Source organism: Saccostrea cucullata, unplaced genomic scaffold (assembly GCF_032062105.1).
Source record: "Saccostrea cucullata isolate Sc308-1 unplaced genomic scaffold, CSIRO_AGI_Scuc_v1 ctg1868, whole genome shotgun sequence".
Taxonomy (NCBI): Eukaryota; Metazoa; Mollusca; class Bivalvia; order Ostreida; family Ostreidae; genus Saccostrea; species Saccostrea cuccullata.
The window spans coordinates 298-72,386 of NW_026937766.1; the positions used below are offsets into that span (position 1 = coordinate 298).

At 33.3% G+C, this 72,089-nt stretch overlaps 6 protein-coding genes across 12 annotated transcripts; 2 read left to right on the plus strand and 4 right to left on the minus strand.

The window, feature by feature from the left end:
* The first annotated feature begins 1,688 nt into the window (after positions 1–1,688).
* Positions 1,689–4,386, plus strand: LOC134248801 (uncharacterized). The gene has a single exon (XM_062731180.1). The coding sequence runs from the start codon at positions 1,691–1,693 to the stop codon at positions 4,268–4,270; it is 2,580 nt and encodes an 859-aa protein (XP_062587164.1). The 5' UTR covers positions 1,689–1,690; the 3' UTR covers positions 4,271–4,386.
* A 1,468-nt stretch (positions 4,387–5,854) lies between these two features.
* Positions 5,855–10,422, minus strand: LOC134248802 (3-oxoacyl-[acyl-carrier-protein] synthase, mitochondrial-like). Its single transcript, XM_062731181.1, has 5 exons — positions 10,147–10,422; positions 8,919–9,101; positions 8,615–8,772; positions 7,896–8,047; positions 5,855–7,615 (listed from the first exon to the last, which is right to left on the minus strand). The coding sequence occupies exons 1-5, from the start codon at positions 10,289–10,291 to the stop codon at positions 6,973–6,975; spliced, it is 1,281 nt and encodes a 426-aa protein (XP_062587165.1). The 5' UTR covers positions 10,292–10,422; the 3' UTR covers positions 5,855–6,972.
* Positions 10,423–10,561: 139 nt separating this feature from the next.
* Positions 10,562–24,667, plus strand: LOC134248803 (rabankyrin-5-like). 2 transcript variants are annotated; one of them, XM_062731182.1, is made up of 26 exons: positions 10,562–10,657; positions 11,012–11,201; positions 12,592–12,713; positions 13,250–13,385; positions 13,581–13,704; positions 14,281–14,430; positions 14,788–14,799; positions 15,658–15,823; positions 16,007–16,211; positions 16,354–16,483; positions 16,589–16,694; positions 16,787–16,884; positions 17,289–17,508; positions 17,626–17,878; positions 18,066–18,234; positions 19,727–19,845; positions 20,015–20,077; positions 20,447–20,540; positions 20,993–21,193; positions 21,501–21,677; positions 21,862–22,009; positions 22,131–22,221; positions 22,378–22,502; positions 22,725–22,871; positions 23,052–23,142; positions 23,225–24,667. In XM_062731182.1, exons 1-26 carry the CDS (start codon positions 10,648–10,650, stop codon positions 23,355–23,357), a joined length of 3,480 nt encoding a protein of 1,159 aa, XP_062587166.1. In that variant the 5' UTR covers positions 10,562–10,647; the 3' UTR covers positions 23,358–24,667. The 2 variants fall into 2 exon arrangements, with proteins under 2 accessions (XP_062587166.1, XP_062587167.1); XM_062731183.1 differs by lacking the exon at positions 14,788–14,799.
* A 299-nt stretch (positions 24,668–24,966) lies between these two features.
* On the minus strand, positions 24,967–41,242 carry LOC134248804 (phytanoyl-CoA hydroxylase-interacting protein-like). Of its 5 annotated transcripts, none has more exons than XM_062731188.1 (8): positions 38,594–38,690; positions 37,658–37,698; positions 37,304–37,566; positions 36,696–36,839; positions 27,828–28,116; positions 27,200–27,240; positions 26,841–27,108; positions 24,967–26,372 (listed from the first exon to the last, which is right to left on the minus strand). In XM_062731188.1, exons 4-8 carry the CDS (start codon positions 36,729–36,731, stop codon positions 25,699–25,701), a joined length of 1,308 nt encoding a protein of 435 aa, XP_062587172.1. In that variant the 5' UTR covers positions 36,732–36,839; positions 37,304–37,566; positions 37,658–37,698; positions 38,594–38,690; the 3' UTR covers positions 24,967–25,698. The 5 variants fall into 5 exon arrangements, with proteins under 5 accessions (XP_062587172.1, XP_062587171.1, XP_062587169.1 ...); XM_062731187.1 differs by having other exon boundaries at positions 38,541–38,625; XM_062731185.1 differs by lacking the exons at positions 36,696–36,839; positions 37,304–37,566 and adding an exon at positions 41,087–41,242 and having other exon boundaries at positions 38,594–38,882.
* Positions 41,243–45,010: 3,768 nt separating this feature from the next.
* Positions 45,011–46,367, minus strand: LOC134248806 (uncharacterized). The gene is made up of 3 exons (XM_062731192.1): positions 46,154–46,367; positions 45,796–45,848; positions 45,011–45,258 (listed from the first exon to the last, which is right to left on the minus strand). The coding sequence occupies exons 1-3, from the start codon at positions 46,365–46,367 to the stop codon at positions 45,124–45,126; spliced, it is 402 nt and encodes a 133-aa protein (XP_062587176.1). The 3' UTR covers positions 45,011–45,123.
* A 10,437-nt stretch (positions 46,368–56,804) lies between these two features.
* Positions 56,805–62,625, minus strand: LOC134248805 (uncharacterized). Of its 2 annotated transcripts, none has more exons than XM_062731191.1 (5): positions 62,465–62,625; positions 61,961–62,207; positions 61,367–61,419; positions 58,075–58,240; positions 56,805–57,560 (listed from the first exon to the last, which is right to left on the minus strand). In XM_062731191.1, the coding sequence occupies exons 1-5, from the start codon at positions 62,474–62,476 to the stop codon at positions 56,872–56,874; spliced, it is 1,167 nt and encodes a 388-aa protein (XP_062587175.1). In that variant the 5' UTR covers positions 62,477–62,625; the 3' UTR covers positions 56,805–56,871. The 2 variants fall into 2 exon arrangements, with proteins under 2 accessions (XP_062587175.1, XP_062587174.1); XM_062731190.1 differs by having other exon boundaries at positions 57,742–58,240; positions 62,465–62,623.
* Between the last annotated feature and the right edge of the window lie 9,464 nt (positions 62,626–72,089).

Genomic DNA, 72,089 nt, shown 5'->3' on the forward strand with positions numbered 1-72,089 from the left:
TCTCCTCAGCAATCACTGAAACTGTCCCACTCGGTTATAAATTCCATATCCAACTACAAAACATGAATATCCTCTTTACAAAAACAGGTACTTTATACTAAGTACATGTACATGCCGGTAGATCCTTCAATAAAATCTGGCAATCATGCATTAGAAGGTATGCTGTTATTTTTGTGGAAGATATACTGTTATTTTTTAACTGACGTTTTTCCAATTGTTAGTCCGTCATTTACAAACTAAATTGACAATGGTTTGTTTAGTTATAACCCGATCATGACAAGGAGCACACGGTGTATGTGACCGGTCGGCAGGGGGTGCTCACTCCTTTGTGGCACCTGGTTCTACCCCTGGTATTTTGGAGATCCTTGTTTGAGCTTGATTACTGTTCGTTATCTCCATATACTTCATGCAAATTCACACTACTTACTCTTCTGTCTTCAGTAGACTACAAGTGATAAAGGAACTAGAAAGATTATCTGATCAGGATCAGTATCTCTTGATCCCAACTGACAAAGAATTAGTTTTTGTTTGTATAGCTAATTATTCAATCTGCATTTTAGGAGATCCCGGCTTTAGTTCCAAATCAAGAAATCCAATTCACAATGTTATCTCCAAAAGATCACACGTTTATAAAAGTTTTAAGGAATGAAGCTAAGATACCCTACCTATTCTGAATTCCAAAACTTTATAAAGACAATAGGAATAAACACATTGCAGGGTACAAATAATGTTCTTCTAAACCCCCATCTCTACACCCCAAAAACACTGCTGTAGAGAGGACATACTGTCTTAGACCATATTCATGGTGTAAAGGGGGATTCTCTTTTTTAAAGAAAATTTTGATTTACAATTTTCCCTCAAATCCAACAGCATAATCTTTTTGTAACTTTTTCATACTTCCCCACAATACATTAAACCTGTTTTTTAACGTCATAACTTTTTTTTAAAATAAGAGGTCCCTAGGGTACAACGCTCACCAGAGAAATGTAAGTATGTTCCTGCTGTTCTTTATCAGTATTTATGTACATGTCTTCATTTTTTGAAGAAAAAAAGTTTAAAATATTGTCTTAAATTTTCTTGTGTTAAACTTTAATTGGTCTTTGTGACCCCATCCTTCCCCCGGAGGTTACTTTTTATAAACACATTAATTGGAATCTACGCTAATTGAATATGCTTAATAAAAATATAACTAATCATGGCTATGTTGTTATTGGGAAAAAGAACTTTAAAGATTTTCCCCAACTGTAATAAAGAAAAAGTTTGAACGCCTTTTTGTCTTCTACAAAATTTCTATGTTCAAAAAAGTCTAAATACAAGTACTCCGAGGTATTATAAGAATACCTATATTTTTAAAGTCTAAGTCTTCCAAATACCTGTTATTTCCATAGGTACAAAATGTGTACCTTTATTAGAGTATTCATTTATTGTGTTTGCTTCTGAAGCAAAATTTTATTCAGGTACTTGTGCATGAGAAATCTTTAAAGTTTTTCTCCCCAACTTTGAGCTATATTATATATAGATTACTATAACAGTTACTTTTCTCAAGAAATACAAGACGAAAGAGAGCCAGATAGATATTTGCAACCTTGATTCCTAAGTGTCACTTTGCTTCATGATTAACTACGTAATTAAATTGTTGACTAACACTTTTGTACGTTACTTTTATAGGTTTCTCAATCAGGACATATTGATGATGCTGTGCATTTCTTTGACATTTTATATGAACAATCTAACCAACGCTTGCATTCAGTATTCTTCGTCACTACAAGTAAAACCTGAATCATTTCAAGATCTTGCTTACAAGGGGATAAATATAATATTTTTTGACCTAGCAATCAATGGATCGGATGATGAAACATTTGTTGAAGCTGAAAAACGTAGAAGATGGGTATGGATTGCAGAAGATCAGCAGTACGTCTTGGGTTATCCGGAGGATGTTGACGTCTTCAGTTTTGGTCTACTGAAAGCAAAACAAGATTCTTTCAAAGTCAACATTTCCATAGGAAACTTTACAACGGATTGCCGATTTCATTTTGACAAATACCTTTCGCAATATCTTATGCATATTATTTATGAAAATGGTACCATCTCTAACGAGAACAATAGACACATCTGCCATTCAAAACTTGAATCCTATGATAAAGTATCAAAATTCATGATCAACTTATCTGGCGTTAAAATAGGATATCGTTTTTGGTGCCTAACTGAGAACAACGAATTCAAAGTTGTGGGAAAATCTTATGTAAATGTAATTGTTATTATTATCATATTGTTCCTGTACGCGTTTTATCCACTCATCATAGAAATGGCATTTTACACTCACAGTACAAACTACAAAACCCAGTTCTACAGATATTACAAGTCAGATTCTCCTTACAGCCCAGCGAGGTTTCTTTTACGATTAATTTATACAGGAAGTAATAAGTATTTTGCAGCTTTGCGAATTATTATCCTTATTATGGTTCTTACATCCCTAGTATATCTTGCAAAATCAGAGGTGTTCAGTAAATGCGATTGCTCTTTAAAGTCTTCCAACGACGAAGGACCATTTCAGCATGCAGAAAATTTTTATATGACTACCAAAAATAGTTTAAAGGTTGCATGGGGCGTATTGAATTTCGCACTCGTCAATTTATGTGTTTTGATAAATTCTGGCGGCATACTTGACGATTTTCTCATCATTGATTTAAGTAATATTCGTACAGATGGGAATATATTCAGGCTGATTCCAGTTGTTGTATTTCTACCTGAGGAGACAACAGAAGCTCTCCAATCAGACGAAATGAAAAGTGACTCAAGAACGTACGATACTACGATAGAGATGTTAAATGATACTAATACAAAGGAAGACATGCAATTTGAAAAATCTTTAGTGTCATTTAAAATTCACAAGCTGTCTTTAATACTGTCCTACACATTTTGGACTAGAATATTTTTCATCAGGGGTGTTGATTTTGAGTGTCGATGGGCTTATGCTACTTCAGTTATAATATTTCCTTTTAATGCAATGCTCATATTGTTTAATGCTATTTGCCCCATCATTTCAATTTTTTATGTTTTCTTAAGCAAATTTTTTACGTGTATACTTTTCTGTATAAGTAACTGTTGTTTAAATGAGAAAAATGAGGACCAGAGTAAAGACAAACAAAATACTGAAGAAAGAAGAACTGAAATTGCAGAAGGAAAGGGCGAACGCTCTTTACATCATTGTGAAAACAAGGAGAGAACTGAACAGCTACCAAAAAGGACAGAAAAGTCTTTCAAAGAAAAATTAAGGTCTCTAGTTTGCAATTTATTTTGTCATGCTGCTGCGGGGACATACATAGTTTTGTCATATGAGTATTCTTTCAATATTTTCTTTTATGGGATGAGTTACCTTGTTCAGTTTTTTATTTATACAGTATTGTTGGCACTTCCCCATTACCCTGTTCAGGTTTTCATCTATATCATATTTGTGACCTCTGTCATAGTATACCTTTTTCGCTACGTTCACCAGTTCATAGAGTTGTATAAAAATCTCTTGAATGAAATTTTTGAAATTACTGAGGAAACCAGTATATCTACACAGGATTTTAATACAATTGTTGCTAAATACTTTCCTCTGAAAAACGAAGCCTTTTATTTGCTTCTTAAAATTACAGTAAGTAGTTTATTTTTTATAATAATATTTGATACTATGCAAAAAGTAGAATATATAAAAATTGGTGCTCGATTAGACTGGACTACTGTGGTTTCACTCCTTTTCGTTTTTGGTCCACCTCGAATAGTGGAGGAGCTTCTTATAACAGACTTTACAAGCAGGGTTCATATGAAGCGGTCGGAAATAAAGAAATATATCAATGAAATGAAAACGGGGAAAATTGAATGTATTCATAACGAAGGCGTTCTTGCAGATTATGAGAAAGACTGTTTAAGAGGATGTAGTGAACGTGCTGGTCAATGTAAATGTGAAAATACATTTAAATCTAAAAGTATATCACGATCATCGAGTGAAGAAATTATTCTCTGTAAGGAGGGATGCAGATACTGTGAATGCTGCTGTGTATTGAGATTAATTTGCACTTTTTCTTGTGGTTGTCTTAATTGCCCAATTGACTCTCAAAGAAGATGTGATTTCTGTGATGCTTATGCAGTTAAGGAAACTTCGAATGCAATTGAAATAACTAATAAAAGGATTATGCTTAAATGTCATTGCTACCCACCAACTGAAACACAAATTAAATTAGAAAGTACATCGGAACAAATATGTTTTGAAGATACACGTTTATAGACTTGAATGGACAAGGAATATTACGTACTCAGTATAATATAACAATTGAAGTAAATAAAAGAACTGAAAAAGTATGTATATAAGCGTAAAAAGATGCAATAATGTTGTAAATTTTTGAATTTTCTAGGGAGAGGTAAATGTTTTAGAATTTGAATCACTAAATTTTTCAGATGCTTCAAGTCGTCACTGTAATTTTAAATTTCATTTGGTCATTGGTTCTTTGTTTATTTTATATTTAAGATTTCCAATTGTTTAATTGAATCCTGTAGATTGAAATAGCTGTATAAAAATACTTTAGTTATTAGAGTTTATGTGTATATATGTTTTGTAAAATATATTAAGCACAGGGAAAATCAAGCGTACTTAGCATTATAAGGAAAAGGGTACGCTTTTATTCACGAAAATTTAGTTTTGTATCGAAAAAAAACTTTATTTTTTACAGGTCCACGAATATAAGCTTCATGGGCTTAAAAGTTTCAGTTTCTTTATTTCTTTAAGCCAACTGGCTCATCAGAGAATACAAACATGATAATAATAAGGAAAACATACAGAGAGAGTGAACGTAAAAAACACATACTAGTACATGAAAATTATACTATACCTCAATTTTATTTTTTCTTAACATTGTTGCAGCTTTCAAAAATTTGCCCAAATTTAAAAGATCTTTAATATTATTGGAACTTAACAGCTGAATTCATTTAAAAACACTTGGCTTAGTATAATAACACTTCTGCAAAGTTTTTTTTCTTAGATCAATATACAACTGGGAATTTCAAAATAAAATGAAATTCATCTTCTATATCATGGAGATTACAACATGTACATAATTCTAATTCATTATTCTTAGGAATGTTATGGTGTCGACCTGTTTCAATATTCAACGTGTGGGCTTAAAAATTTCTTGTGTTGTTGCAGCTCAAATAAAATTCTTGGTAATATATGCTTATAAAATGTATTAACTAGCCGTGTTGACAATTACTTGATCATTAATTCCTATTAAACCACCTCCCCGCCTGTTAATTTGGTAGTCAGTTTAAAGAATTCAAATGTCTAGTTCTATCATATCTGAAGCACATTAGTTCTTTTTTAATATATAGTTTTTAAAACATGAAGATGCAATTTCAGCGATAATTACAGTTTATTACGGTTGTCGCCATTTTGAGGTTCAACACGTCATACGAAGTAATGTCTTCTGTTGAGGAATATTTATTGAGGGTAAAGCCATTTGCAGGAATTGACAGCATAACATGAGGCCCATCGGCCTTATAAGTCACCTGAGCATCATAAAACAACTTTTCAACAATTAAATTTGATTTGTGTTTTAAATCAGAGGCCGTATAGGGGAACCCAAAAATTCATTTCAACTTATCAGTAAATATCAGTAATAATCAGAAGCACCCCCTACAGGAACCCCTGACCTTTGGGCCATATATTTCACAATTTTGGAAATGGCATCCTTGTTCATCATAAATGTTTTATCAATACCAAGAAGCAGATTTCAAACCTATTAATTCACTTTCAGTATATAATCATAAGACCCCCCAACACACACACCCTCACACACACACACACACACACCCTCACACAGTACCCATGACCCAGAAAAAGGACCCATGCTCAAAAAAACTATCTATGTAGTTCATCTACTTAATAACCAGGGGCTGATGAGAAGGCCACCAGAACTCTGACCCAAGGGCATGAAATTCACAATATTGAAAGAGGCATCCTTTCTCATAACTATGTAGTTAGTTGGTTTGTTTAATACCCAGGAGCAGAGAACTCCAAGATTTTCAAAGAATTAATGCATTTCCACTTTATAATCAATAAAGTCTCACCCTAACACCAAAGCCCTGGCCCTAGGGCTTTAAAATTCATAATTTTGAAAAAGACACCCTTCTTCATTATAATTATGTATGTAGTTAGTTTGTTTAATACCTAGAAGCAAAGAAAAAGAAGATTTTCAAAAAATAAATGCATTTACCCTATAAAATCAATACGGCCTCACTCTAACACCAGAGCCCCTGACCCAGGGGCCATGAAATTTATAATTTTGAAAGAGACACCTTTCCTCATTATAACTATGTTTATATAAGTTGGTTTGTTTAATACCCAGAAATAGACATTTGCTGAATTCTGTAAACTGCCTCTCAAATGGAAAGGGGGTGTTAATAGCAATTATACAACTTTCTGATCAGTAATTGTTCACATGCATGTTTTTTAAGTAAAAATTCAAGTGAGAATATCATTAAATACTGTGTTGGAAATATGTATTGAAACATTAGATATAGAATGGCAATTGAAAAATTTTTTTTACCAGGAAATAAGTTTTTTAAAATTGATTTTTTAATTAATTTAAAACAGAGGGCGATAACTCTTACCAAAATTCAAGGTCATTAATTAGGACACATCCCATCCTTACATGCTAAAAATAATAAATGGGATTTATGTTTAAAAATACTGAGTATTCAACTCCAAGAAACCTGTTATCTATTCAATTCATTAGGTCTGTTGCTATTAAGGATTGGATACCATAAGGAGATTTCAGGGTAAGATGACACGTTATACATGTATGCATTCTTATGAATCTACATCAAACTTTTAGTTCATATATATATATAAGATATATAAGCACTCAAAATTTTCCAGCAACATAAAATGTTTAATAAATTTAAGATTCAATTAACAGACAAAATTAATAAATGTCACCCTCCACTAAAAGATCTAATGCAGAGAGTTCCATTTGTACCACCAAATCCAAATGAATTTGTTAAAGCTGTCCTTGTATCATGTTTCCAGTCATGTGACACAAGAGGAACATAATCCAGATCTACTCCAGTATCTGATTGGTGGAGATTAATAGTGGGCGGTATAATTCCTAATTGACAGGCCAGAACTGTGATGGCTGCCTCCACACTTCCTGCAGCCCCTAACAAATGTCCTAGAGCTCCTTTTGTAGATGAGACTAAAGGTTTTTTGTCACATTGTTCAAATATCCTCCATATTGCCTGACTCTCTGCCTTGTCTCCAAGAGGAGTAGATGTGGCGTGAGCATTAACATACCCAATGTCTGCTGGGCTGACACGTGCATCCTTTAGAGCAGCCTTCATACACCTGTACGCACCTCTACCATCTGACCTTGGAGCAGTCATGTGGAAGGCATCCCCTGACAAACCATACCCTAGCACTTCAGCATAGATGTTAGCCCCCCTGTCAACGGCGTGAGACATCTCCTCCAGAATCAGAACACCTGCCCCCTCAGACATCACAAAGCCATCTCTGTCCTTGTCAAAAGGTCGTGAGGCTTCCGTTGGGTGGTCATTGAACTTGGTACATAAAGCTCTCATCCTGCAACATTTCATATTGCGGAAAAAAAATTATTAGTTCTACAAGCTGAGAAACTTGTCACACAGCATTTGCTTATAAAATATTTAATAATTTTCTCTCTTCAAGAGAAAATTTTTTAAAAGATTCTATATGCATACCTTAAATCGATTAATATCAAAAAAATTTAATTTAAGGACTTATTCAATAACATTTTTGACTTTTTGTATACATGTACTAGAATCATGTTTCATTGCATATATTGACTAAATCTAAAATGAGAATTGTCTGTTAGAAGTTTAACCTTGAGAATCCTGCCACAGAGAGAGGGTTGGGGCTTTCTTCTGCACCCCCTGCCACCATCACATCAACGTCCCCCCTCTGTATGAATCTGAACGCATCCCCTACTGCATGGAGCCCAGTGGTGCAGGCTGTGGAAACAGCATGGTTTGGTCCCTGTAATAATCATAAAAAAAATATTTGCTAATTATTTGTTTGTCAATACAGCTTATACTCATTAAATTTCACACATAAATGATAACCACAATAATAACCTTTATATATCAACCATACCTAAACAAAACCAGTAATGTTTTAATTACCGTATAAGTAGAAGTTTTAGCGAGGATTTAATTTTGGCATTATTAGTGAGGGTGCTGACATTGCTAAAATTGAATATCGCTAAAAATTAATTGTGTATTATTTGTAATACCTTCTTTAGTTAATATTTTAAAATCGCTGAAATTACTTTCGCTAAGAATAACGCTGAACTTACTTTTGCTAAGAATAAAATACCAGTTTTTAGGTAGAAATCGCTAAATTTGCGTCTCGCTAAAATTTCCACTTATACGGTAATTAACTGTGGGGTACATGCTGTAAAATTCATTTGTAACAAGAAACTAGCCATGCTTTCTAGTTAGAAAACTTACACAGTGTACCAAAGATACAGTTGTTCACTAGAACAATTAACCAGTATTTTTTCTTTTCATTTACAGTACCTGAAATCCATATTTCAGACGGTACCTGAATTCCATATTTCAGACTAACATGTCCAGCTGCCATGTTGATAAGAATCCTTGGCATGAAGAATGGGTTGACCTCTCTGTAACCTTTATGGAACAAGCGATCAGCTGTGGTGTAAATTTCCTTCATACCATTCATACCCATTCCTATGGTTACACCTATGATTATAGACATAGATCTTCCATAGATCACTCTGTATGCTAACTTTACTAACAATCCTTGATATTTATCAATGTTATGTTATTGAATCCTATATATAATTGAAGTAGTGGCCTTAATTCATAATAATTAGGGGTCTTTATACCTGTTCTCTCTTGCTGGTCTTGAGTTTCTGGTTTCCAGTTTGCATCTGATAGAGCCTCCTCAGCAGCAATCAGGGAATACATTATCCCCTCAGACAGCTGCCTCTGCTCTGTTGAACTGAAATGTGTTTTCACATCTTCAGGAATAAACCCGGCTATTTTACAGGGAATATTTGGTGGAAATTCTGGAAAAATACCAGAATTTCTTTCTCAAATATGTTAATGGAAATCAAATGATAATATACTTGAATGAAAAATAATAAAAACAAAAATTGAAGATATATATACAGATAAAGAGCTTTTAACTACAACATGTATATCCGAATACCTTTTGATTTGTCATGGAAGGTAGTAGTATATTATAAAAACATTCCTGTACTAAACTCTTTGGAAAAAACTTGCCAGTCAAGACATCTGTTCTTTTTTTATTTTAAATTTACAAACTCCAACGAGCTTCCATGTTCACTTGCCAAGGGGGATGATCCGCTCTTCTCATTTGAAAAGAAGGGAGGAGCTGATCATCACCCTTAGCTAGCAAAGATGTCGAGGTCCCTATTATTGGTAGTGATGGGAATCGGTAAAATTTTCACAATCGATGATTGGGTTACTCTAAGTAACTAATTATCGATTATAATCGGACATGTAAAAAGTATATAACAATTTAAACAAGTAAATGGTAGGAATGGGTAAATGACAACTTTCTGTGGTGATCCAGCTGGTCCTTTGTTCAATTTATAGAGCCAAAAGTACGCCAAAGCCCAGAAACATGCTTTGTTATCTGGGTAGAAATACAAGAGTTTGTTATCTGCACCATTACGTTACATGAATATGTCAAAAGTAATGCTGTGGATGGAAACTTAGGGTTAAAAATTATTATGCTTTTAAAATAAAATAATAAAGCGATTAATCAGAATATTAAAAATGCAATCGATTGCTTGGATTATGCCAGCAATCGACTGATTTTCGATTATAATCGATGATTGGAACACCACTAATTATTGGTATCTGATTAGAATAGATTGGTAATTTTAGTCAAGGATGTAGACACTGAGAAATGATACTGAATAACGTCATCATAAAAATATACCAAAGTTCTGCTTATTTGTAAATAAGATTTAATCAGAGCTTATAAGCAAACATACACTCACAATTACACTGTAATGGCCTTAAAACATTAAAGTAAACTATATAATTTTCATACCAAAATGATCATATACCCGGTAAACAAACCTTTCTTATCAATTTTACGGATTCCACATTGGCCGTTGATTAGATTATTCCACACCTTGTCCTTTCCTACTCCTAGACACGTGAGAAGCCCAATACCAGTCACGACAACACGTCGAGCAGGAATAAGATGAGTTGACAAAGTCATTCTCTTTATACAGTCTGTGGATTATCCATTGAATGACTCAAAAATGCAGTCTAGTTATGGAAATATTGCAAGCTTTTCAATATAACACCAAATTAGTTACATTAGTTACTCTTCTGGCGTCCAACACAACACCGGAAATGACGCTTTGGTCCTAAAAATGAAACCTACACAGAACTTAATTCGAAATCGTCTGCTGGCTTGTACAATTGTAATTTCAAATATGCACAATAATCGTTGCAACATATCTTATGTCTTATTTTACTGAGCAATAATTATAGTAATAATTTATTAGTTTTTGCTCGATATAATTTGCAAACCGCAAAGTGAAAGTCACATGATCATTCCAATAAGACAAAATGGCGGAAGGTTTGTGCCCCACTTGGGTTTGGTGGTCAATTTTAGCTAATTTTGGCCTTCATGTGGCAATTGCATTTTGATTTTAAATCCATGAAACGTATTATTTGATTTTATGTAATTTTCTACATGGATATTGGCGCTATTGAATGATAAGCATAGAATAATGTTAATCAGTTCGAGTTTCCTTCACAAATGCCATAAATGTATGAGAAAAACATACTATCTCTTTGACAATTTTGACGGGAAAAAAGAGAAAATGGATTTTAAGAATGTGTTCAGCATGTATACAAATATATTGACTTTTATTCTGTCAGTGTTTCATGTTCAGCAGAAAAGATGACTAAAGGTTAGTGGTATTTTTAGGGGAGGTCGCAAAGCTACAGAATCATCTGAGTCTGCTGAGAGAGGAATATGTCAAACTCCAGAACCGTTTATCAGAAGTCGAAAAAAAGTATCAAATAGCTGTAGCTGCCTCAGGACAGGAAGGGGATGATAACTTTGTAGCAAGGCTACTGAAAACTGTGTCGGACCTTTTTGATAAAGAGCTCTATAGGTACTTGTTATTAGATAGAATGTTCTATCGTTAAAATGATATTGTCCTACGGACACGGTTTAACGATAGAATTCGTTCCATGTATTTGTAATGTAGCAGAAAGAAACACGGGCGATAGCGCATTTACTAGGAACAATCTAGAGAGTTCCGAATGTAAACATTTGAATGGAGAGAAAATTGTTGAGAAAATTAATTGGATTTACATATTTATATGGATTATTTTTTGGGATAAAAGGCATAAGTAATCTCAAGAAGGTTTGTTTTGATTATTTTGGTAGTTATTCCCAGTGCAAATTATTTTATATTCTTCAAAATCGTTTCGGAGCGGATCCGCTCCGATTTGCTACGTTGCAAGTATATGGGACGTATTCTAACTGTGGTGAGGGCCTGTACCGAGACACAGTTAGATTATTCTAACTAACTTGTTATCAGTGATTGGGAAGGGCTTGCGCCACATGCCATAGTCACATTGAAGTAAAAAATGGCCCATTAAATCAATCAATCATGGCGCCAAGGTGCGCATTCAATTTTTTTGCTATGTTATTTGGAAATATTTATCGTACGACTTTCTTGTTTAACGAACTTTTGTTTTAAATGCAGTCAATTTAAAACAACAAATCTCATTAGTTGAAACCTGTCAAGAAGTACTTCTGGTTAAACGAAGCACTTACATGAGGAGCAATAGTTCATTCATTTGTATGGTAGGGCTGATCCCTTTCCAGAATTGTTGTAAGTTTTACACAAAATACGGGTCAGTTATATTCTAAGAAAGTGCTTTTAAATTTGCTGCCTTTCATCGTTAAAAGTCGGATTAGGTTAATTAAAAACTGGTTTTCTCTCGTATTTCATATTTGTTTGTCACTTTGTTATTTCTTAAAATGGCCCTTCAGATTATATTGATGGCCCATTCATTTTCGAAATGGCCCATCAAAAATGTTGACAGTTGCGCCATAGTCCCATTGACCATTTTGGCCTTCCCAATCACTGTGTTATGACAGCATTTCTTGTTATTTCTATTGATATTTTCAATAATTATGTAGTTATAGATTCAATTATTGAACAGTGATGGTCTAATGTCATGATGTGTTTAATTTAGTCAATTGTATTGATGTGAAATATTGCTTTTCAATAATTAGATTATTTTAATATTTATTGTTAAAAAGGCAAAAGTATACACTTACCTAATGGGTCTGAGGGAAAAAGTCATTTTTATAATTGTTTGAAATCAACCATTGGAATAAAATAATGTATAATATATAAGATATAGATGATGAATTATTCTGTTCAACAAACTTAAAAGAAAAGAAGTCTAGGCCATTTAAAAAAAAATGTTCGTTTACCCCTATCACAACTTATGGACTAATAATTATCATGATCTCTTCCTTGTCAGTGATTTGACTATAAGTCTAGAAGGATCCAGGAATTTGAGGGGCCATCGTTTTGTTTTGGCAGCTAGAAGTGATTACTGGGGTGTGGACGACCTTTCACAAGTCACAACTCTTGATCTCTCAGGTTAGCTTTTACTGTAATTCATAGTTTCATATTTGTAAGCATTTGATCAACATGTTTTGCACAATGAAGATCAATTAATCAATGATTCAGTAAACATATGGTATTTGAAAATATTTTTAAATTTTTTTTGATATTGTGTAAATACAGTGAAACTCGGTTATAACGAAGTCGCTGGGACCTATGGAATCACTTCGCTATATCCGTAATTCGTTATAACCGTATAAGAAATTCATAAAATTTATATAGCTGGGGATTCAAAATGACTTCGCTATATCCGTAAATTCGCTATATCCGTGTTTGTACTAAACGAGTTTTACTGTAATACTTAGTATAAGACTTTTTACCTACATACATTTTACAATAGAACTTAGGACAGTGGACTAAAACCAAAAACTAGAGTTGATTTAAAAAAAAAAACATTTTGGTCGTAGTCATAGGTTCTTCTGTAGTTTGGGGCCCTGGTAAATTTCTTATTTATGCCTTTAATAAGACTTAGGTTTAAAAAATGTGTGATTTTATTTCTATTTTTTCAACAGATATAAAGTATGAAGTTTCGTATGCACTGATGAAATGGGTATACACAGACAGCATAGACATAAAGACAGATGAGCTCTTCTTATTAGAATTACTTCGCACAGCCACTCGATTTAAATTAAAAGTTTTACAGGAGAGGTATAATTAAGTTATATTTATCAGAAATATCTTAACAATCATATGAAAATAAAATCAGATTGTGAATGTTTCACTTATTTTGGGGTTATGCTGCTTTTACTGGAATGTTGTATCAATCTTTCTTTGATTGAGCTTTTCACAAAGTTTTTATAAGAATAGGCTCATTAGTAATTTTTGTCATTTTAATTTGAACAGATGTGAAAATGGTCTGATGTCCTTTGTTAACATGAAAAACTGCATCAGATTTTACCAGACAGCTGAGGAAATTCAGGCTGAACTTTTAAAGAATCACTGCTCAGAGCTGATATCAAATCACTGGGTAAGTGAACAGGATACAGTATTATATTTTTTAGTCATAAGTTATAGATTTCACAATTGATGTGGTGAAATTATTTACAACATTTTATTAAGTTGTTAAGTATTGTGAAGAGATTGTTTAAAAGCTAAATGTTAGGGGAAAGTGGTTAACATTGTTTTCAAAATCTGTGCAAATGAATTGATCTACATCAAACTGAAAGTAATAGTTATTGTATATTTATTTTGGGGTATCCGATTTTATTCGGAGGAAGGGTGATGATGAGTGCAAAGCACAAGTAAACCTTCTTACTTTGTTGTCAAATTCATTAGTTAATGGGGACATTGTGTTCTGAACATTTGCATCATTATGAAAATAGCTAGTTCTTTGAGAAAGAAAATAAATGTTATGGATGCACCACCTACATACCTGAAAAAACGTGTCCATGATTAGTAATTGAATTAAATACTGCATTAATATTGGATACATGAACATGAAGCATCACGGAATGCAGGCAGTAAATCAATATTTATTCCCATTGGTTAAGACTGACAAGCTCTAGTCTTGAATAACTCTCCATTTGTAATGATGTCTCTACAGAATGACTTTACCAGTGAAGACTTTGAGCACATGCCTGCGCCCCTTCTGTACCAGATGTTTAAGACAAAGTCTGAGCACCCCCTACATACAGCCATCAGAGCCAAGCGGGAGGATGTGGTGTTCCTCTACTTGATTGAGTTTGATGCCCAGGTGAGACAGATTACCATTTTATCTCACTGTTACATAGAGATATGATGCATTTTCCTTTTAATGTTTTTTTTTCAAATTCTTTTGTTATGCTGGGAAACAATTTTGCATAATTATTTTTTGTTGTCTGTACAGTTAATATGTTGAACCTCTGTTTTATGACTTTCATTAAAATCATTTTCAATTAATTATGTATGGGTGAATAAACTCTTTCGAAGTTTAGGAATCAAGGAAATTTTTCAGACATTCTTTGACTCTTTGTTCAAAGTTGTGTGTGTTTTTGCTGCATGATTGTAACATACTCTTAAGAAGTGAGTAATAAAAAACTAGATTAATGCTTTAACAATTGTCCTCTCTCAGCTCCGTGGCAAGGTAAGGAATGCCCTTCTGTTTATAGAATCCCACGGTTACTGGACCAATTTCTTTAACCATCACAGACTTTTTATTAACAGTTCAAAGAAGCATGCAAAGTTGCATGGAATTTTATCTATGTCTATCTTGCATATTATTTGCATTTAAAATTTTATTTTCATTGTATGTGTACATTACAACTTTACTAATTTACACCATCATTGTGTAGACTTAACAGGCTTGGATGTAAAATATAAACTTTATGTACTCACTCTGTCCCCAGATAAATAACCTGTGTCTGTGTTAATCATAATTCATATTTGATAACCATGTACTGGGTATTTTTCCTCAGGAAATTTTTGCCCATATTTGAATAGGCAATAAAATCATTTTACTGGTATGTGAATGTTATATGAATAAAGCTGTTGAGATCATTTTATTTCCTCTTTTTATACATTTGTATAACTATTCTGCTCACAAGTTTTTGGTTTATTTCCCCCCCCCCCCCAGTTTGGTTTTCCTTTTCACTGGAGTAGCTGTTACATATTTGTACTCATTTTTCAGTTCTCCTATGTTTGCTTCATTTGTTTCCAGTGCATTTTAGCTCCATGTTTAGAATTTTGAGTTCCTTCAAGAAAATTTTGATTTTGAGTGATATTTTAATAGCCTACAAGTTTGGAGCCAAGTAGTCCAAAACCCCAGAAGTACAAGTTTTACCAGAGCTGACAAATTCTTAGAGACTTTCATTATATGTAATAAGGACCTTGGAAAAGAATTCTTTGGGGCCTGTTAATAAAAAGTTTATATGCTAAGTATAAAGATTGCTTTAAAGATTGCCACATTGTAGACACGACGACTGAAACTTAACTTTTTTTGCAGTTAGTAGAGAAGCTGAATGAGGTAGATAACAGGGGTGACCTCCCCTTAGATCTTGCGCTGAGCAGTCGTCAAGAAAGTGTTGCCATGACACTTGTTAATCATAAAGTAGATGTCAATCGACGTGACAATGCAGGCAAATGCCTCCTCCACAAGGCCATAAAGAGAGGTCAGTCAAAATTATTCTGGGCTCTCATCAGTCTGCCTGCAATGAAACTTCCTTCTTAATTAGTTTGATAACACATGTGGAGCATAATTAACACTGCACATCACAATATCTTAAGGAAGTGTACATAAAATTTAAATTCAGTAAAAATGTCATATGAAAATACAAATTTTGTTTTGACTCTAGCTGATGAATTTTCTTCCACCTTCTTGATTGAGCACCATGCAGATGTAAACCTCACCACCTTCCTAGACAAGGAGAGTCCATTACACATGGTGGCCAGTTTTAACCCAGAGGTCACGGGGTCAGAGGTCATGGGAGGGATGGCTAGACTGGCTCAGAAAATGATTGACCATGATGCTGATCCAAATTTACAAGATGCTTCAGGAAGGTGAGTGTGATTTGTTTTCAAATGTGCATTTCAAAGATACAGATTTTAAACATTTTATATTCATGAGATTGGTATTCGTGGATATGATTGTTTGATCTTTTATTCTCTTATCATGTAAAGACCTGAGTATTGTCTATTTCAGTACCCCTCTACATTGTGCTGTGTATAATAAGAATGAGCCAGTTCTGAAAATCCTCCTGAACTGCGGGAGAGTGAGGTTTGAATTGAAGAATTCTGACGGCCACACCCCTCTCTGGCTAGCTCTACAACAGGTACACAAAACCTGAGCTGTAATAATGGATACATTAATAGGAAATTTTACTTAGATATAGATCTAATCTTTTTAAGTTTGTATATAAAGAGCTATACATTTGCAGGGGGAAGAGTTAGGAGGGTCATCAGAACAGGTGTACAGTCCCTCTAGTTTTGCAGCACAGCTGATTGCTCATGGGGCTTCCCCTGATGCAGTGGAGCCAGAAACAGGTACCTATAATACTTTACTGTTCCGAGTACATACCTCTCTAGTATTGTCCTAGATTTTTACACATAGATTATTTAATGCAATTGATTTGTAGGTGACTGCCTACTACATTTATGTGCTCGGTGTGGTAACTCAAGAGCAGGAATATTTTTAGCAAAACATGCAGCAAAAGTGAATCTCACAAATAGTAAGGTATAACAAGTCTTCTGTTTATAATCCTACACTATTACAATTGTCAGTGATTAAATGAAATATATACATATATATATATATATATATATATATATATATATATATATATATATATATATATATATATACCTTAAAATTAGAAATTCATTGTTTTTCAGTCAGTCAGACCAACATAAAAGGGATTTGTGAAATTTTGATTTTGGTTATGAAAATTTTGTCCACATAAATTCACTTCTCATCCTAATTTGCAAAAAAAGGGATAAAAATTAATTTGGCTTGCACCAATGCACTATAAAAGAATAATCAGAATACCGGTATTCAAGCACTTGACAATTACATTTGAATTATTATTACAATGTTGGATAATAATAAAGGTGAGATGTTTACATATTTGTTTATTTTAGGGAGAAACTCCTTTACATTTAGCCTGTTTGAATGGGCTGACGGAACTAGTAGAGGTATTACTAGACAAGGGAGCTAATCCAAACTCACAGACTCACGCCCCCTCTGTTGATCAGCTTAATCTGGAGGAGGAGACAACTCCTGTGTCACAACAAACACCACTTCACCTAGCACTAGTCAACTCTCATTCCAGCATCGTAGAACTCTTTCTTCAACATAAAAGTATTGACTATTGTTTAATATTTGGAGGAATAGATATGAAAAATTTCAGAAAACATAGATTTATTTACTTCAGTTGGATCCCTACAAAATAATTTCATTTTGATTATAATTTAACAGTCAAAGCTGCCCATAGTGAGGACTCCCTTAAGATTTTACCAAACTTTAACATCAAGGATTCGGAGGGTCAAACAGTTCTGGGTCTTGCTTTGTGGTCAGGACTCCATAATGAGGCTGATCGTCTGCTGGGAGCAGGGGCCAATATAAACGAGAAAAACGCAGAGGGCATGACCCTCCTCCACCAGGCTATAGAAAAACAGGACACCAAAAGTGCATTGTTTCTGATAGAACACCAAGCTGACCTTACAATCAAGTATATATATTTCAACTTTATTCACTGTTTCAATAATAAATCTAACAATTATAAATAAGATTTGAATACATATGAGAATTTCATTGGTTATTATTTATGCAAGAAAATATTATCTATACAATCATTCTATATTTAAAACACATACTGAAAAAATATTAATGCTTAAATTGTTTTGTATTATACACAGAACCAATGAATTTGAGACGCCACTGCAGCATGCTATAAGGCGCCACCTGCCTGTAGTTGTTGACGTTCTCAGTAAAAAGGGAGCTAACCTAAATATAAAGAATAAAGAAGGGGATTGTCCTCTGTGGCAGGCTCTGGACTCAGGCCAGGAGGATGTGGCCCAAGTTCTGGTGAGTACTAAAACAGGGCTTGCTTTAGGTGTCCCTTAAGGGGAGGAAGGATGTATGGTCACATGTTCGATTTAATTACGTCATAATCTCTGATAAAATATGTACAAAACAAGATTGAAAGCACAGTACTTGTATTATTTTTTTAACAGTTTGTTTGCGTTCACCATCTAGTATATAAGAATATCTGAAAACATTTAAAATTTCCTGCAAATATTATAAAATTACGGAATAGATTGTTCCCCTTTTCTGTCTCCCTACACTGCGCGTCCAGCGCGTCGTTGACTCATAGTGGATCTCTTAGTACAGTAAGATCATACACGGTAAAAACGGGTAGTATAGAATCATAAAAACGGGTCATGATCTGTACTTGATGGGGTATTTTATGAATTGCAGAACGCCAAAAATATTTTTACATGGTTGTTGACGGAAATGTTCTGTGGGTATGTCTTAATTAGCTTATTTCAGAAATGTGTGACGTCATAGTTGGGTTTTCCCGTACTCGAGAAATGTAAACATGACACGTTTTTCTCATGATCATGTCTCGTTTAACTATGCCCCGTGCAATATTGAGCTCAGCTTCACCAATTGATATTTTTACAGTTAATCAATAACATGACGAATTTGCACTTCAACATAAATTTTCAAATATTGAATGATAGGATTTTTTGCAAATTAATTTTTTATTGTTTAAGTTGTCTTAAAAAGTACGTAAATTTCTGTCTCCAGATGTGGTATGACAAAAGAATCTTGCTTTTTCGAATTTTTAACCCTATTCATACTCTGAAATATTTTAAAAGACACATGTTCGCTGCCATATTTTTTATTATGTTTAAAAAATTCCATTATGGACCAAGTGATGGGCCCAAAAACAAGGAGAATCAAACATTCACTCATACACTGTGGGGTATAGTATTTGTCACTCAATATCTCAAAAATAAGTCTAGAAACCTATTGATATATCTGCTTTAATGTATGTGGGACATACTAAATTAGGGATATACAAAATATTAAAAAAATTGAACAACAGATATTTTTTCAGCTAAAGGTCCTTCTTCCCCTTAAAATTGATGCTGCAGGTTCTAACAATAAACTCTAGTTACATTGTACTTCTTAGTAAAATCGAAGGACATCTCTACATTTAAAAAACTAGAGGTCCTGTGAGCAATGAGCTCACTAAATAATATCCCCCGCCTCCCATATGAATATAATGGCAGTATCCATGTTTTGCTCTAGAAAATATATGTCAGATCAAAAAGTAAAATAGGAGGTGCACAATGGCAATATGTAATAAAGATTCTGTGAAAGTTTCATTAAATTTCCTTCAGTGGTATGAGTGAAGTTTCGGATAAGAGATGGGTACCCCAAAGCGTAAAAGATGGATGGACAGACAGACGGATGGACATACTGATTACTTTTAAAGCAGGGAGTATAATAATAATGTCGGTATAATTGTTTGATTCCCCTTATATATCTGTTGTTATGGTTTTTGTAGGTTAAGCATGGCTGTGATGTTGACCTTTGGTCTGAAGGTCCAGGGAAGTGTCAACAGACTCTACTCCACAGGGCTATTGATGAGAACAATGAATCCATTGCCTGCTTTCTCATTAAAAAGTATGAGAAATTTCGAATTTGTCTGTATTCTGTACTGGAATTTATTTTTATATATTATGTCAATTTTTTTTTTTTCATCTTCATTAGTTTTCCTAAAGTATATGGATAGTATTTTTTATGCCGAATTTTATTTGCACATGTACTAGAAGTTATTGATTTCTTTTCCCAGTGGCTGTGATAAGAACAGTCCTCGGCGGCCAGGATTAAATGGAGAAGGAGAGGACGAAGCAAGGTTTGTAGAGAAGTATCAATGTTAAACACGTTACTTATTCATTTGTCTGGATGACAATTGATATATTGAGTTATACATATTGCATGAAAGAAGCAATTTTTACATAAAGTAATGTTTTTGCCTTTAGGATTTGTTGGTGTAAATTTCAATGCAATTTCATGAAAATGTATGTTTGAGAAGTCTTAACTTTCAACCTTTTCGAACATTTCAAAAAAGGAAGACATTTTTGAATCCAAGATATTATGAATGTAATTACCAACCAGATATCAATTAGTACTAGAAAACCTTGTCTGAAAAAGAAGTATTGATTCAGATGCAAGACAACCTTGAGAACTCTTTGTCAAAAATAAGTTCTTTTGTCATTGATAGGGATGGATGCTCCCCACTACACCTGGCCTGTACCTGGGGTCTAGAACTTGTGGTCCAGTGTCTGATGGAACATAATGCAAATGTCAATACCAAGGTATGTATTTCATCTTAGTATAACTATAAACAATCAATACATTTGTATCTGAAATATACCCACCCACCCAACCTTCACCCCAAAAAGATATAAACAGGAAACGTAATAATCATGTATAATTTTGATATGTTCAAAATCATTTTGATGATTACTGTGAAATTATTGCTGTTCATAGGGAACACTGTTCTTGGATTCCATTGGGCACCCTTCTCTATGAATTTACCTGGTACGTCCCCACAAACAATAAGTTTCACATTGTATAATATTCCATATCCATATATTCTTTACAATTACCCAGAAAGTATGATCCCATAAACCTTTAAAATTTTTGTTGCTTTTGAACACTGACCTTTCTACCTCCTCCTTTAAAATATAAGCATGGTTCTACTTTACTACATGTACATATTTTTAAAATAGTTAAAATGTAATTTTTCTCTTTGAAAATTTTGCAGGATGCAGAGGGAAAGACCCCAATCCACATAGCAATAGAAAACCAGCATACTGTGATTATCTCCCTTTTACTGGCCCACCCAGGACTGGATCTGACTGTTAGAGACAGATCAGGATTAACTCCCTTTGCAGCTGCCATGACAACCAAAAACAACAAGGCAGCTCAGGCTATCCTGAACAGAGAACCCAATGCTGCAGAACAGGTAAAACACAAGAACTGGATGTACTTAACTTGTTACTTCTGATAAACTACTTCAAAACACTAGCAGTCACTAAAGCTTGTGTAATTGTTTGAGGCTGTGGATTTGGCCTAGGTAGCTCGGTTGGTAGAGCACCTGACTAGTGATGCAGGGGTTCTCTTGTCCAACTCCCAATCCAACTATGCATTTTCATTTTTCCTGTTACACTTGTATATTTTGTAACAGACTTGGTGATACTTTCATAAACTTTTTGTCCAATGTATTCCTAAACATTTTCTTAAATTAATATGCATGTGTTTTTATTTTGTAGGTTGATAACAAAGGTTACAACTTCCTCCATACAGCTATACAGAAGAGTGATATAGAGAGTGTGTTATTCCTGATGAGTGTACAGGCCAATGTTAACTCCCCCACTCAAGACTCAAAGAAACTAATGCCTCTCCACCTCGCCGTCATGGCAGGCTCTGAGATGATCGTCAGGAATTTGGTAATTTCTTACATTAATTTCTATAACTACATGTACATGTATATCTATGTAATTTCCTTACATTGAGAGGCTGTCAAACATTTCTGCACAATAAATAAAGATATATCATCAAGGACAAATTGGTACATATAGTCACTTTGAGATGAGATGTTTATTGTTAAGTTCATGTTATACTTTATTTTAGTTATTAGCGGGAGCAGATATAAATGCTAGAACCAGGCAGGATGAAACCTCTCTACATTTAGCAGCAGAGAAGGACCATGCTGCAATCTGTTCAATTTTGCTAAGCAATAAAATAGATTACGATGCTGTGGATGAAAATCACAGAAATGGTCAGATTTAAAAAAAAAAAATTTCATCATAATTAAGTCTTCCTTTTGAGATCAAGGTTGAGCATTAATTATTTTGATGTATTATTTACGTGCAGTAGAGGTATTTATACTTTGTTTTTAGCTCTTCATGTGGCCACTATGTATGGGAATATTAACACTGTGAGGGTTTTACTGACAGAATCTCGAATCAATGCAGAGGCTGTGAATGCAAAGTAAGAAATTTGTTATAATTTCCTGCATACCAAAAACTTCAAATTTTGGACAATTTTTTTACATGCAAGACAAACAATTCAAAGGTATTTCTACACAGATTTTTCTTCATTTCTATTTTTGTAATCCTATAACAATTTTTAAATAATTTGATTCAGGGGTCAGACTCCACTCCATACCCTTGGCCAGTATGGGAAGGAAAATGCAGCAGCCATGTTTGAACTGTTTAGAGAGACCATGCCTGACTATCCACTGGACATTCCTGATGCTGAAGGCAATACTGGTAAAACAAGTCTACTTTTCATATCAATGTACTAAGTCTTGATAAGTACTACACTGTTAGGAGTTATTCTACAGCTACTCCCATGTATTTGTCCATTTTTTTTGCATTATTTCAGTATCAATGAAGCTTTGCTTGAAAAAACAACTCTCACATCATTGAAGCTTCTCATTGTATTCTTTGTTAATTGATGTCATGATTCTGTTCAACCTATGTATTTTTCAGTTTTGCTTCTGGCGTACATGAACGGTAACGGGAACCTCTGTCGGAGCCTGGTGAGAGCCGGCGCCAGACTTGGATCAATGAACAAACAGGGGATCAGCATCTTCAACGCTCCTGTAGCCACCAAACAACTACTATTTAAATTACTAGGTATTGACCTCTGGCTTAACATTTATTGGACATAAGAAAATCTTAATAATTTCAGTTTAAGATGTTTTGGGAAATATTTTACATAAAAGAATGTTTCTAGACCTTAATTTAAATTTTAACTGAAGATGATTTGGAAGTAGAATTTTATAAGAAGTCAGATTTTCTTTCCTCTGTGTATAGATATGTTGTCTTCTGAGCCTGCGTGGTCAGAGGGGGATATCTGTTTGGAGTGTGGGGTCAAATTTGGGATCAAAACGAGGAAACACCATTGGTACGTACTCAACATTGACAATCATTTGAAAATCAACAATAAATAATCTAGCATTGAAACATTTTTTTTTTGTAACTTTCAGCCGTCACTGCGGACGACTTCTGTGTTCAAAGTGTTCTTCTAAAGACATGCCTATTGTTAAGTACAATCTATCTAAGCCTGTACGAGTGTGTGAAATATGCTTCGACGTCCTCAGCATAGGAGGAACGTTCTAGTGACCAGTCTAATTAGCATTTCTAATTAACAAATTATTAGAGAGAAAGATGCGTATAGGTGTTGTAATGTTGCTTTTTGAGCAGTGTTATGGCATAGATTTACAAACAATTCCCTGCTTTTTTAAGATTATACACTTAGTTTGTTATTTGCGTTGTATTTGAAGGCATTTAGTAAGTAGGTTTTTTAACAAATAGAAAAAAATACATTTTTTAAAAATGAATACATATGCATATTTATCACTTTTATTTACATCTAGTGACGTTCTTTCAAGACCCCTGCTTATTAAAGAAAATGAAATTTCTATAAGGGTTGCCTCTAAATTAATAAATCACTATTTTTGCCTTATCATTCTCACCATTAACTATTTTTAACTTTGGATTTGTCTCAAAATTTGCCTTATATGGTATCCTGAATTTGTTTTGAATATTATTTGTGTCTACTTCTCCTGAGAAAAAAATGTTTGAATGCAAAAAAGTAGGTGAATACTTATCTCCCTTGAAAAAAAAACAATGGAATATTGAAAATGGTTGTTGAATGACTTTCACAGATATTGATTATTTGAGGAAAATATCAAAACATGTACTTCAGAGATATAAATATAAAGTGGAATTAGTTGTACAATATACACTAATCTGAATAACTCATTTAACAAAATAAGTACGTGTACATGTATAATGTGAATTTTATACAAACTATGAAACATATATATATGCGTCAATGTTAAATAAGAATGTGTATCCTTGCTGACATAATACTTGATCTACATGGTAATAATGTCATATCATCTGTTTTATTCTGAAATATAGGATAACCAATACTAAACAATTATTCTAACAAATTGTATGGCCGGAATTGTTAGAAGAAGGCTCAGTGAAATATTTCATTTTTTTCAATTCTGTTACATGAATTAGTAAATAATTGAAGCACAAAGGAAAAAAAGTGATGAAAGGTGCTTTTGATAAATAATGCCAAGTACAATCTATAAACTTCTGAGCCAGTGAATTATTTCTACCTCTTGTGTTCCATGATTATTTTGTGTTAAAAAAAATTGGACAAACCTTATATCATTACAATGTAATGCAAAACTTAATGCTTTTCTTATGGTGTAAGAAACAAAGTTATGTTCATCAAAGTTCAAGATATCAGTAAATATAACTGTCTTTCTAAAATTATATGTAAGACTGGCATTATTAGATGCAGAAGCAGGGTTTTAGGTGCAATATACATTGAACAAATTTTGTTTTTATTTATTTACAGTATGTTGTTACTGCTTTATATATTTATGTATGCATTAAATGTGTCAACAGTACTTTTCTTATTGTTCTGTTCTGAAAGGTTTCAGATTTTAATCCTGTAGATGCCACACTTGTGGATTTAAGAGAAACAAGTTCTGATAATCATACAGGCCGAATTTGCCATAATCTCAATTTTAGTAAATCATACAAAGCCTAATGTGCGTCATATGAATTTTTTCTTTAGAAATCAGTAAACATTTCCCATGTATCAAAAGCTGATAAAATTGGTGAACTGTTCAGAAGAGTAAAGATTCCTCTTTTCAAAATGTCAAAATTTTGGTTCTAGGGACAGGGGTTAAAGAGTTATACAATATTATATGCATGTCAAAAAATATTTATTTGTTGCTGAAATAATTCAAAAAATAAAGGAGTACCGGTAATTCATGTGTTTAAAAAAATATTCAACTGACTAGTGGGCGAACTTGTTTCAGATAGCCGGGCGATGACCCGGTTCACTTTTATCACATGACATATTAACCCGGTACATGTAAGTGTCGCTGAAACGAGCGAAAAATAACCCGGAAGTTGCTGGCATTGGTGCTGTTGTTTTAAAAAATTTCTCTGAACGCACGAGGACAATGATTTAGTGGATATATTTCTTTTTAATATTTACTAGACCCATTCAATGTACAATCTGTGAATTTGGAGCATATAGGGCCTCGTTACACACAAAACTGAAAAGCAGCTTTAAAATTTAAAAAGAAAAAATGTTGGTCGTGCAAATATAAAAAAATATGTTGTAAAAGTCACTTAGTATCTCAGCACTGTATGTTTATTGACACTGAGACTACGGCAAATGATAAAAAACGAAAATTTCACCATCAACATTTCTACCTCTGTTTTCATTCATAATGCTTTTCATTTGGCCGCTCGAAATTTTTCGGGCGGTCCAGGCTACTTTCTGACCGCCCGGCGGCTTAAAAATATTTGAAACAAGTGACTTGCCCGCTTCCGGAATATTAACCGGCTTGACCCGGCGTATGAAACAAGTGCGCCCAGTGAAATATACATTGAATGAAATTAAATTACATCACAAAATATCATTTTAGTTAACTCTTAAATTGCATATTCCACAACTTTCATTTTTAGGTCTACCTAAAAATGACTTGCTTCTAGAAGCACCGATTGCCTGACAACTTGTCAAGAATGCTTGTCTTTCTCTTAATAATCTTCCTACATTAATATTCTCTGTATATAATATTTCAGTGTTAACTGCCATGTTTACAAAACATTTTTGTGAAGAGACATCAAAATACAGAAATGGATTATTAGTGGGATCTAATAAAATCAATCTTTCTCTACAAAAATTATCAGCCTGACTATCTTGTACTGTTACAACAAGAGTTACATGATGATTGATATCATGGCAGAAAAAATCAGCAAAATACAATCTATTACAGGGATTAAAGAAGAAAGCGAAAGGAATATTAAGTCTTGTATCTCCAAAGGGTGAAGTCAAAGGTGGAAGGAAGAATCCACTGGGTTGACATTGTAGGTAGGCACTGAAAAATAGACCCTGTATTGCTCGGTTTAGAACGGAAGCCTGGTCTCCGCCATCATTCTTCATGTATTTACCCATAATGCCATTTTTCCTTTGAAATATGTTGTCATAGTAAAGCCTTGGTTTGTTTCTATAGAGATGAGAAATGGGTACAAAGAACGCTTCCCGGAATGTGGCCCCTCTGTCGCAGAGCAATCTTAGCTCTCTCTTAGTCATATCTAAAATGGAAAAAAATAACACTTGTTAATTACACTTTGAATTGTGGAAGCTTTATTCATATAAAACCTGTATTTAAAGAAAACCAACATGAGAAGAGTAAAAATTAACTTCACTTTGACTCTCAGATTTATCAATTAACAATAGCTTTTTTCAGTCATATACAGTTCACTAGCATATACTGTATGTCGTCTCAATATATCTCTCTAAACTTGCAATAAAGACACCATTTGAAGAGTAGCTGTACAGTATATATGACACATCTTTGTCATATTTGGATCTTTTACTAACGATAGACTAAATGTTATGGCAAACGAGATGAATTAAGCTTTTACTTATATTTGTAGTAATGCAATAAATATCTCATATTTTCTGTACAATAAATGTTTTCTACATTAGTGTATTACTTTGATATTTTTAATCATCATATTAATTAGATCAAACAATAATACATGCATCAGAATACTCACAAGCTCGGAAGTCTAATCTTCCAATGGAAGAAAAAATATATTTTCCGTCAGGTAAATCATTTCCTCTATAAACGCGTAGCTGGTAATCCTTCATCGGTTCCAGTGGCATTGGAAATTCATAAGTACTATCGGAACAGGAAAAGAAAAAATTCTCATCCGCATCAAGGTCTTCCAAAAAGATGAAATGTGTCATGTTTGAATCTGAGAATTGAAGCGAGTAGCTTGACGGCGGAGTGTGTAATAAGTTGAATTCAAAATTTAATGCATTCTGAAATTAGAATGATAGGTGTGTCAAAAATGATAAAATTAATTATCTTTTTCAGATTTTAAAGATATTTTATAAAACTAAAGTCACTCACTGAAGGCGATGTAGACTCATGCTTAGTATCATGTCCAGGATCTGTATGAATAGAACACGAGTAGTAGGTAATAAAGCTAGTTATATACTTTTGATTTATTTAAATTTCCAATTTATCCAAATGTCCCAGGAGAGCTTGGAATCAAATAATTACCATCCATTTAATATTTAAAATTGCATTAAGAACTTGAATAACTTTATATGAAGATTTTAGTATTATTTCAAAAACGAACAAAGTCACCTTTAGCTTTTAAAACAATGAATACTATAAATAAGCTTTTTTGAACAAAAAATTGAAATATTTCTTTGGAAAATTGAATCTACTTCAGTGGCCCTTTTCACAAAAATATTACGAGTCAGACAAAAATTACAGCACCCTGTAATATTTATTTAATAAAAATATTTTTTCTTAATAATTATTTCAGCGTAATCATAAAATATCAATATAATGTAATAGGGAAATAAGATATTTGTTGCTAAGATATTTTTTGTAAATAAAAAAGAAATGTTGGTCTTTGTCTTAAAAAAATGTAAAAAAGGCCAATAACGTCCCTTCAAAAGTCTTCACTTGAACCACCTGAAATAATTTTCAAAACAGTATTACATTTACGAAATGAAGGAATCCTTACCAAGATGAACTTTGGATTCAGCGACAACCTTAGAATCCTTGTTCCGTACACCGTATATATGGACTGTATAATTTTTCATTTCTCCGGAGAATGATTCTGGGACTTCCACCAGTAAATTGTGATTTTCTTTTGTCCCTGCCAAAATTGACAAAATATTTTCAGTTGACCTGTCTGAGATTAGTAGAATTGTGGTGTCCCAGTCTCTCATTGTTTTCCCATCGCTGTTTTTTATATCCAGGGTTTTCTTTTCCTCTTGTCCACTTTGTAATACGATCCGATGTACTTCAGACTAAAAGAATGATTGGTGTGTTTAGAATAAAACGGAACGAAAAAAAGCCTGTGCAATTCTCTTAAAGTAATACTAACTTTTAATTTTTTTTTTTGTCAAAGATAATGTATATTCAACAACAAAAATAAATAAATAAAAATAAGTAAACATCTGATCAGATCAGAAAGAGAGGAAATGCATGTTTTATGAAATTAACAAACATTGCGAACAATGACCGATCTAAAGCAACATACAAAAATACAAATCGGTGAACTCGAGGAGGGGTAATCTTCCCCTGTTGAGTGGTCACACTCGCCGTGAGCCCTATGTATTGATCGGGAAGACGAATTCTTCCATTTGTCTTTCCTGATAAACTTTATTTTATCAAATAAAATTTATAGCCATGTTGTATATTTTATTTGATAAAATAAAGTACATCAAGAAAGACACATTGTTAAAATAAACATAACACAGGCCCATGTGAATCAGCTCCGTGTATTGATTAAATAGAAATATACTATTCGGTGTGAAAATAATTGCCTAATAATTGGTATGAATAAAATATATGGAGATAATGAACACTATTCAAGCTAAAAAGTGACTCGATAGTTGAAAACGATGCAAATATTGATATCAAATACGGACTGACATTTTTCATGCTTATTTTTTCATCACCTGCATACGTGATTTTATATCTCTCAGTTAAATCGATACGCAAGAGCATGCTCTTTATATGACCAATTTTTTTTCAAACAAGGTGAGTTAATGACATACAAGTTGCTGATCCAAGAATATCATCAGTCTTGTTTTAAGTCATCATTTCGTAAGTTCTATGGTCTATTGCATTGTCAGCAAATACAATTTATCATTTAATTTAAGTCAAATGCCGTTCTTCATGCTTATTGTTAGGCCATTATTTACACACTAAATTATCTACGGATTTTCCCCGTTATTTCCCAATCATGACAAGGAGCACACGGCGGGTGTGACCGGTCAGGGGATGTTCACTCCTCTATAGTACCTGATCCCGACCCTGATGTTTTGGAGGTCCTTGTTTGCTCTGCCCCTTTTTTTCTAATTTCGTATTGTTTGACTTTTGAGCTTGAATAGTATTCATTATCCCCATATATTTTATTCATACTAGTTGTAAGCCAATTATTTTCACACTGAATAGTCTTAGGATATTGTCCGTTCTCCCGATCATGACTAAGAGCTCACGGGGAGAGTGACCAGCTTACCGACCATGGCACCCATTTCTACCTTTGATGTTTTAAAAAGTCCGCTCTTCTCCCAATATAGATAGTTCAATGGAAATGTTTTGAGCGTGAATACTTTTGTTATATCACTATATCCATGTCAATGATAAGAACTTTAATAAATACCAAATTCACAAATTGAATACCAGTATATCTTTTATACATTTGAACGATCCCTATAGGCATTTTACTCGCCTTGTACCCTCTGAATAACAATTTGAATGCACTTTTTATCGCTTTAGATAACAGGAAGAAAATTATTCTATTTCTTTCAGTTTCATATATGCTGTAGTTAAAAATAAATTAGGCGTCACAATTTGGAAAACAATAAATGCGGTATATATGGTGCCAGAAAACGTATTTAATTGAATTTTTGGTGGAATATCGTGATAATATTCAAGCTTTTGTAAAATTTATAATGATCCATTGTCCAAAAATTGGCCCCGTAAGCGTTTCGTAAAAATAAATACGATATAAATAACAATGTATGCTTGATACTTTTTAATTTTGTGAGACACAGTTAAAAAGCAAGTAAAGTATCAACTCATATTTCTTTAGAATTCCTCCAGTTCATACAGTTTTCCTTCAAAATATATGATGACAGTCCTAAAAACATGGACGTTTAGATTCCATATCGATATTGAATTTCATCAAGTTTGAGTCTATTATGTTTTTTTTACTTGATTTAAACTTGACTAAATCTTGATGAGTCTTCAAATGAAAAATAATCTCCCAATTAAAATTTCTCAAAAAACACTCACCGACATCACAGGTTGCAAATCCTAATTAAATTGATTTAAGGAACATCCTTTAGAGGAAATACCATGTTTCCTTTAAATAAGTAGGGAGGGAATTTATTTTGAAGGGTATCCCATTTCTTGAAAATGAACGATGTAGGTCTTACACTTCAGCTTTTATCAGAAATCATGCCTGTTACCAAACAGAAAGTAGACCCTTTAAATAGATTAATATAAAGTGCACTACATTGAAAAAAGTGTTTGATTTAAAATATAGTCCGGTGTAAAGACGAATAATGACCCCAATCGAATAATGTCCGAGGGTTATTTTTCGACAGCGAAAAATGACCCCCGGTCATTATTCGATGTCGAAAAATGACCCTTTTGCCCGTAGAAAAAGTGTCACCACCTCCATAATTTGCAGAACCATTAAAGCTGAAATTTTTAGGGAGCAAAAAAAAATTAGATAAAGAAGCATATTGGCCAAAATGCTCACCTGAGCTAATTGGGAATAAATGGATGATATGTTGATCTCATAACATTTTACAATTATAGCTATATTTTAAGGTCAATGCGATGATTCAGAATCTAAAGGAGTAAAAGATTTATCGAGCCTAAAGGGTTAGGTAAACATTGTTTTTCGATGGTGGAAATCATCGTACTGACAGGAAAAGTCAGCAGTATTATATATTATTATATCTTCCGCTTGAAAAGCGGGAGGGTATATATTGATCGGGATGTCCGTCCGTCCGTCTGTTACACTTTGGGGTATCCACCTCTTATCCGCAACTGCTCTTATATATAACAAGTGGCCCATGTGCCTTACAGGTCACCTGAGCATTATGCAACAACTTACCACTGAATGAATTTGTTTTAAGCCAGATGCTATGGCATTCACAATTTTTTTTTTTTTTTTTTTTTTTTTTTTTTTTTTTATTATTATTATTGAAACTTTCACACATATTACAAACAATACAAACTTCTGTATGGATATATGTACAATCAAAATCAAACAAGACTAATTATGGTTGGAACATACAAACTTAGTGTAAAAGTTTATAAAGAGAGAGAGAGAGAGAGAGAGGGGGGAGGGGAGAGAGGCAGGTAAGCATTACATATTGTGCCCTAAAACATAATCAGTTTTCTTTAAGCTTACCATATGAAATTAAGAAAAAAAAGAAAGAAAGAAAGAAAAAGGGGGAAGCTAAAGAAAGACTAGTGCAGTGCAGTTTTGAGGGATTTTCTAATAATTAATATTTAAAAAATTGAAAAAAGAACTGATAATAATAATTACAAAGAAGGTAAATTAATTAAAGTATAACAACCCATTTCTGCCAGAAAGTATTAAAATCTGTCAGTTTTTTATCCTCTATTATAGTGTGTTTTAAAGTTTTAAAATATGAATTAAATAAATTTAAAAGACCTTGGATAGATGGACAGGTATTCTGACAACGAACTTTATAAATATAATGCTTCATTAATATCAACATAGTGTTGAAGTATTCTGAATTTTCATTTTTATCTTTTTCACCAAAAATAAATGATTTTGCATTGAGATTCAATTCAATGTCTTTGGCTTGACATAAACGTATGAATTTTTTTAAGAATTGCTGAACAACATTACATTCCCAGATTAAATGATAAATTGTTTCCTCTTCATCTTCACAAAAAGTACAATACTTAGTGTCGGATTTACCTATTTTATACATGAGACTATTTGTAGTTAGAATATGATGATTAACTCTGTATTGAAACCATTGTAATTTACAATCCCGTGTCACGAGGAATGGAAGATTATAAATTGTTTTCCATTGTATATCATTTATTTCAAAATATCTAGCCCACTTATTTTTACCAGAAGGTTTGATAACTGGCTTATTTAAAATATCATACATAGTTTTTGATCCTTTCCTGGTATTGATAAATATTTTGATATTAAAAGGAATCATTGGTCTTTGCATTAATCCATTTCTATAAAAATTGTATTTCTTTAAGTCTTCTAGTATTGTCTGTCTTATGCCATTGTATGTCACATAATTTATTTTAATTTTAAATTTATTTTGTAGATCCTCTAATGATAGAAAATTGTTATGTTCATCTAGTAGATCTAACACATGAGTAATACCATTTTCATACCACAATTTATAAAAGACAGATTGTTTTCCAATTTTAAAATTTTTATTCAACCATAAAGGTTGGTTAACATATTCATTCCAGTCTGTAATTTCAGAATTATCTTGGATTTCCCGAAAAGCATTGAAAGTATCCTTCCAAAACTGATTGTGTAAACACTTATTAAAGTTTGATAAACATACTGATCCTGTATTTATTAGTTTGTTAGTATCAATTATATTTTCAAGCAAAATTTTCCATTTGGAGTTTTTGTCATTAATAATTCTCCTTATCCATGTTGATTTCAAAGCTTTTATATAACAGCCAATATCAATCATTTTTAAACCACCATGTTTATATTGCTGTGTAACAACATTTCTTTTAATTTTATCAACATTTGATTTCCATAGAAAATTGAAAAGTATATTGCTCAAGTTTTTCAGAAACTTAATTTGTGGGGTTGGTAAGGTTATAAATAAATGGTTAAGTTGAGATACAAGAAGTGATTTGATTAGAGTTATCCTCCCAATTGGTGTTAAGTTTCTTTTATTCCACTGATCTATAATTGATTTGATTTTAACAAGTTTTTTGTCATAATTTAATCTAGTAATCTTTGCAAGATCTACATCATAATAAATTCCAAGAAGTTTAAAATTGGTTGTCCAGATAAATTCCATCTCTGGGCAAACTCTGTCATTAGAATATTTCTTACTACCTATCCATATCACTTGGGTTTTTGACCGATTTATCCTTAGTCCTGACATATTATAAAATTCTGTTATTTCCTTTATTAAAGCCTGAAGTGATTTTTCTGACCCATCTAAAATTATCATTGTGTCATCAGCATACTGTGACATTAAAAATTCAGTATTTCCTATTTCAATTCCTTTAATGTCTTTATTGTTTTTAATCTTTATTGATAATATCTCTGCGCAAAGGAGAAATATATATGGTGATACTGGGTCCCCTTGTCGACAGCCGCGTCCTAATTTGAAAAAGTTGGATAAAAAACCAGCCTGGGTCACACATGAATTTGAATTACATTGAAAAGTTTTTATCCATTTACAAAAAGATTGTCCAAAATTGAAAAAATTTAGGGTTTTTTCTATAAATTTCCATGACACTGTGTCAAAAGCTTTTTCAAAGTCTATCATAACTAACATTCCAGGGATTTGCTTTAATTCAGTATAATCCATCAGATCGTATATAAGCCGTGTATTTTCTCCAATATATCTCCCAGGTATGAATCCTGTCTGATCTGAACTTATTATTTTAGGTAAAACTTGTTTTATTCTTTGTGCTATACAACCTGATCCAATTTTATAAATCACATTCAACAATGATATTGGTCTCCAGTTACTAAGCTGAAATTTACTTTTGCCCTCTTTGGGTATACATGTAATTATTCCCTGTTTTTGTGTGGAGGAGCGTTCCCCATTTTCATAACCAAAGTTTAATGATCGAACAATAAAATGACCCAGATTTTTCCAAAATACTTTAAAAAATTCTGCAGTAAATCCATCACTACCCGGGCTTTTATTATTAGACATTTGTTTTAACACATTTGATGCCTCTCTATAAGAAATCTTTCCTTCTAATAGAAAACTTTCATGTTCATTTAACTTTGGGACATTATACTCTTCTAAAGACTCTCTAAGATTTAAATTATGATCCTCTTCTTGAGGCATGTATAATGTTTTATAAAAATTTTCCACTTCTAAGAGAATTTTACCTTGTTCTGTTATCTCCACTTGTTCATTGTTTTCTGTTTTAATAAGTTTAGGAATTACTTTGTTTGTAAAATTTCTATTCTCAAGATTTAGAAAATAATTTGTTGGTTTTTCGCCATCACTGATCCATCTGACTCTAGACCTTATCACATTTCCCATTAATTTATGTTGTCTTATTTGTTCTTATTCTCATTTTTTCTCAGTTAATTTTTCTATAGAAGATGGCATTCACAATTTTGAAAGAGGCACCATTGATCATAACAATACACTTAGCAGTTGCTTAGTTTGTTTACTTAAAACCCATACGCAGGGTAGGGGAACAAAAAATGCATTTCAACTAATCAGTAATATTCAGCAATAATTAAGTAATTAATTAGGCAGTAGTGCCCCTACCACACATGAAACTATGACCCTTAGGCCTTGATATTTGATTAATACCAAGGAGCAGATTTCAAACCATTCATTCATTTTCAGTATATAAGTACAGCCCCCCCCCTCTATGGTACCCCTGACCCTGGGGCCTTGAACTTCACAATTCTGGAAGATTAGGGCCCTTGTCCATCATAACTATATAGGTAGTTCATCTGCTAAATACCCTGGAGCAGATAAGAAATTTCAAAGATTTTATGTATTTTCACTATATAATAAATAGAGCCCCACCCTAACACCAGAACTCCTGACTCTGGGGCTATAAAATTCACAATTTTGGAAGGGCATTCTTGTTCATCATAACTATGTACTTAGTTAGTTTATTTAATTCCTAGGAGCAGAGAAGAAGATTTTCAAAGAATTCATGTATTTTCACTATATAATCAATAGAGTCCCACCCTAACACCAGAACCCCTGACCCCGGGGCCAAAAAATTAACAATTTCGGTAGATGCACTCTTGCTTATCATAACTATGCACTTAGTTAGTTTATTTAATACCTAGGACCAGAGAAGAAGATTTTCAAATAACGCAATAGACCCCCACCCTAACACCAGAACCCCTGACCCCGGTGCCATAAAATTCACAATTTTGGCAGAGGCACTTTTGCTCATCATAACTATGTACTTAGTTGGTTTATTTAATACCCAGGAGCAGGGAAGAAGATTTTCAAAGAAATAATGCATTTTCACTACCTACTTATTTAGCCCCGCCCTAGCACTAGAACCCCTGACCCCATGGCAATGAATTTCACAATTTTGGTAGAGGACTCATTGCTGATTACAATCATGCAAACAGTTTGACTGCTTGATGTCCAGGAGTAAAGAAGAATATTTTTAAAGATTGCATTAATTTTAGTGGTTTTTGCCCCACCCCTCAGGCCCCAGGGGGCAGGGATCATGAAATTCACAATTTTTGTTCCCCTTCACCCATAAATGCTTTTTACCATTCTCACCGTTAACTCTTTTAACTTAGTATTTGTCTCAAATTTGCCTTACTTGATACTTGATAAACATGGTTATAATGTCCTATGGTTTGTTTTTTTTTTAAATGTAGGATAACCAATACTAAACCATTATTTTAACATGTCCAGGAAGGCATATTGTACAAATTGTATGGCCTGGATTATTAGAAGAAGGCTCAGTGAAATATTTCATTTTTTTTCAAATAATGGTGTAAGAAACAAAGTTATGTACATCAAAATTCAAAGATATCAGTAAATATAACTGTCTTTCTAAAATTATATGTAAGACTGGCATTATTAGATGCAGAAGCAGGGTTTTAGGTGCAATATAAATTGAACAAATTTTGTTTTTATTTATTTACAGTATGTTGTTACTGCTTTTTATTCTTGTGTATGCATTAAATGTGTCAACAGTACTTTTCTTATTGTTCTGTTCTGAAAGGTTTCAGAATTTAATCCTGTAGATGCCACACTTGTCGATTTAAGAAAATCATACAGGCCGAATTTGTCGTCATCTGAATTTTAGTAGATCTTACAAAACCTAATGTGCGTCATATGAATTTTTTTTTAGAAATCAGTAAACAAAAAAAAAGTTATTTTCCATGTATCAAAAGCTGATAAAATTGGTGAACTGTTCAGAAGAGTAAAGATTCCTCTTTTCAAAATGTCAAAACTATGGTTCTAGGGACAGGGGTTAAAGAGTTATGCATGTCAAAAAATATTTATTTGTTGCTGAAATAATTCAAAAAATACAGGAGTACCGGTAATTTATGTGTTTATAAAAATATTCAACTGAGTGAAATATAAATTGAATGAAATTAAATTACCTCACAAAATATCATTTTAGTTAACTCTTAAATTGCATATTCCACAACTTTCATTTTTAGGTCTACCTAAAAATGACTTGCTTCTACAAGCACCAATTGCCTGACAACTTGTAAAGAATGCTTGTCTTCCTCTAAATAATCTTCCTACATTAATATTCTCTGTATATAATATTTCAGTGTTAACTGCCATGTTTACAAAACATTTTTGAGAAGAGACATCAAAATACAGATGTGGATTATTAGTGGGATCTAATAAAATCAATCTTTCTCTTCAAAAATTATCAGCCTGACTATCTTGTACTGTTACAACAAGAGTTACATGATGATTGATATCATGGCAGAAAAAATCAGCAAAATACAATCTATTACAGGGATTAAAGAAGAAAGCGACAGGAATATTAAGTCTTGTATCTCCAAAGGGTCAAGTCAAAGGTGGACGGAAGAATCCACTGGGTTGGCATTGTAGGTAGGCACTGAAAAATAGACCCTGTATTTCTCGGTTTAGAACGGAAGCCTGGTCTCCGCCATCATTCTTCATGTATTTACCAATAATGCCATTTTTCTTATGAAATATGTTGTCATAGTAAAGTTTTGGTTTGTTTCTATAGAGATGAGAAATGGGTACAAAGAACGCTTCCCGGAATGTGGCCCCTCTGTCGAAGAGCAATCTAAGCTCTCTCTTAGTCATGTCTAAAATGAAAAAAAAATAACACTTGTTAATTACACTTTGAATTGTGGAACCTTTATTCCTATAAAACCTGTATTTAAAGAAAACCAACATGAGAAGAGTAAAAACTTCATTTTGACTCTCAGATTTATCAATTAACAATAGCTTTTTTCAGTCATGTACAGTTTACTAGCATATACTGTATGTCATCTCAATATATCTCTCTAAACTTGCAATAAAGACACCATTTGAAGAGTAGCTATATACGTATATGCCACATCTTTGTCATATTTGGATCTTTTACTAACGATAGACTAAATGTTATGGCAAACGAGATGAATTAAGCTGTTACTTATTTTTGTAGCAATGCAATTAATATCTCATATTTTCTGTACAATAAATGTTTTCTACATTAGTGTATTACTTTGATGTTTTCAATCATCATATTAATTGGATCAAACAATTATACATGTATCAGAATACTTACAAGCTCGGAAGTCTGATCTTCCAATGGAAGAAAAAATATTTTTTCCGTCAGGTAAATCATTTCCTCTATAAACGCGTAGCTGGTAATCCTTCATCGGTTCCAGTGGCATTGGAAATTCATAAGTACTATCGGAACAGGAAAAAAATCTCATCCGCATCAAGGTCTTCCAAAAAGATGAAATGTGTCATGTTTGAATCTGAGAATTGAAGCGAGTAGCTTGACGGCTGAGTGTGTAATAAGTTGAATTCAAAATTTAATGCATTCTGAAATTAGAATGATAGGTGTGTCAAAAATGATAAAATTAATTATCTTTTTCAGCTTTTAAAGATATTTTATAAAATTAAAGTCACTCACTGAAGGCGATGAAGACTCATTCTTAGTATCATGTCCAGGATCTGTATGAATAGAACACGAGTACATGTAGTAGTAGGTAATAAAGCTAGTTATATACTTTTGTTTTATTTAAATTTCCAATTTATCCAAATGTCCCAGGAGAGCTTGGAATCAAATACTGTAGATCACTTAATTTTCGCGACACATTATTTTTGCGAGATTGTCATTGACTCTTTATAAGTGAGACAAAATTTTCACGAATTGTGCTCATTTCTCTAAATAATCTTAAAAAATTCTTTTATACGCGAGAATGAAATTTTCGCGAGCATACCGTCTCGCGTAAATACGCGAAAATAGAGTTCTCGCGAATAAAAAGTGATTTACAGTAATTACCATCCATTTAATATTTAATTGCATGGTTTATTTTAACTAAGAACTTAAATAACTTTATATGAAGATTTTAGTATTATTTCAAAAACGAACAAAGTCACCTTTGGCTTTTTAAACAATGAATACTACAAATGTATAAATAAGCTTTTTTGAACAAAAAAATTGAAATATTTCTTTTGAAAATTAAATCTACTTCAGTGGCCCTTTTCACAAAAATATTACGAGTAAGACAAAAATTACAACACCCTGTAATATTTATTCAATAAAAATATTTTTTCTTAATAATTATTTTCAGCGTAATCATAAAATATCAATATTATGTAATAGGGAAATAAGATATTTGTTGCTTAGATATTTGTTGTAGATAAAGAAGAAATGTTCGTCTTTGTCTTTAAAAAAATTGTGAAAAAGGCCAATAAAGTCCCTTCAAAAGTCTTCACTTGAACCACCTGCAATAATTTTCAAACCAGTATTAAATATAGATCTATATTAAAAATCTCGTAAAATCAATTACCTTTAGTTTTTGATGTAGGGCGAATTACATTTACGAAATGAAGGAATCCTTACCAAGATGAACTTTGGATTCAGCGACAACCTTAGAATCCTTGTTCCGTACACCGTATATATGGACTGTATAATTTTTCATTTCTCCGGAGAATGATTCTGGGACTTCCACCAGTAAATTGTGATTTTCTTTTGTCCCCGCCAAAATTGACAAAATATTTTCAGTTGACCTGTCTGAGATTAGTAGAATTGTGGTGTCCCAGTCTCTCATTGTTTTCCCATCGCTGTTTTTTATATCCAGGGTTTTCTTTTCCTCTTGTCCACTTTGTAATACGATCCGATGTACTTCAGACTAAAAGAATGATTGGTGTGTTTAGAATAAAACGGATTGATAAAAAAGCCTGTGCAATTCCCTTAAAGTGATACTAACTTAATAACATTTTTTTTTGTCAAAGATAATGTATATTCAACAACAAAAATAAATAAATAAAAATAAGTAAACATCTGATCAGATCAGAAAGAGAGGAAATGCATGTTTTATGAAATTAACAAACATTGCGAACAATGACCGATCTAAAGCAACATACAAAAATACAAATCGGTGAACTCGAGGAGGGGTAATCTTCCCCTGTTGAGTGGTCACACTCGCCGTGAGCCCTATGTATTGATTGGGAAGACGAATTCTTCCATTTGTCTTTCCTGATAAACTTTATTTTATCAAATAAAATTTATAGCCATGTTGTATATTTTATTTGATAAAATAAAGTACATCAAGAAAGACACATTGTTAAAATAAACATAACACAGGCCCATGTGAATCAGCTCCGTGTATTGATTAAATAGAAATATACTATTCAGTGTGAAAATAATTGCCTAATAATTGGTATGAATAAAATATATGGAGATAATGAACACTATTCAAGCTAAAAAGTCCATTAAACAATACGAAAATAGGAACAGAGCAAACAAGGACCTTCAAAACATCAGGGTGGGATCAGGTGCCATGGAGGAGTTAGCATCCCCTGCCGACTCTAATGATAGTATAACAAACCTTTATGATAAACTTGATGACTTTAATTTCTAATGTCTTCAATTTACCTTACTTATACAGCAATATCCCCTTATCACCTCTATTGGGGTGTATGATTTCCAGTTCACTCGATAATTGAAAACGATGCAAATATTGATATCAAATACTGACTGACATTTTTCATGCTTATTTTTTCATGACCTGCATACGTTATTTTATATCTCTCAGTTGAATCGATACGCAAGAGCATGCTCTTTATATGACCATTTGTTTTTGCAATCAAGGCGAGTTGATGACATACAAGTTGCTGATCCAAGAATATCATCAGTCTTGTTTTAAGTCATCATTTCGTAAGTTCTATGGTCTATTGCATTGTCAACAAATACAATTTATCATTTAAGTCAAATGCGGAATGTCGTTTTTCACTTATTGTTAGGCCATTATTTACACACTAAATTGTCTACGGATTTTCCCCGTTATTTCCCAATCATGACAAGGAGCACACAGCGGGTGTGACCGGTCAGGGGATGTTCACTACTCCATGGCACCTGATCCCACCCCTGATGTTTTGGAGGTCCTTGTTTGCTCTGCTCCTATTTTCCTAATTTCGTATTGTTTGACTTTTGAGCTTGAATAGTGTTCATTATCCCCATATATTTGATTCATACCAATTGTAAGCCAATTATTTTCACACTGAATAGTCTTAGGATATTTTCCGTTTGCCCGACGCGGGGAGTGTGACCAGCTTACCTTCCATGGCACCCATTTCTACCTTTGATGTTTTAAAAAGTCCGCTCTTCTCCCAATATAAATAGTTCAATGGAAATGTTTTGAGCGTGAATACTTTTGTTATATCACTATATCCATGTCAATGATAAGAACTTTAATAAATACTAAATTCACAAATTGAATACCAGTATATCTTTTATACATTTGAACGATCCCTATAGGCATTTTACTCGCCTTGTACTCTCTGAATAACAATTTGAATGCACTTTTTATCGCTTTAGATAACAGGAAGAAAATTATTCTATTTCTTTCAGTTTCATATATGCTGTAGTTAAAAAGAAAGGCATCACAATTTGGAAAACAATAAATGCGGTATATATGGTGCCAGAAAACGTATTTAATTGAATTTTTGGTGGAATATCGTGATAATATTCAAGCTTTTGTAAAATTTATAATGATCCATTGTCCAAAAATTGGCCCCGTAAGCGTTTAGTAAAAATAAATACGATATAAATAACAATGTATGCTTGATACTTTTTAATTTTGTGAGACACAGTTAAAAAGCAAGTAAAGTATTAACTCATATTTCTTTAGAATTCCTCCAGTTCATACAGTTTTCCTTCAAAATTTATGATGACAGTCCTAAAAACATGGACGTTTAGATTCCATATCGATATTGAATTTCATCAAGTTTGAGTCTATTATGTTTTTTTTACTTGATTTAAACTTGACTAAATCTTGATGAGTCTTCCAATGAAAAATAATCTCCCAATTAAAATTTCTCAAAAAACACTTACCGACATCACAGGTTGCAAATCCTAATTAAATTGATTTAAGGAACATCCTTTAGAGGAAATACCATGTTTCCTTTAAATAAGTAGGGAGGGAATTTATTTTGAAGGGTATCTCATTTCTTGAAAATGAACGATGTAGGTCTTACACTTCAGCTTTTATCAGAAATCATGCCTGTTACCAAACAGAAAGTGGGCCATTTAAATAGATTAATATAAAGTGCACTACATTGAATAAAGTGTTTGATTTAAAATATAGTCCGGCAAGTGGGTTAACAAGATATTCGCTTTTCAAAGTTTATATATTTCCCCCTGTACTAGTATACATTATGAAGTATATGGGACAAAGGGTAATGCAGTGCATGTCTAACTACCTATAACGACGTATTCTAATTTTAAACATTAATGTTTTTTGACAAAAAATTGCATATTTTCATTTTTTTAATGAATTTCCTTAAATTATATTTCAGACTAGTGGTCGTGTTTATAAGAAAAGTACACTGTATCTGTTATGATTTAACCCTCATTGCCCAACCTATTCATGTTACATGAATGTATATTATAATTACTGGGTATCACCTATGGCAAGCCCTTTTACTATTTATTTTTGTAAAAAAAATTATTTCAATAAGAGAGATCTCTCTCTAGCATAGAGAAATATCTCTTTAGCTTATAGAGATATCTCTTTGACTTATAGAGATATCTTTATACCTTAGAGAGATATCTCTTTAAACAAAAGAGACAACATAAGCTAGAGAGATATCTCTAAAAAAAATAGAGAGATATCTCTTAAACAAGGTTAAAAGAGATATCTTTCTTAGTTCGAGAGATATCTCTTTAGATTTTCAAAAAGCGATATCTTTCTAAGCTAAAGAGATATCTCTTTTAATGAAAGAGATATCTCTTTTCCAGTCATCCTTAAAATAAAATAATTAATTCTCCCCTTTAAAACGAAAGCGAAACAGGAAGTAAAGTCTCTGTAATAATTTTGCTGTTATAAGAAAAAAGACTGAGCATGCAATACCAAGAATAATACATGTATATGTACTATGTAGACAAAAATGCTATAAATCCCTTGTATGAAACAACAATAATAATGACAACTTCGTTGATAAAAATGCTAAAAGTTTAATATTCAGGAAAACGAAAGTATAAGCATAAAATCCCCAATGCAATAGACCGAACTTTCTTTGCTAACTAAAATATAGACAACACTGAAATACTTGTCATGTGTAGTAAAGCTATAATGTAGAATAGCATTCATATGTCGAAATTTAATAATACTTTATTGTTCTTCCGCGAATAAAAAGCTTACTTCCGGTTTAGGGAGAATTAATTTCAAATGGAATTTAAATAAAAATAATGAAGAGAGATATCTCGTTGCAATAAAGAGATATCTCTTTTTGTTTGAGAGATATCTCTTTTAAACACTTTTGAAAGATATCTCTTTCAGTTTGAGAGATATCTAAGAAAGATATCTGTTTTACTTTAAGAGATTTCTCTTAAACTTGGAAAGATATCTCCAAAAGTTACAGAGATATCTCTTTAGGTGAAAGAGATATTCTTTAACATTCAGAGATATCTCTTTTCACGAAAGAGATATCTCTCAAGGAGAAAGAGATATCTGTTCAAGTAAGAGAGATATATCATAAAAAGATATATCTCTCTAAGTGTAAAAGATATCTCTCTAAGTTTAAGAGATATCTTTTTCTCATGGAGATATCTCTTAAAAATGAGAGATAACTCTACTTTTTACGAGATATCTCTCTAAAATGAGAGATATCTCTGTAATTTTAAGATAAATTCTATTTTCCGAATAAATAGTTAAAGGGCTTGCCATAATCACCCGCTGTCAATTGTAGAATGGTTGAATAAAGTGTAGAAAAGTCGAACCTTTGATGTTATTGATTTTGGTAAAAAATTACTATTTCAAATTTTTTAAAAGTTCTTTGGAATTTTTTAAGTATTCATATCTGATTGTCGCCATTTTTTTTTTTTTTGACTGATGAAGGTTTTCCTTCTCTGCTATTAATATTTTAGCAATGACTACAGAAACCCCGCCTTATCTTAAGGCATTTCTTCATGAGTTCACCTATGAAAGAAACAAAATAAACTAGAGGTACTAGAGCAATGAGCTCACTAAATTATACCCACCTCTCATATGAATATAATGGCAGTGTCCATGTTTTGCTATGGGAAACCCAAAATGTGTGTCGGATCAAAAAGCAAAATAGGAGGTGCACAATTGCAATAAGTAATCAAGATTTTGTGAAAGTCTCATCAAATTTTATTCAGTGGTGTGAAAGGAGTTGCGGATAAGAGATGGGTACCCCAAAGCGTAACAGACGAACGGGCGGACGTAAAGACAGACATCCCGATTACTATATACCCTCCCACTTTTCAAGCGGGGTGTATAATAAACTGCATGGTGAATGAGAATCCTTGCTAACTTCGCTTTTTAATGACAACAGACAATGGTCCTAGACGTACACAATTAGTCTTTTTATAACCCCCGTTTGAAAAGCGTTAAAACTTGTAGCAAAACATGGACACTGCCATTATATTCATATGGGAGGCGGGGGTATCATTAAGTGAGCTCGTTGCTCACAGTGCCTCTAGTTCTAAAACTGGCCTTGTCTGATCTTTTATTCATTTATTTTATTTTTCATTCTATGTTTTTTGATGCATGTGTGAAGAAATAAATGACATGATTTAATGGAGCTGCCCATTTTCTATAATCCTTCTATGTTATAGATTTTTTTGTATAAAACAATGTCTTTATAATAAAGATAAAACAAACTTTTCTCCACTAAATATTTACCGTCCTCCAAACAAACCTAAAATGATAATTCGGGTTATAAATCATTTGTTTTCAAATTACAGATTTTACAATCCTTTCTCTTAGGGAGACCGACATACGTTTTAAGAGCAGCATTGCCTTTCTGTTGCACAAATGATTCAAAAGCTAGACAGTCACTTAACAATTTGTATATATCGATACTCTCAGTGTAAAACACCTCCACAACAACCTTTGTACTAACCATAGCATGAGATTCATGGGGTCGCCGAAATAGAAATTTATTGAATTTTGAGTTGAGAGAAAGCAGTCTATTACGGCAAAATAAGTCGGCATCCGTACCTTTCAAAGTAACAACAAGCGTCACGTGATGTTTGGTGTAATGACAGTAAAAGTCTGCAAAGTACAGGTTCGTGTTAGAATTTATCATGAAACTTGCAGGAATGTGGATTCTTTGGTTTCCGTAATAAGATACTTTTGGGGGTAATCCTGTTTTGGAACTCACATTAGCACTGAAGAATAGACCGTGGAGTTTTCTATTCAATGATGACGATGGGTCTCCACCAAAATTCTTTATATATTTATGCATAATTCCGTTGGTTTTGTTGTGAATATTCCAAAAAATATTGTTGTGGTTTGCTACGATAGAGATGTGAAATGGGATGATAATTTGCACTTTCTCCCATAGTAATGGAAAACATATGCATGAGAGTTCTTTCATGCAGCATGGACACTTCTTGGTTTGTCATGTCTATTGAAAAAAAGAAGTCTAATCTTAGACAATTTAAAAAACAAGATATTGAGCTAATTATAATTATTATAAATATTTTAAATTGAAGAACGAGAAACACCGACCAGTGAATATTCTTAAAAGTCCATTTAAACATTACAAATTGTTAGAAGAACCAAAATAAACTACTTAACCAGGAAGGATCAGGTACAATGAAGGAGAAAGCATCCCCTGTTGATCGGTTTTCATGATTACCACAAGTAAACATGAGGATTGTGACTGAGGCTCAAAATACTTACATGTCCTAAATGAGCAAAGTGCAACTGCAGCAATAAGGTAACAATGGTTTTGGATTCTACACCCCCGTAATGACATTAGTTCATAATCACACATAGGACGAAGCTGAAACGGAAAAGTAAACTGAGAAGCTTCTGTGTTGTATAGACGTATAACCCCCGTCTCTATGTCCTTCAGAAATATAAGATTAAAACTTTCCGTGTTAACGGGGTATCCCTTCTAATTTGATGAAGTCGTTAAAGGCGATGCAGGTGGATTATTGAGTGGGGGTTCTACCCTTGTATTTAGGGAATGAAGGTCCATTACGGTATATAATGAAGGTGGTTTGTGATCCACGTCTACAGAAAAAGTCCCCTGAAATTAAACAGCCAATAGTTAGCTTCAGGAAGAGGGATGTACGTAATATCAAGCTTGAACAAGCATCAGGTTTACATAAAAATGTATTCATTTTATTTAGTTTTGTATTTTAAATACTGAGTACATATTTATTTTGTAGAATTATCGTGTTTTGGCTAAGTTCGCACAATTTCGAATCAAAACAAAAACGTATTGCGTGTATAATGTTATCTGTTACCTAAAAGACGAAATCTGCCAAAAACTAAAATTCCTGGTTGTAAAATTATGGCAATCTAATGAGTTCACGGTGCAGTTTTTCTCTCTCACCGGTTTTATATAATCTTTGCACTTTATTCTTTACTTTTTACAAAATTAAAGAAAATATGGGGGGGGACTTATTTGTCAACCACTTGTTACCAATAGGTGAAGGTGCTGAATAATAATCGATCTCATCATTATATGAATGGAATCTCAATATATTAAGCCCATTAATCAAGTCAAAATTAAGAATCTTAAGGTCTGGTTGATGAAATTGGAATGAAGAAATATAATTACCACACTGGAAAACTGTTTCAATGTCTCGATGATCTTTTTGCCATCTTTTCCATCTGGAAGATTATTTGTCTTCATTTTTAACATTTGCTACTTTTGTTCGTTAATTATCTATGGTCATTTAAACATGCATGTGATTTCCACAAAAATTTGAATATCTTAGATAAACATGGTTGAAAATGGAATCTACTTTTAAAAAATACTATTCTTGCTAACATTATTCAATGTACAATGATGTTGTTTATTGCTTGGTATATCTTTTCAGTACATTTTTAAATGCAATACGAACTATAGCAACAAGTATTCCCAATGGCATTTTCAGGTAACTGCTTTGTTTGTTAAATGTCAAAATAAAAAACACCTTGAAATAATGGTGCACATGAATAGTTGTGTACATCTGGGGAGAGTTTGGCATGGAGAGGCAAATTTAAAACAAGATCCTTAGATGTTTCTCTTCCGTCATCAATGAACACGTATAGTACTATAGACTGTGTCCTGTTTTCTGTTATCTGTAAAATCGTCCATTGTGGTACCGTTGGTTTACGCAGGTTTACTAGGACCCCTTTCTTAGGCATACTCTAAAACGTGGCCTGGCCCCTTTGGCCTGGCCTGGCCTCTAAGTTGGCCTGGCCTCTATTTTGGCCTCTAATTTGGCTTCAAACCAAATTTTGGCCTGGCCTCAAAAGTTGGCCTGGCCTCAAATTTGGCCTCTGTAAAAATTTTTGGCCTCAATTTTGGCCTCACTCAAAAATATTTTCTTTTTCTGAATTTGATTGATTTTATTGATTTTTTATTGGTTTCATTTTTTTTCACAGATTAAGCAGGTGATTAATATATTTCTGTCGATATGTAAATGTGAACATTAAAATAATTATACACTACTACCAATCTGATTTATTTTTATTGATTTTCTATTGATGTGTTGCAATTCTGAAGACTATAACACAGAGCATATAATTTTACTTTCAAAAAGACACTTTCTTAATGATTTATTAAATGTGCCTTTATTTTTTTAAATTTCCATGGTAGGAATGATAATTTTTACAGAGTAAAAACATTTACAAAATCAGGGAGAGGGCTAAAATAGGCTGCGCCTGCTGCCCAATCCTATTCACGATAACACCAGTGAATAAAATATTGTTTAAATAAAAAAAATATTTAGAAACATCACAATTAAATTATGAAGACAACAAAGAAATGCAGATGAGTAGTAATTAACTAAGAACTAAAAAGAATTTTAAATTTGCCGTTTTAAGTATTACTTGTTTAATACAAGTTTTTTTAAACTGTCTTTATTTAGAATTAAAAAAATCTGTTTGATGATGTTGACTACTTTTACAAATGATAGAAAAAGAGTCAATACTATGATATGCAAGTAACTGGCCACATTTTATATGATAGGGTTCTAATGGTGAATAGGATGCAATTGTTTTACAGCACAAATGTTAATAATCTATCATCAAACTCAACTTTTGTTTTGATAATTGTAGGTAGTGAAAGTTGTAGCAGGAAATTCTTTATAAATCATGGGTGGCTTAACAGCCTATGCACATATACATGTCATTACTGATTAACTTCAACCTTTAAACTCCCTGTCAAGAACCCTGCTGCAGAATTTTTTGTCATTTGATATCCAATTACAGTGTTACGGCACACCAGGAACAGAAAGTTATAAATTATCTGATAATGTTATTTATCTTAATTTTTTTAAATACCAAATTTTTAACAGAGTAATCAAATAAGTGTAATATAAATATTTTGGTATCTGTCTTGGTATATTTATTTGAAAAAAAAATCTTAGGTGCTTGTATTCATATATCACACAGATGATGCAGGCATAACAGTAACACAACACTCCACAGTGTGTGAAAGATGATGATTCATCTACTTAACAAGTGGGAATTTTTCAAAGCTATTAATGACATTTGACATGAATTATTACTAGAGTTTTTTTTTAATGTTCACAATTTGGAAAACACAAAATAAACTCTGAAACTTTTTTTTCTAAATAATTATAAGCAAGAGTATCGGTAGCGTGTCTGTATGAAATACCTGTAAATAATAAAATAAATAACTTGATCAATTGATAATCAATAAAATAATCCTTGTTGGTGGTAGTACATGATTATTTTTAATGTTCACATTTACATATCAACAAAAATATATTAATCACCTGCTTAATCTGTGAAAAAAAATAAAACCAATAAAAAATCAATAAAATCAAATCAAATTCTGAAAAAGAAAATATTTTTGAGTGAGGCCAAAATTGAGGCCAAAAACTTTTACAGAGGCCAAATTTGAGGCCAGGCCAACTTTTGAGGCCAGGCCAAAATTTGGTTTGAAGCCAAATTAGAGGCCAAAATAGAGGCCAGGCCAACTTAGAGGCCAGGCCAGGCCAAAGGGGCCAGGCCAGGTTTTAGAGTATGCCCCTTTCTTATGATATTTTGACGAAAATATAACCCTCTTCTGGCAGATCTAAATACAATTAAAGGCAATAGCAATTCAAACTGACACTCTATTTCCTTTTAAATTTTACATAAAAGAATGAATGAAAATAGGTAACATTTTTCAAATTATACAATCATGTGCACTTCAAAGCGTAAACATCTTAAATATAAGATCAATCGATAAAAAACTTATCTAGTAATATGACCCATAAGTTTGTGCATACTTTGTCGGTGAATATTTGGCACACAAATGTAGGCTTTTTCTTCGTCAAAATTTTGATAATTTTATTTGGTGAACTCGAAAATTGTTAATTATTGATCAATACGTGAACATGAGAGGGGCACTGGTTACAGAAACAGTTTAGGTAACATCTATACTGAAGAATCGGATTCATGCAACGAAAGTATTTAAACAATACTTACTTCGCCTTCTGGTTAAAACAATACTAGCTTCGCCGTCATGTTTCGCTGGACTATTCTTTTTTGTTTAAAACATGTTTTTTTGACATTTTAGATTACATTAATCATATTTTAACTGAAATCTATGGAAAGCCATAGGGGACCCCCAGGGTAAGGGTCTATATAATCTGTAGTTTTTACCCTGGCTACCCATGATGTACACCCTGGCCGTCCACCCTAGCCTTCCCATGTTTGCATCCTGGACCTCCCATGGTCAGGGTCTATATAATACATGTATATAGTTTTAACCCTGGCCGTCCATAGAAATCGTGTATGTTAGGCAATATTGTAGACCACTTCCACTTGATTTATGTCTCTGACAATGAATTTTATCCTTTTTTAAGAAAAAAATTAATCTTTTCAGATATTGAAATAATACTGAAATAGAATTAACCAGTAATAACCAATGACGGTCAGTCATTACTGTTGTTAGAGATACTCAAAACCAATACACTGGTAAAAATGAATAATCAGTTCGTTATAAAATTTTCGTATCACCAAGTTATTATGTAAATTTTCAATACAAACAAGTTTGAAATACATCTCTTACCGTATTAGCCATTTTGTATATACTTAAAGTGACTAAAACGTCTTCATGGTCCCTTAGGTATACCCAAGTAAAAGAACATCGCAGCCATACACGCGATACAATCAGATAAAAACCGTGTGCATACGTTTAAAAACTTCCACATTTTCAATAGTCTGCTATAAAAGATTATTGAGTTACCCCTAAATCTACAAATTCAGCTTAACGCTTTACCAATTTCAAATAAGAAAAAGCCTTTTACGATAATAAAAGTCAGACCAATTAGGTTTAGTGGCAGACCCTCTTACTGATTTGATATTTGCCATATTTGCACGCGTTCTCTGTTAAAAAAATGCATGTGTCATGTAAATAACCTAAAAGTTGGGTCTCGGAAAAAAGGAGTTAAATATCATATTCGCAAATATTAAACCCCTATTTTTATATTCTTTAAACATAGAAAACGGTTATGAAAACGATTAATGATCGATCTGAAAAAATCTATAAACATTATAAATATATTAGCAGTGCATAACCAGGGACCTTCGGAAATTCCAGGGGAGGTCAGGTGCCTACGAGGCGTAAGCATACCCTATTGACTGGTCACACCTGCTATGATCCTACGTACGGTTAGACGGCTTAACGCTTTACCAATTTACCAATTTACCAATTACGGTTAGACGGAATATTCTGCAGTTAAAAAAAACAAAAGCCTTGCAATTGGTATGATGCATGTTAGCCAGAATAAGTATTATTTAGAGAACTCGACAGGTTCTGTATCGTAGATACAAATTTGGGGGCGGAGACGAGTGCGCGAGCACGAGTCTCCACCCCCAAATTTGTATCTACGATACAGAACCTGTCGAGTTCTCTAAATGATTTGTGACACGATCAATCAAAAATAGCTCCGCCCACTTTATAACTTTGCAGCATCTAAACTTCCGTCTGAGTTCTGTAGATGAGGCCCCGACGGGGAGTACGCATCCGCAGTATATATATTTCCACGGAAAACGTAAAATTCGGTCAGATTAGTTTTGACAACTGAATGGGGTAGACGTAATCGAGTGATAGTCTGTCTTAATGAATAAGGTGGAGGATTTAACCGTCATTGTTGTGATCTATTAAATTGAAGATGGAGATTTATCGTAAATTTATTTCACTGAGGAGTCTTAAAATCCCGGTTTAACTAGATTAACAAAAACAGGATTTACAGAAAATTCTTCGATGGACTGTCACGGATTTTTATTTTCAAATTGAATTGCGACATTAAGAGACGTGTGCCTGTCGTCAGCGAGAAGGATTTTAAAAAATAAAAACGCGGGAAAATGGATTTGAATGATTTTGCACGAGGAGAGTGGATGTTTTCCGTTATTGCAAATTTTCCGTTTCCATGGTTTCGTTTGGAGCGAAATTACGTACAGAGGATGTTTTCCGTTATTGCGAATTTTCCTTTTACTTTGGATCGAAATTACATGTAGATTCTGTGTGGAATAAGTTTTTAAAAAGTGATTTAGAAATTTTGACATTTTACATTCTCAGGAAAATACCGGGTATTTCTCCAAAATTTATGTAATAGGAAAACATCAGCATTTACTATTTGGACGTGCTTTTGCTAAATTGAATCAGATTTATTTTTAGACCGTGCTGTATTTTAGATACAGAATAGTTCGCCAGTACGGTATACTAGGCTAATACAGATCGGAAAGTAGCTCCGCCCACCGTAGTCCCGTTCTGTATTGCTAATACAGAACAGTAAACTTCAAAGAAAAACACCGCTATCGTGTCACAAGACAGAATGTTGCATTAAAGTTTTAGAATTCAGAGAATTTAAAACTAAGCTTGTTATAGTTAGTTTTAAATTCTCTGAATTCTAAAACTTTAATGTAGCATATATATTTGCTTACAAGGTCAACAATCATATAATTTTTTAAATGCTGACGACAAACGAGGTTGTGAAATGCGTGTAACATCAACTTGTCTGTCGATAGCCTGTGTCGATTAGAAAAATCGGAAGTACTCGGAGCATGGGCGATGTAAACACCATATGCATTTTAATGCTGTCTCTGTGTGAGATTTTAAATAATATTTCTCGATTAAAGTCATCATTTCTAACTTCTATGGTCGATACAATGACCTTGTCACCAAATACAATTTATCATTAAGCCAAATGCTGACTGACGTTTTTCATACTTATTGTAAGGCCATTACTTACACACTGAATTGTCGACGGATTTTTCCGTTATTTCCCGATCATGATAAGTGACGGGTCGGCAGGGGATGCTCACTCCTCCATGGTACCTGATCCCACCTCCGATACTTTGGAGGTTTGTGTTTGCTCTGCTCTTATTTTGTATTGTTAAATGGACATTTGAGCTTGAATACTGTTCGCTATCTTCGTATATTTCATGTTTTATTATTCGAAATTGTTTAACAAGAAATGACATGTAACTTCAGATGAATATTCACCATGCAGATCACGTGGACGACGAAACAGAAATAGTTAATGAAAATTGGAATTAGCAAACATATAGTTATTAAATTGGGAAATTGTCTAAATGTCTCGATGAGTTTTGCCATCTTTTCCTTCTGGAAGATTATTTGTCGTAATTATTATTTGTTCTTTCTACTTTTGTTCAATAATTATAAATTGTCATGTTCGACCATGCAATTTCAACAGCAACAAAAACTATATTTCAAAAAATTATTATCATTCTGAGCATTATTCATTGTACATTTAGAGGTTGCTTATTGCTTGGTGTATCTTATCAATATTTTATACCTAGCTACGCTTGAAAATGTGAAGATATATGGTGATCAGGATGTCTGTCTGCTACGCTTTGGGGTACCCATATCTTTTCTGCAACTCCTCTTATACCACTGAATGAAATTTAATTAACCTTTCACAGAATCTACATACTAGTAGTGCCATTGTGCACCTCCTATTTCACTTTTTGATCTGACACATATTTCGGGTTTAAATTCCCCTGGCAAAACATGTTTAATGGCATTCTTTCTATAATATTGAAGGGTATCTATCTCTTATCAGCAACTCCTCCTATACCACTGAATAAAATTTAATGATACATTCAGAGATCCCTTATTACATAATATCATTGTGCACCTACTATTTTTAGTTTTTGAACTGACACCTATTTCGGGTCTTTCAGAAAAAACATGGACTTTCCATTATTATCACATGGGAGGCGGGGTATCATTAAGTGAGCTAAGTGCTCACAGTACCTCTAGTTTCAAATTGCAATGCGAACTACAAGTTTTCCCAATTATCATCTTAGCTAACGGTTTTGTTTGTTCGATTTCTTAATAATAATGACATCTTTAAAAATCTTCTCAAGAACCACTAGGCTTGGAAAAATGAATCACCCTCAGGTAGTGTAAATTCAAGTTTGATGAAATCATGACCCACGAGGGTAGAGTGGGGATGCAATGACCGACCTAATTATTACGAAAGGTTATATAGGGAAGATCTTTAAAAATCTTCTTCTCAAGAACCACTGGGCCATGAAAGATGAAAATTAAGGTGATCATCCTCAGGTAGAGAGTAGATCTAAGGCTGTTCAAATCATGGGTAGGGTGGAGCCACGAGGTGTCATAATGGACGATCAAAGTTTTACATAGGAATACGTATATAGGAAAAATCTTTTTTAAAAATTCTCTCAAGAGTCAAGAACAGCAAACTCGTAATTTGTCATATTTATATGGAATCATCCTGATAATTCAATTGATAAACTTAATCTCAAGGGATCCGATCCATAACTTTGTTATATTTTGTCGTTGAAAATTTGGAAAACAAATGTAGGTTTTCTTCCTAGTAAAAGTTATGGTAATTTTGTTTGGTGAACTCGAATTGTTTTTCAATACTTTTACATGAGAAGAGCACCGTTTACTTAAACAAATAAGAATGAAACGCCTTGAAGTGGTAATTTTACAGTGTATTTTTCTTTTGCATGGAAAGTTTGGGTGTTTCTAATCGTACGTCAATAGTTACATAATGACACGGTCATTTCTATAGAAACGAAAAAGAAATATTCGTCGCAATGCTTTTGGACACCCCACTCTTCGCGAATACCGACATGAATTATACCGATATGGAGATTTTTTAAAGTTAAAAGAGACAGTATTGCAACGAATTTGTAAAATATTATGAATTTATCATATTTATTGGAGTATCGGTCGAACATGTGCTTACTAGTACTCGTTGTTCATGCAGACCGTCAATTTGATTGGGAACTAGTATTGTATTTAATCTATTATTATATTATATATATTATACATATATTGTATTATATCTGTTCTATAGGTATTTGAATGAACCATTTGACCGAACTGTCCCCTTTCAAATAAATGGGTGTGTCATATAACAATCCACCAACAATCAACAAGGAAGCTCAAAACGCTCCATCCATTGGCAAATTTTACCACTTCGACGCGCTTCATTGTAGTGAACATATGTACTTCAGATCATATTCAAGCAACACACAAGTGTTTAACAAATACTTTAAGTACTTAGTCCTCTAGTGTCACAAGGCTTTTATTTTTATTTTGTGGATCCTTTTTATTTGGAAGGACAATTATAGTTTTCCTTATTTTAAATATCAGCGAGATTCGTAGCGACTAAAAAATTGGTATCGAGGTGCCAGACCATCTTCGCAAGCCAAGGGTTTTCAGTCCGCTTCACTCCCCACAAAGGGGAGTGAAGCGAAACAATTTTTTATTTCTACAAATTTTAATCATATTTAACTTCGATCACATATTTTAGACGGACCACTCTAATTTGTTAATGCTTTTGAAATTGGATCTGAAGAACATTTATTTCTTTCAGAAGAAATATAAAATTTCTTCTTAAAAAGAAATCATTGTTCTTCAGATATTGTAAAATGACTAGAATAGGAATGGAAATAAAATGGAATGGAAAGAAAAGGAAATACGTTTCAAAAATAACTAATAACCATTCACGATCAGTCGATACTACTTGTACAGATAGTCAAAACCTATACACCAGCAAAACTGAATGTGAAAACTTGATTCAGTATGAATGTCTTACAGATAATTTATAATGTAAATTTTCACTACAAATAAGGATGAAATGCATCTTACCATATTAACCATTTGTATACTAACACCAACTAACGTCTTAGATGTACCCAAGTAATAGAACAACGTAGCCAATCACTAATCGTATACGTGAACGATACAGTCTGATAAAACGTTTGCATATCTTTTCACGTTTTAATAGTATTCGATTTAACATCAACATACCGGTAAAGTTACCCCATAATCTATCAAATTTATTTGAACTATTTAACGATCAGTCTAAGCAATCCAAAAAAATCATTCACAACACCGCAATGCATCTTTCAAAGTTCTAGACACTTTTATCAGCTTTATTTTGAGTGCAGAAAATAAAGGATTTTTTCCCTTGCAGTCAAGAAGGATCGATATCCTATATTATATTATTAAACATACATGTATGTTTAAAATTAACAGATCTTGCATACGAATTGAAAACAAAATGTTTTCTCAATAAAATTTAAAAGTAAAGAATTCAGGATGTCGATAGTTTTAGTCCGAATCTTTTTAAGAGTTTCGTAAATGATCTTCCATATGAAATATGGAGATAAGGAACAGTATTCAAGTCAAAGTCTATTTTAACAACACAGATCGGAAGCAGAGCCAACACGTACCTCAAAAACGTCGGAGGAGGATAAAGCACCATGCCATGGAGGAGTAAGCATCCCCTGCTACGGTCACACCCAGATGTTCCTTGTCGAGATAGAAAAATGGAAAAATGCGTCGAGAATTCAGTATGTACATAATGGCTTAACTAAAAGTTTGCAAAACATCAGTCAACATTTGTCTTAACAATAGATTGAATTTAATCTTAAATTGTATAAAATATACTGGCAAAATAACTGAGAGGAGACAGCTTCAAATTAGCTATTTTCCTAAATAAGGAAACTATACATGCACTGGCGAATTGTCGTTTCACAGTGATACGGTTCTTAAGAACCTGACTTTATACTAGTCATCTTTCAATTTTGACAGAGCAAACTAACGAAAAAAAGATGGTAACAAGAAACTTTGCTGATCCATACCAAATGTAAAATTCTTTTTATTTGCACAAAATTTTTCCTAAAATCTTAAAATGAAAAAAAAAAACCAGTATCACGAATTAGTTTTTAGATTACATATTTTACAGTCCCGCCTTTTGGGCTGACCAACTGCTGTTTTTAAAGCAGCATTTCCTTTCTGAGTTACTGATGTTAGAAAAGCACAGCGGGAATTTATCATTCGAACAATATTTATATCTAGCATCAATCTTTTAGATCAGTCGATACTACATGTAGAGAGTCAAACCCTATACACCAGCAAAAATGAATATGAAAACTTAATTGAGTATGAATGTCTTACAGACAATTTATAATGTAAATTTTCTCTACAAATAAGGATGAAATACATCTTACCATATTAACCATTTTGTATACTAACACCGATTCAAACATCTTAGATGTACAGAAGTAATAGAATAACGTAGCCAACCGCTAATGGTATACGTGAACGATACAGCCAGATAAAAACGTGTGCATATTTTTTCACGTTTTAATTGTATACGACTTTACATAAACATACCGGTAAAGTTACCCCATAATCTATAAATTTTATTTGAACTATTCAACGATCAGTCAAAGTAATAAAAAAAATCATTCACAACACCGCAATGCATCTACTGCTTCAACTTTTGCAATGTTCTAGACACTTTTACCAGCTTTATTTTGAGTGCAGAAAATAAAGGATTAAGAGTTGACGATTTTTAACAATAAAAACCAAAATAAACTAGAGGTACTGTGAGCAAAGTGCTCACTAAATGATACACCCTGCCTCCTTTATGAATATACTAGTAAGAGTAGTGTATATGTTTTGCTATGGGAAACCCAAAATATGTTTCGGATCAAAAAATAAAATAGGAGGTGCACAATGACAATATGTAATATAGATTCTGTGAAAGTCATCAAATTTTTTCAATGGTATGAGAGGAGTTGCGATAAGAGATTGGTATCCCAAAGCGTAACAGACGGACGGGCATACCGATTACTATTTACCCTCCCGCTATGAGTGTTAATTTAAGTGGGTTTTAAACAAAAAGCTAGCAATTCTGATCACACGTTTCTTCTTTAATAGATGAATATTGTCAAAAAAAGGAAGGTTAAGTGTTTGCATGCTCTGTTTACTTTTTGAAAGTTTTTCATATTCATGCTGTTATTCAAACAGCTAGGACTAAAAATCAAGTTACTTGCACCCAAGAAGGCTCGAAATCCTACAATGTTATTGAACATTATTGTGTTTGTATTTAGTCTTAAATTGTATAGAATATACTGGCAAAATCACTCAAAGGAGACAGCCTCAAATTAGCTATTTTCCTAAATAAGTGTACAGGTACTGGCGAATTGTCGTTTCACAGTGATACAGTTCTTAAGAGCCTGATTTATACTAGTCATCTTTTTAATTTAGACAGAGTAAAACTAACGAAAAAACGATGGTAACAAGAAACTTTTCTGATCCATACCAAGTGTAAAATTCTAAAGTTTATTTACATAAAATTTTTAAAACAGTTTCCTAAAATGAAAAACAGTATCACGAATTAGTTTTTAGATTACATATTTTACAGTCCCGCCTTTTGGGCAGACCAACTGCTGTTTTTAAAGCAGCATTACCTTTTTGAGTTACAGATGTTAAAAAAGCACAGCGGGAATTTATCATTTGGACAATATTTATACTTTCTGTATAAAATACTTCCACTGTGATTTTTGAATTCACCATGGCATGCAAAGCATGTGGACGACGAAACAGAAATACGTTAAAATTTGGATCTAGGGGCATCAATCTTTTACTACAAAAGAGGTCCGCTTCACTTCCTTTTAAAGTTACAACCAATGTCACGTGATGATTGACGTAATGACAATAAAAGTCTGCGAAATACAAGTTTATATCAGAGTTAATCATGAACATCACTGGAATGTGGATTCTCTGATCCCCGTAATACGACACATCCGGAGGACGACCTGTCAGAGGATCAATGTTTGCACTGAAAAAAAGGCCGTGAAGTTTTCTGTTAAGGGTTGATGACGGATCTCCACCAAAGTTCTTTATATACTTGTACATGATTCCGTTTGTGTTGTTGTATATGTTCAGAAAATGTAGAATGGGTTTGCTGCGATAAAGATGTGTTATTGGAACAAAGTTGGCAAACTCCTCCGCGCCCATCGATGACATGTGTGAACAGGCTTTTCCGTATAGCAGAATGACTTCTTGTGCCGTCATGTCTGTTAAAATACATACATGAAAGGTAAAATAAGATCCACACTTGTTAGAAATAGTGATATCAATTTTTTTTTTATCCCAAAGTCCATTTGCATATCATTAAATTGTTTATGCATTAATCTTAATGGATGGATGGATGGATTAATTGGAAAGAAAATGTAAAATAAATATCTTGATACCTACATGATCTAAATGAGCAAACAGCCACTGCTTTAATGAGAAAACAATTATCCTGAGTTTGACATCCCTGAAATACCATAAGTTCGTAATCAGAAACAGGGCGAAGCTGGAACGGAAATGTGAATTTAGACGCCTCTGTAGTGTATAAATGTGTTGCTCTTGTTTCTACGTCCTTCAGAAAAATAAGACTTTGGCATGGTAGAACATTATTTTGCCTAGTGTTATTTGGTGAGATGGTTACGGGTAAGTCAACCCTATGACCAATGCCATTTGAAATAACACATAATGGTAATGACGGTACAAGACAATTTCGAGCAGTCGAAGAAGAAATAATACTCAATTTCCGAAGCCCTTCCTGAATGTCACGTAGAGAGAAGTCAAGCTCAGAAGAGGCTTGTGACGGTCCATATAACGGTTTTCCATACTCGACATTAGGATTTTTAAGGTCTGTTACAGTATATGTAGAAGGAGGTGTATGAGTGACATCTACAGAAAATGACCTCTGAAATAAAAAAAAATCTTACTACATTTATTCTTTTCTAAAGTTCTTACATAAATAATGAAAATTAGAAAATGCAACATTTGGGTATATCATATCATATTTATGAAACATGGAGATAACGAAACAGTACTCAAGATCAAAAGTATCTATCAAGAAGAAATTAACACAGTAAAGCATTAGATTTTTTATTTGCATTGTAATGACGATGCAGTGAAGGTCATATGACAGCGAGGGCAACAACCAATCACAGAGCAGCAATCAACAGCAAGAAGAGATGACAACAGAATAAGGAAGAGGAAAGTAAAATTCGTAACAGTAACAACAAAAGTGACTGGGAACGGTGTTACTTAGATGTAGATGCAATTCTGAACACAACCCTTGCAGGCAATATTGCCAAGAAAATAGAAGCTATTACATCAATTATGTAGAGCGTAAATCTGGACAGGTTTGTCGCAAAACAAAGGAAATTCACAAAAAAGGAAAGAACAAGAGAGATAGAGAGAAGGGGGAATAGCAAATATGAAAAAAGACCTGCGGCAGCTTAGAGGAGAGGAGAAACAAGCACTATAACAATTACGAGAGAACATCCCAAGATAACACGAAGAGCAGAGAGAAGCAGGCTTAGAAGGAAACAGAGAGACAAAGCAAGAGCAAGATTCAAAATAGACCCATTCCAGTTTACATCAAGATTGCTAGGAAATAAAGGGTCCGGATCGTTGAAATCTTCGAAGGAAGTCTTTGAGAAGTAATTCAGGGGGATGGACAGTGATCCACATAAGGAGAAAGAGTTAGGGGAATGGGAACAGTTGATACATCCTGAAGAACCAAATCAACTCTTTGATGAAGCACCACCTTAGCTAAAAGAAGTGGTAGATGTAATTAAGAAAACCAGAGCAACATCAGCATCAGAACCAAATGGGGTGCCACATAAAGTTTACAAGAACTGTCTAGTGTAAAACAGCGCCTCTGGAAACTAATAATAATTGTTTGGAGGAGGTTGGCAGTTAGCTGATACAGAGTAGAAGGCTGTTTCATCTCCAAGAAGAGAAATCAGAAATGCTGAAATAATTTTGAACAATATCGCTCCTGAATGTAGAGGGGAAGTTACTAGTATATCTGGCAGTTTAAGCGAGGGGAATATCTAGTTACATGCTTGAAAATCAGTATATTGATATCGCTGTGCAGATGGGGAGGAGTACCTGGAGTATCAGGGTGTAATGAGCATACAAATCAAGTGTATTGACACAGATAATCTGGGAAACAAAGGAATCTAAAGGGGATTTGGCAGTCATCTGGGTAGATCTAGTAAATGCATATGGGACAGTTCCCCTTAACTTGTTGAACGAACACGGAGGCAGTATTAAAAGACTTCTTTGACCGTTTCCAGCTGATGTTTACAGTACAGGATTACACAACAATATGGCAACGCTTAGAAGTCGGCATAGTCACAGGATGCATCATGTATCCATAATCAAGTTTTCATCATCAACGAACGTGATAGTCAAGTCAGTGGAGAAGAAGAGCAGAGGACCATGGATAAAGTCAGGAGTACGCCAACTACCTGGGAGAGCTTTAACGAATGACATGACAGTGACAACCAAAACAGTCATTGAACACAAGAACTAGACTTCAACTATCACTTGGGCAAGAATAAAAGTAAAACCATGTAAATATCGTAGTTTGGTTATAAAGAATGGAAAAGTAAAAAAAACAAAGATTCAAGATTGAAGGAGAGGCAAAACCAACCACAAAGTTTCAGCAGCATCGGTTTATATATTTCTTGAACAAAGCTACAATTACCTCCAAAGTCAATTACTGGAGAATTTGAGGTGACAAAGGTGCAAGACAAAAAGGTCCGAAAGCAAAAGTAGAGATTAGGACGGGGAGAAAGTGGTCAGTAAAGAAAAATATTGAAGAAGAAGAATCCCGATTGAGATAAATGACATTGAGATAAGGCTGGCAATATGAAGGCAAGGGCTTGATGGCACACCAACAGCAAAATGGGGGACTTCTTCAGTAGAAGAGAAGCGCAGTTTTGGTGCAATGGAGGAAGACTCAAGAATGGTGGAAGCAGTTGGGATGAAGAAACAAAGCAGTTGGTTGAACTGAGAACATGCACGTCAAGTGAAGTTGGAATTAAATGATATTTGAAAATGGAACCATTCAGGCTTCAGTTTAATCAAATCAATTTAATTTGTTCTTCCCACTCCAACTTATCTGATAACATGGGAGTAACAGATGATCTAAAGTGTGTCGTGTCCTTTGTGGTAAACAAGCAAACTTGGAGCACATACTCAGTATTATCAGCATGTTCAGAAGCTTTAAAAGATGGGAGATACACTTGGGGATGTGATAGAGTCCCAGCCAGTATAGCTGACACCTTGGAGAAGAGTATCAGAAAGCCAAAGAAGAACAAAGAGGGCCTGAGATTTGTCAACTTTGTGAAAGAGGGTGAAAAAGGACAAAGTTTGTGTTGAAGGAAGCGGTCTGCTGGGGACAGCAACAGTTTGGCAAATGCAAGCAGACCTCAAGGAAAGATTGTGTAGTATTTCGATTTGAAATAATAGCTACAGACAAGAAGCCTATACAATCATTTGGTTATTTGGCTACAAGACAGACAATTATTTTAGAATTAACAGTGTCATGGGTGGATAGGAGGGAAGATATGTACGAGAGGAAAATTCTAAAGCATCAAGACCTTTTGAAGGATTGTCAACAGAATGGATGGAAGGTCTGGTTTTTTGCAGTGGAAGTGGGTTGTAGAGGATTCGTGGGGCAGCCATTGTGGAGGGCACTGAGAGCCATTGGCATAACGGGAGCAGAAAGTAGGAGATTGATAGGGAGTCTGTACATAGAGGCGGAATCAGCGTCCATGTGGTCGTGCACAAAAAGAGCAGAGAAGTGGTAAGACAACAAACAGTGGTGAAATAGACAGTAAGGTAAAACAGCAGTGATGTAGAGCCGAGAAGTTCCTGCATGACAGGGACCTAATTACCCCAATCGGTGCACCTCTGGAGGCTGTAATGGACAGAACCAAAACAACTGATGAAGGAGGATCCACCCCAGGATTGAACCACGCACCTGCCCATCACTTAGATGTGTACACGTAAAGAAGTGAAAACTTACCACATCAGAACTTTGTTTTAGTTCTTTAGCAAGTTCTTTTCCATCTCTGTCATCTAAAAGCATAATTATTGTAGAATTATTAATTCGCTTTCTGCATAATTATGATGAATAATTATTACAAAGTAAATTTAAAAATATTTGTTTTCACTACATAGTTTTTCTTCTTACTCTTTACTCAAATCATTACTTTTCTGTTAAAATAAATTACAGTTCAAACACTTATTTATAAAATTTATATATTAAAAAACAAATCATTACTTTTCTAAAGGAACTATAAACATTAAAAAATCTTTGTTTTATATATTTATGTGATTTTGCAAAGGAAGAAGCACATGTACAGACCTTATAATAATGCTTCACATGTGTAATCATTTACATTAGCTGAGAGGCTGAAGTGTAGAGGCGCAGTCAAAATAAGCGAACTTGATGTTTTACTTCCGTCATAAAATTTATATATTAAAAAACAAGGATATCTTATTCAAAAAGTTTAAAAATACAGTCATACTCAGTATTTTAAAGGAACTATAAACATTAAAATGTATTTTATCTTTGTTTTATATATTTATGTGATTTTGCAAAGGAAGAAGCACAGACCTTGTAATAATGCTTCACATGTGTAATCATTTACATTAGCTGAGAGGCTGAAGTGTAGAGGCACAGTCAAAATAAGCGAACTTGATGTTTTACTTCCGTCATCTAAGAAGAAGTACAGTATCAAAGTCCGTGTGCTTTTCTCTGTTATTTGTAAGGGAATCCAAACCGGTGTATTCTGGGTATTCAGTTTTACCAAGACTTCTTTTTTGAAATGACGTGATGTAAAAATAACTCTCTTGTCATAGACCTGTAGAAAAAGTTTATTTAAGAACGTTTAAAGAACATTTTAAGCTACAAAATTGGATGAGGGTGGGGGTGTCTCATTTATTTCAATCAAAGTGGAGTAACCTTTGTACTTTCTTTTAATTGATCATCTGCTAAAGTAATACAAGTGATTATTAAAAGCAATATCAATACACGATATATGAGAACAAGATTTAACGAATAAAGAAATCGATACTTTTTCTTTTAAAAAAACAAACTGAAAAACATATATCGTCTTACCGTACTTGCCATTTATGCTTCACAACAACTTTATCTCGAGACAGATCTTAATGGATCATGTTATTCAAACAATACACATATTTGACGCAACACGTACTACTTTAAAAAGTCAATATCCTGTCATATCTTATGTTGATTGGCTAACGCATGCGTTCAAGGAAGTTTTCTAATGTACCTGTGCATTTTAATATCATGTAGTGCGCATTCAAATCAACAAACATTTGCATGTATTTCCTCAGTTATCTGAAAAGAGAAATTAATATTTTACTTAAAGTTGATATAAACATGTGAGAAGAGGGTTTAATTATGTTTTAAAATTTGTTCTGAATTATTAGTAACATAGTAAAAAATGTTAAAAAGGAAAAGAAAAAGCGAAACTAACAGTAAATTTGTAAAATCATACTGAAATTCAAAAGAACAACTTTAATAAGATAAAAATATCTGTTGCAAAAGTAACGACATCGAATCGGTCAAAGCGACAGTCATGAACTGAATTAGCACTAGATGGCATTCAGAGCAACATTCGTGATCTGGATTGACCATATATGGCATAAAAAGCAAAAGCAACATACAAAAGTAAATTCACTCCAGACGACATGCAACGCAACATGATTAACTAAACTGAAGCTTGAAGGCATAAAAAGCAAGAGTCATGCACTAAATTACGGCAGATGGCATAAAAGCAACCGTCATTTACTGAATTGATGCTATATATATAAGGCATAAAAAACGGGCTTTGGGATGGGAGGTTTAGAACTTTTAAGCCGTGAGCTGCTTGTCTGAGGAGACAGAACTGTTTTAGCAAGGTTTCTAGTTTGTTTGTTTTTTTTTTAATCAGTGCAGTTTCTAGCTTCATTATCAATGATGTAGGATTAACTCACAGGTACTTGTGGATAGGACCCCCCCCTCCTAAATATTCAACCCCGGGGCTTGTTGGACATTTTTTTCACAAATTATATTTATGACACTTATTTATCATAAGTACAATTGAAAAAAATCGTTAAAACCCCAAAATAATCGCTACACAAAAAATACCTCACTATACATTATAAAAGTGAAGTTGTAGGCACTTCAAAAAATTTCAAAATCTTACCAATAATTCCTATCAAATGAATTAAACGTTTCTCAAATTTTTTTAGTCAATTTGTATTAATTAATGTTTCAAAAAATCTTACCAATAATTCCTATCAAATGAATTAAACGTTTCTCAAATTTTTAAATATTTTTCTACTCAAATTTTCAAAATTTTTTGATATAAAACTACCTTCATTTAGATTAGAAAAAAAATTATTTTATTGTGCTAATTGATCTTTAATTCTATTTATTTTTTAATCAAAAATTTTCAAAGCAGCAAATATCAATATTTTAACAATTTAAATGCATTCACATACAAAAAAATGTATTTAAACAGACAAAAAATCTTTTCATTTTTCTTTTAGATATATGCTATTTAATTTTTTTTCAATACATCTGTTGAATTCTTTTATTTTTTTATGGTACTCAATAATTTTTATGTCCGTATTTTAAAACTTAAATATTTGTAAATAATAAACTTGTTATCACTTTACATACATTGTGTCATAGTGCTTGTAATGAAATGTACTGAAATAAAAATAAAAAAAAAAATAAAAATATAAAATAAAAATATTTATAGGAAAAATACTTGTTTAGTGTCTTGAAATATAGTTATTTAATCAAATAAATTGTGGTTTGGTACATATTCTTTATCAGAAAAATAAATATATTTGATTTAGACTATTAAATCAAGATAACACAGGTAACACAGGTATACTCTACCTGTGCCCCTCAGAGGGCTTCTTAATTGAGTGTGAAAATTATACTGTTTATATAGGTAGTAGACGTTCGGGGAATAAACCCTTCGAATGATTGGTTGATCGGTGTCAATCTTTCCAATCAAATTTTGAGAAAAAATCCCAACTTTTTTTAACGCCGTATTCCATGGGTTTACTGAGTATAAGGAGAGGAGCAAGTCAGAAACTCTTGGCTAGTGCAGATGTAATGAGTGAAAAATTTTTGAATGGGACATTAAACATCATACAATGAAGCGCATTGAAGTGGTAAAAGATGGAACGTAGAACGATGATTGTCATACAATGAAAATTTTTTGAAAAATGGGACATGTAGAACAGGTATCTATAAATATAATAGCCAATCGAATTCTACATATAAACACCGAGTAAGCAAAAAACTCCAATGAACATGACATAAATACATAATTATGGACAAATTCGTTGCAATATGTGTTTTACAGAAGCAGGAACTCTCAAACTTTCTCTCTTATGCTTTCAAACTTGTAGAAGTGGGGTGTCCTTAAACATTAATACTAAGGAAAATGACTTACTGTTATAATTGACGTTCACAAAGAATTGCTAATGCGCTTCATTGTACCATCATTCTACTGGAGAAAAAACTTGCTGTGGCCTTCAACTCGAGGGGTAATAAGCAGAATGCTAAAAAGTGTAATAAGCAAATTAAATAACAACCCCCCCCCCCAAATATATCTAATCATTTGATGAAATATGGACACAACACTCCCATTCATAGTCTGCATGAGTTATTCAATAGTTGTTTAGCAGGCGATATTTATCCAAACCAATAGCCATCCGGTATTATTCTGCTCCATAAATAACCCAAATAAGTATCGCGGGATAATCATAACTAGTGTAGATGGAAAATTAATGAATAGTACTTGAAAATGAGTTCGGCCTAATTCTTTAAAAATTTTCTCCTCTGTTCCTGTGTTCTAAACCAGTGAACCATGAACAAAGTTATGATTAGGAAGGATGACTCTTTCAAATTAGTGAATTTCAAGGTCCTGGATCAGGGGTTCTTGTGTTTGGGTGGAGCTCTATTGATCATATACTGAAATGCATTAAATATTTATACATTTTTTCCTTTGCTCCTGGATATTATGCTAATGATCTAAGTACATACTTATGATGAAGAAAGGTGCCTCTTCCAAAATGATGAATTTCATGGTCGCTTGGTCAGGGGTACTGTGTGTGCGGGGGGGGGGGGGTACATATTCTGACAAAGGTGTCTGAAATATGTGGGTTGAAAGGTCAGTGATTCTTGTGGGGTGGAACACTGCTGATTATATAGTGGAGCTACACTATCCAAGGATGCTTCCATATAGCTTTTCTTGATGCATCGTCTCAAGCCACGGTCCGGAATGGGAGAGGATTGTACATTTTGGCCGTGGTTTGCGACGATGTGGTTCTTGAGAAGAAGACTATTTAAAAATCCCACCATATTTTCATCTTTTCTTGATTATCTCCCCTTGTAAGGATGACTTGGTCCTTCATTTTAATAATTTATATTCCCCTTCACCCAAGGATGCTTTGCATTAAGTTTGCTTTTAATTGGCTAAGTGGTTCTTGAGAGGAAGTTGAAAATGTGAAATGTTTGACAGATCTATGGATGGATGAACAGATGGACAACTGACAACGGGTGATCAGAAAAGCTCACTTGAGCTTTCAGCTCAGGTGAGCTAATAAGGGTAATCTTCTTATTCTTAAAGTTATTAGTGTATCAAATTTGATTTATGTCAATGTTAGGTCTCTCAAGATATCAATTTTTATAATTATAATTTAACCCATATTATCTCTGATAGTGACCTCATAATTCAGATAGAGGTCATCAGGTCAACTCAGTAAGATATATCAGTGTACATAAACACATTGGGTTTGATCACAGGCACCTGACGTTACTTATTTTTCTTTTAATAAAAAAAATATACCCATACCTAATAATAAACAAGGTACCCATCGAGACCGCCATCTTGGATTTTCGAAGTAGTTAATTCACTTGTATTTTCGGCTGAAACTCCGTAAAATAAATTCCCTGCAACCATATTCTTTCTGTTTCCATTCTTTCGAGGTCTAAACTTACGGCCAGTGCAACCAGAAGGGCGCATCTCTCTTGCAAATATTAAAAATCACTCTCCAAACTCAATCTACTGCTTCAACAATACGAGAAATCGCCAAAGGAGGGCCGGGAGTTTACATTCAACTTGAAATTCTTCTTGTCGGTCTCGATGGGTACCATGGTTATTATTAGGTAGGGGTATATTTTTTATTATTAAAAGAAAAATAAGTAACGTCAGGTGCCTAGCTAGCTGTGGGTTCGCAGCATTGTTAAGGCTGAAAAAAGGAGGCGGGGCCTAATTTATACGGGAAAAGTTTACTGTGACGTCACACAAAAATTTGACTTTTATGTACTGTAAACCAACTTTTATTCGCGTGCGAGAAATTTTCGCGAAGTTTGCGGGAGGCTCGTTATCTCGAATATTTCTCGCCGCGAATCAGTCCTTTAAGTCTCTCTCATAATACCAGAAAATGAATTATTTATCAATGCATTAAAAAAATTTGCTAGTTAAATCCCGTACAGCTTGTTATAAATAACCCACTGATCTCGATGAACTTGTCAATCATGACATCATTTTGGTAAAAATGACGTATTTCATGTGCTGTGAGAGGCTGATTTAGGAATTTTTTAACAAAGAAAAATGCGTTTTAGTATAAAAAAATTATTATTTACAGGTTTTAAATAGGCTATTAATACCAATATATATATCCTTTGTTTAGTGCGATTATTCATTAACTATCGAGAGAATGTATTTAAATAATTTTGTTGTGTGTCTATGCTCAGGTTAGGTATATTTGACATCGAGGTGCCTCATAAATACACTTAAAGGATATGTGCCTTAACTTGAAAAGTGCTGCTGCTTTCTTGAAATCGAGAACGTGACTTTATAAGTACAAAAAAAAATTGGTAAAAGTCAAACATATTTCGTCATTGGCCTATTTACTTGAAATTTTAACTAGTAAAACGGAAATTCTATTCAAATCAGCAGCACTTTCCAGAAAGTACAAAGTATACAGAAACAATTAATAGGTTGAATTTTAAATTTCAAATAGGGTATGTCCTTACGGTATTGAAATTTGTTAATTACCTACATTCAGTACACGTACTATGCATTTATCACGTGACTGTCCATCGATGGGACCAAACTTTATACAGTACAGAGTAGGTAATACTGTGCTCTTTCCATAAGTATTTAAGTTATGTGATAATAAAACAACTGAATAAAAATAAATTCTGTATTAAAAACAGTTCCCGTTTTTGCACTTCTATTTTCCATTGATTTCTCATAGTAAGCCTTAACAGTGCTGCGTTTGATGTCTATTTGTGCAGACTGACCAACTGGTGTAAAACCAATATCCTTTTTGTCCCCCGCTTGAAAAGTGGGGGATATATATTTGGGTCTGTCCGTCTGTCTTTCTGTCTGTTTGTAACACTTTCGTTTCCACACGATATCTCGAGAACCCTTTGAGCTTTCGCAATGAAATTTTGCATAGCAACTTCCTATGAACTAACGAAGAAAACTATTGATTTTGAGGTCAAAAGGTTAAAGGTCAAGGTCATAAATTCGCAAATTCTGTCTATTATAACACTTTCGTTTCCGCGCGATATCTCGAGAACCCTTTGAGCTTTTGCAATGAAATTTTAAATAACAACTTCCTGTGGCCTAAGGAAGACCCCTATTGATTTTGAGGTCAAAATGTCAAAGTTCAAGGTCGTAAATTTATACATTCTCTCTGTATGAAACACTATCCTTTCCGGGCGATATTTCAAGAAGATTTTGAGCTTTTGCAATGTAATTTTATACCAAAACTCCCTATGGCCTCTCTCACCCCTCTCAAAGTGCCCCCCCCCCCCCTGTTTGTTTTATTAGTATTTATCTGTTTATTGTATTACATGTCGCTATTTTTAGCACAGGGGCATGAGGAGAGTTAGAACGTATAAAACAGGTTCTCGGTGGACTTTATATTCTTATTACATCTATTAGAACTGTTTAATAAAGGTTAAATTAAAGCTGACATGAACTCTTAAAAAGCCATAATTTTTCATCTTCGTACGACTTACTACATTCCTGTACGCCTTTGTCCGCCATATTTCTTCGATTCCGCCATATTTAATTGAAAATTTTGGTCACCTGTACCTGCTATATATAGCCTTGTACGATTGCTTCACTTGAGTGATTTTCTAGCCTGACTGTCGACATGTACACATCTCCGATAACAAAGTTTTTAGAAGTCCATAAACTGACCAAATACATGTTTGAAAAGTAAAAATTCAACAAAAAATAGAACTATACCGAGAATTAAATTATTTTTGAATGCATTTGCTGCAATATAGAAAATAAACTAACACGGAATACATACATGTACATCAAACACCCATTCAGGTCGAGAAAACGCGTCAAACGCAGTGATAAAAACATTTACCTGACTACTGCTATCGTTTCAGAGATGTGCACATGTCGAAAGAATTATCCTATTTTACTTTTATTGAAAAATGCATCTCAGAATTCATGTAATCCATTGCTAACTCAACAGTAAAAGATGCTTGGACACACGTGGCCCATGCCGATCATTTTATTTGGTAAGGGAAAATATCAAAGGTTGAAAGCTCAGTTGGGTTGACTGAAAAAAATGCAAGTAATTTTTTCAAAAATAAACATTACTCTTGTCTTGACATGTTGTAAATAAAATTTACGATTAAGTACATGGTTTAACTTCATCAAATCCATAAAAAAGCAGGCATTATTACGAATCATTCACCTTTTGAAGATATTTTCCAGTGATATGGGGGGGGGGGGTGTAATAAAACATGCATAACACTCTCATAAAAAAAATGTAAGAAAAACGTCTGAAACAGATTGGATTTCTTTATGATCAATTATTATCAAATAAATATTGTGTATTGGCTTTATTAGACCTAATATAATTTGATTTAAAGTTATTTATAATTTTATGCACTATGAAAGAAAAAGTGAGCACGTTCACATACCCCACGCTCCCCCAAAAGTCGAAGTGCTGAAATTCCCAGAAAAAAAAATAAAGGAATCGTAATTTCCTTGTAATATGCACATCAATACACATTGTGTCCTAAATATCTGCAAAGTTTGACGAAATTGTGTGCAGCGGTTTATGAAGAGTTGCGCTGACAAACTGCTCACCTCTATATTCAAGATATGGCCAAAATTTAAATGTAAAAGTGCGGAAATTCCCGAAAAATAAAGAATTCGGAATTTCCTGGTGACATGCAAATCTACACACACATTGTCTCCTATAAATATCTGCAAAGTTCGACAAAACTCTGTACAGTGGTTTATGAGAAGTTGCGATGACCAAAAAAAAAAAAAACTAGGAGACTTATTGTTCACAGAACAATAAGAGGTCTTTCCACCTTCTTTGAATTTTAAATTTGTTTTATACCTGACACCTAAGAATTAAATTCCATGGAAAGGAAACCAGAACTCTCTTAAAGCATAGAAAAATGAAAATTTAAAAAAAAAAATGAATGACCTTGACCTTTGCCCTTGAAAAAATATTCAAGATCAAAGGTCAAGGGTCACAATGCAGTTGCCCCTATGCTTCTATGACTTATAGTTTTTAAGTTATAAGGTTTAATAGTAAGTACAAAGAACTTAAAGGGCAATAACTCATATAAGGGGTCATCAGATCCATAAGCACTTATACAGTGAAGTAAGGCCTAAAGACCCTTAAGATATTAGTGAAGGTTTGGTGTTTCTACAGTCTACGGTTTCGGAGGAGTAGCGATAACAAGGTTTTTCGCACAAGGGGCAAAAACTTTAAAAAGGGTCACTATTAGGGGACAAGAGTGAAATCTTTGAAACAGTTTTAAGAGTACATATTAATGATGCATAGACATTACGTATATGTTACAAGACAAAAGATATATAAAAAGAGCTAAATTGTCAATTTTTGGAATGACCTTGACCTTTGACCTTTACATGAATTTGAAGGTCAAAGGTCAATAAATCTTATGCAGTTGGTCCCATGTTTCTACGACTTGTCGTTTTGAAAATTTTTAATTATTTGTAAAATTCAAAAACTTTCAGGGGCAATAACTCATTGAAGGGGTCACCGAATGCTTTCGCAATGAATAGATTGAAGAGTCCCCATAATTAGGCAAAGCCATTGGCGAAGGTTTCATACCTTTAGGGTTTACGGTTTCAGAGGAGTAGCAATAACAAGGGTTTTTAGCACAAGGGGCAACAACTTTTAAAAGGGTCAATCTTAGGGGCCAAGATTTATATCTTTTAAAGAGTTTTAAAAGTACATATTAAAGACATAAGATAGATCGTATATGTTTAAGGACATTAGAGCTATTAAGAGAAATTTATTTCTCATATTTGGAATGACCTTGACCTTTGACCTTGAAATGAATTTGAAGGCAAAAGGTCATTGAATGTTATGCAGTTGGTTTCATGTCTCTACCACTTTTCGTTTTGAAAATTTTTAATTTTTTGTAAAATTTATAAACTTTCAGGGGCAGTTACTCATTGAAGGGGTCAAAGAAAACTTTCGCAATGAATAGATTGAAAAGTCTCCTAAATTAGTTGAAGACAATGGTGAAGATTTTATATCTCCACGGTTTACGGTTTCTGAGGAGTAGCGATAACAAGCTTAACGGTGAAAGGGCCAGTAACTGTGTAAGGGGTCAAAGTTAAAACATACGGGGTCGTTTTTCGGAATAACTTTAAATATCCAGTATCATGAACTAAAAAGTTTTTCGATAAGTCTTACGGTCTCAAAAGCTAAGGTGAGAAATAAAACTAGTAGACTTATTGTTCAAAGAACAATAAGAGGTCTTTCCACCTTCTTTGAATTTCAATTTTGTTTTAAAATTTAATTCCATGAGTAAGAAACCAAAATTGTCTTAAAGGATAGCAAAAATTTAAAAAAAAAATTGAAATGACCTTGACCTTTGACCTTGAAAAATATTCAAGGTCAAAGGTCAAGGGTCACAATGCAATTGACCCCATGCTTCTACGACTTATAGTTTTCAAGTGATAAGGTTAAATAGGAAGTACAAAGAAGTTAAAGGGCAATAACTCATATAAGCGGTCATCAGATCCTTTTGCACTTATATAGTGAAGTTAGGCCTTAAGACCCTTAAGACATTAGTGAAGGTTTAGTGTCTATACGGTCTACGGTTTCGGAGAAGTAGTGATAACAAGGTTTCTTGCACAAGGGGCAATAACGTTTTAAAGGGTTAATCTTTGGGGACAAGAATAAAATATTTGAAAGAGTTTTAAGAGTACATATTAATGATGCGAAGACATTAAGTATATATTGAAAGACAAAAGAGATATAGAAAAAACTTAATTTCTCTTTTTCTGAATGACCTTGACCTTTGACCTTTGCATGAAATTTTAGATCAAAGGTCAATAAATCTTATGCAGTTGGTCCCATATCTCTACAACTTTTTGTTTTAAAAAAAATTAATTTTTTGTAAAATTCAAAATGTTTCAGGGGCAATAACTCATTGAAGGAGTCACCGAATACTTTCGCAATGAATAGATTCCAGAGTCCTCTCAATTAGTCGAAGACTTTAGTGAAGGTTTCATATTTGTACGGTTTATGGTTTCGCAGTAGTAGCGATAACAAGGTTTTCCGCACAAAGGGCGATAACTTTTAATAGAGTCAATCTTACGGAATACAAATTGAATCTTTAAAATAGTTTTAAGAGTACATATTAATGATGCTAAGCCAGTTTGTATATGTTAAGA

Bases quoted from the DNA above. Each gene is read 5' to 3' on its own strand.
- LOC134248801 (XM_062731180.1), top strand. From the start codon at position 1,691: ATGATGCTGTGCATTTCTTTGACATTTTATATGAACAATCTAACCAAC.
- LOC134248802 (XM_062731181.1), bottom strand. From the start codon at position 10,291: ATGACTTTGTCAACTCATCTTATTCCTGCTCGACGTGTTGTCGTGACT. The intron at 9,102-10,146 runs GTTTGTTTACCG...GTATTTTTCCAG, and splicing joins CCGTAAAATTGATAAGAAAG to AATTTCCACCAAATATTCCC. The intron at 8,048-8,614 runs GTACCGTCTGAA...TGATTATTACAG, and splicing joins GTCTGAAATATGGAATTCAG to GGACCAAACCATGCTGTTTC.
- LOC134248803 (XM_062731182.1), top strand. The intron at 13,386-13,580 runs GTATAATTAAGT...TAATTTGAACAG, and splicing joins TTAAAAGTTTTACAGGAGAG to ATGTGAAAATGGTCTGATGT. The intron at 13,705-14,280 runs GTAAGTGAACAG...ATGTCTCTACAG, and splicing joins AGCTGATATCAAATCACTGG to AATGACTTTACCAGTGAAGA.
- LOC134248804 (XM_062731185.1), bottom strand. The intron at 28,117-37,657 runs GTGAGTGACTTT...TCATTCTTTTAG, and splicing joins ATGAGTCTTCATCGCCTTCA to TCTGAAGTACATCGGATCGT. The intron at 27,241-27,827 runs GTAAGGATTCCT...CTATTCATACAG, and splicing joins TGAATCCAAAGTTCATCTTG to ATCCTGGACATGATACTAAG.
- LOC134248806 (XM_062731192.1), bottom strand. From the start codon at position 46,367: ATGCCTAAGAAAGGGGTCCTAGTAAACCTGCGTAAACCAACGGTACCA. The intron at 45,849-46,153 runs GTGTTTTTTATT...ATAATCTTCCAG, and splicing joins ATGTGCACCATTATTTCAAG to ATGGAAAAGATGGCAAAAAG. The intron at 45,259-45,795 runs GTAATTATATTT...GTTTAATTTCAG, and splicing joins TGAAACAGTTTTCCAGTGTG to GGGACTTTTTCTGTAGACGT.
- LOC134248805 (XM_062731190.1), bottom strand. The intron at 61,420-61,960 runs GTCTGTGCTTCT...TTATGCTTTTAG, and splicing joins ATGTGAAGCATTATTACAAG to ATGACAGAGATGGAAAAGAA. The intron at 58,241-61,366 runs GTAAGTTTTCAC...TTTTTATTTCAG, and splicing joins TAAAACAAAGTTCTGATGTG to AGGTCATTTTCTGTAGATGT.